Source organism: Oncorhynchus gorbuscha, linkage group LG19 (assembly GCF_021184085.1).
Source record: "Oncorhynchus gorbuscha isolate QuinsamMale2020 ecotype Even-year linkage group LG19, OgorEven_v1.0, whole genome shotgun sequence".
In the NCBI taxonomy this organism is placed as follows: domain Eukaryota; kingdom Metazoa; phylum Chordata; class Actinopteri; order Salmoniformes; family Salmonidae; genus Oncorhynchus; species Oncorhynchus gorbuscha.
The window spans coordinates 55,604,229-55,676,317 of NC_060191.1; the positions used below are offsets into that span (position 1 = coordinate 55,604,229).

The following is a 72,089-nucleotide window of genomic DNA, read 5'->3' on the forward strand; positions in this document are numbered from 1 at the left end:
GTACAAGGTAGTTGTTGTGAAATCGTTAGGTTAGATTACTCGTGGATTATTACTGCATTGTCGGAACTAGAAGCACAAGCATTTCGCTACACTCGCATTAACATCTGCTAACCATGTGTATGTGACAAATAACATTTGATTTGACCTGTTCACTGGACGTACTACCTGTCCCAGACCTGCTGTTTGATCTGAATGATCGGCTATGAAAAGCCAACTGACATTTACGCTTGTGGTGTTGACCTGTTGCGCCTTCTACAACCACTGTGATTATTATTTGACCCTGCTGGTCATCTATGAACATTTGAACATCTTGGCCATGTTCTGTTATAATCTCCCCCTGGCATAGCCAGAAGAGGACTGGCTACCCCTCATAGCCTGGTTCCTCTCTAGGTTTCTTCCTAGGTTCTGGAATTCCTAGGGATTTTCCTAGCCACTGTGCTTCTACACCTGCATTGCTTGCTGTTTGGGTTTTAGGCAGGCTTTCTGTACAGCACTTTGTGACATCGGCTGATGTAAGAAGGGCTTTATAAATACATTTGATTGATTGATTTGTCGCTAGCAACATTATTCAGTCATTCTGATTAAAGAGCATCTCACTGTCTCCTCGTGCTCCACGAAGAGACAGTGAGATGCTTTAGTACAAGTACTGCACGGTAAGACCGGCTGCTAAGTGCTGTTGTTGGAACTGCCCCAAGCTTCAGCTTCTATCTCTGAAGTGGCTGATTTTTGGGGGCCGTGAAATGAGAAGCTACCTACTGTATCGTTGACCACCTTTATGGAGTGCCTTTACGCTATCTAGTGGCCAAAAGCTGACACAGCACCTCAGCTGCAAATAGACATTTAGGTAAGAGAGGTCAATTATCGCTTTTCCCATAGACCAAATAACAATAAGCTAAGCCACATATGCCGAGTGTGCAAAACATTTAGAACACCATCCTATAGTGAGTAGCAGCCCCTTTTGCCCTCAGAACAGCCTTAATTCATCAGGGCATGAACTCTACAAGGTGTTGAAAGTGTTCCACAGGGATGCTGGCCTATGTGGACTCCAATGCTGGATGTCCACAAGTTGGGTGGATGTCCTTTGGGTGATGGACCATTCTTGATACACACAGGAAACTATGAAAATTCCAGCAGCGTTGCAGTTCTTGACACAAACCCTTGCGCCTGTCACCTACTACCATAACCTGTTCAAAGGCAAGTAAATATTTTGTCTTGCTGATTCATCTTCTGAATTGTACACGTACACAATCCATGACTCAATTGTCTCAAGGCTTAAACATCCTTCTTTACCCTGTCTCCTCCCCTTCATCTACACTGAAGTGGATTTAACAATTACTGCTTTACGTGTGTATCAAGAATGGTTAAATGAATAAAGGTTAAATAAAAAATATATAACAAGTGAAATCAATAAGGGATCATAACGTGGATTCACCTGGTCAGTCTGTCATGGAAAGAGCAGGTGTCCATAATGTGTTATACACTCAGTGTATGTCTCATAACAGACTAAACTATTCCCAACTAAAAAAACAACATCAATACATGAAAACATTTGGGAAAATGGCACAGTCTTCACGAAGAAATAGTAAACTGAACAGAGTGATATTTTCATTTAGATTTAATTTGAATAAAAATGTATTACATACAATAAAATATCCAGTGGTACCATTTCAAAGACAATATATATTTTTAAGTTAATTAAAATCAGAACTCAGGAAAAAAAAATGAAATTATTTTGTTATTTTTAATGTTTGGACTGTATGGACAATATTGTCAGCAGAGTCCACAACTGCCATCTGTGAGTAGCCCAGTCCATACAACACCCACTAGCCTCTACCATCTAGGCATGTGTAGATCTGAAGAAATATTTATATGTATTAGCAGTGCAGTGAAAATTCCTTGCAGATTTTGATGAAGTTCCTAGGTCAGGGACGGGGTGTTTCTGGACCGTGCCCGTGCGTGTGTGTGTGTCAGGAGTGAGGGTGTAAGTACAGGATAGCCCCCGAATCCTCTAGTTTTTTTAAGGCTTCTGCTTCGTGGGTAAGGTCATGGTAGGAATCCTGGAACAGAACGAAAGCAGAGCCTAAACATAACATCACAGTGCACTGAAAAATCTACTAGCATGGCATATAACACTGAGTGTTGATCTGTCACAGGAGTTGAGTAAAATCCCATGCACACTCACCTTCATGGATTTCATAGTGTCATATCCATAGTAGTGTATAGGATGCTTCTGGTTTTTGGATGCTGGATATCCAAACCCAGCTATGTGGACCACATCACAGTAGTTGAGTGCCACGAATACGGCAAGAATCCCTGTAGTGGGGTGTACCGGTTTCTGTAGGAGTGAGAACCAAAACCAATGAGACCTACAGTATATTATAAACTGTGTGGTTCCAGCCCTGAATGCTGATTGGCTGACAGCCGCGTTATATCAGACCATATACCACGTGTATGACAAAACATTTAATTTTACTCCTCTAATTAAGTAGGTAACCAGTTTATAATAGCAATAAGGCACCTCGGGAGTTTGTGGTATTTGGCCAACTTCGCGATGCTGTCATGCCTAAGAACAGTCCTTAACCATGGTATATTAGCTATATACCACACCCCCTCGTGGCTTTTTGCTTAAGTAATATACATGTAGTATTATGTTTGACACAGTAGGGGGCATCCGAGACCAGTAAAAACTCCCATAGTCCTGCATTTCTAGTACGTTAGTTGGCATGACAAGTAAATTACAGAGCAGTGTACCCTTTTCTTAATGTGTACTTAGACAAAGCGAGATGGTACTAGGATTTTTGACTTTTTGTCTCCAGTACAATGTGAGGGGTGTCCCTGGTTTGATTCCGTTCATGGACACACATCCCTAGGTAGCTCCTCTTTTCAGTTCGCTGCAGCTAGCGACTGGAACGAGCTGCAAAAAAACACTCAAACTGGACGTTTTGTCTCCATCTCTTCATGCAAAGACTCAGTCATGGAAACTCTTGCTGACAGTTGTGGCTGCTTCGCATGATGTATTGTTGCCTCTCCCCTCTTGCCCTTTGTGCTGTTGTCTGTGCCCAATAATGTTTGTACCATGTTCGTGCTGCTACCATGTTTGTTCTTCTGCTATGTTGTGTTGCAACCATGTTGTTGTCAAGTGTTGCTACCATACTGTGTTTTCATGTGTTGCTGCCTTGCTATGTTGTTGTCTTAGGTATCTCTTTATGTAGTGTTGTGGTGTCTCTCTTGTCGTGATGTGTGTTTTGTCCTATATATTTATTTTTATTTTGTATTTTTAATCCCAGCCCCCGTCCCCACAGGAGGCCTTTGCCTTCTGGTAGGCCGTCATTGTAAATAAGAATTTGTTCTTAACTGACTTGCCTAGTTAAATAAAGGTTCAATGAAACTGCTGTGTGTAAATAATGATTACCAATGTTCACAGAGGCAGCAGAGGGAAATTGTTTCTACATGAGAGCTGTGAGGGGGATTAAAATACCCTTTTCCAAAGAGTAGGTTAAATTGAGCCTTTTTTTACATTCAGCATCACTCCCATCAAGGGAAATATAGTATACCTTCCCACAAAGATATCTACATATATTTCAGAATGTTGTGTATCCCTGGAAATAATCATAATTCATGTAAATATTACAGACCCACTCCAATTTGCTTACCGCCCAAATAGGTCCACAGACGATGCAATCTCAACCACACTGCACACTACCCTAACCCATCTGGACAAGAGGAATACCTACGTGAGAATGCTGTTCATCGACTACAGCTCAGCATTTAACACCATAGTACCCTCCAAACTCGTCATCAAGCTCGAGACCCTGGGTCTCGACCTCGCCCTGTGCAACTAGGTACTGGACTTCCTGACGGGCCGCCACCAGGTGGTGAGGGTAACCACATCTCCACCCCGCTGATCCTCAACACTGGGGCCCCACAAGGGTGCGTTCTGAGCCCTCTCCTGTACTCCCTGTTCACCCACGACTGCGTGGCCACGCACGCCTCCAACTCAATCATCAAGTTTGCGGACGACACAACAGTGGTAGGCTTGATTACCAACAATGACGAGACGGCCTACAGGGAGGAGGTGAGGGCCCTCGGAGTGTGGTGTCAGGAAAATAACCTCACACTCAACGTCAACAAAACTAAGGTGATGATTGTGGACTTCAGGAAACAGCGGAGGGAACACCCCCCTATCCACATCGATGGAACAGTAGTGGAGAGGGTAGTAAGTTTTAAGTTCCTCGGCGTACACATCACAGACAAACTGAATTGTTCCACCCACACAGAAAGCATCGTGAAGAAGGCGCAGCAGCACCTCTTCAACCTCAGGAGGCTGAAGAAATTTGGCTTGTCACCAAAAGCACTCACAAACTTCTACAGATGCACAATTGAGAGCATCCTGTTGGGCTGTATCACTGCCTGGTACGGCAACTGCTCCGCCCACAACCGTAAGGCTCTCCAGAGGGTAGTGAGGTCTGCACAACGCATCACCAGGGGCAAACTACCTGCCCTCCAGGACACCTACACCACCTGATGTCACAGGAAGGCCATAAAGATCATCAAGGACAACAACCACCCGAGCCACTGCCTGTTCACCCCGCTATCGTCCAGAAGGCGAGGTCAGTACAGGTGCATCAAAGCTGGGACCGAAAGACTGAAAAACAGCTTCTATCTCAAGGCTATCAGACTGTTAAACAGCCACCACTAACATTGAGTGGCTGCTGCCAACACACTGACTCAACTCCAGCCACTTTAATAATGGGAATTGATGGGATTGATGTAAAATATATCACTAGCCACTTTAAACAATGCCACTTAATATAATGTTTACATTCCCTACATTATTTATCTCATATGTATACGTATATACTGTACTCTATATCATCTACTGCATCTTTATGTAATACATGTATCACATCACTCATTCATATATCTTTATGTGCATATTCTTTATCCCCTTACACTTATGTGTATAAGGTAGTAGTTTTGGAATTGTTAGCTAGATTACTCGTTGGTTATTACTGCATTGTCGGAACTAGAAGCACAAGCATTTCGCTACACTCGCATTAACATCTGCTAACCATGTGTATGTGACAAATACAATTTGATTTGATTGGTTTTGAAAAGAAAAGTTATCTCTTGGCACAATTTATAACGGGTATGTGGTTAATCCACCTACAAATGTCTGTACCGAATTAAATAATTACCACTTCCTTTCTAAAACCATGTCTACCTTTATTTCCAAAACGCTTTTTGTCTTTTAATCATTATAAGCATCTTTTAACACAGGCTTAAGACCTAACAAACAGTTTCTATTTAAAAAGAAAAACACATAGGCCAGGCCCTGTTGTTACCTCATGACTACCGACCTGTAGCACACCTGGAGCCATGAAGTGCTTTGAAAGGCTGCTCATGGCTCACAACACCATTATCCCAGAAACCCTAGACCCACTCCAATTTGCACACTGCACCAACAGATCCACAGATGGTACTATCTTTATTGCACTCCACACTGCCCTTTCACACCTCAACAAAAGCAACACCTATGTGAGAATGCTATTCATTGACTACAGCTCAGCGTTCAACACCATAGTGCCCTCAAAGCTAATCACTAAGCGAAGGAGGTCAGAGACCTGACCGTGTGGTGCAAAGACAACAACCTCTCCCTCAACGTGAACCAGACAAAGGAGTTGAGTGTGGAATACAGGAAAAGGAGGACCGAGCACAACCCCTTCTCATCAACAGGGCTGCAGGGGAGCAGGTTGAGAGCTTTGTTCCTTTGGCGTCCACATCACCAGCAAACTACCATGGTCCAAGCACACCAAGACAGTCATGAAGAGGGCACAACAAAACCTATTCCCCCTTAGGAGACAGAAAAGATTTGGCATGGGTCCTCAGATCCTCAAACTGTTCTACAGCTGCACCATCGAGAGCATCCTGACTGGTTGCATCACTGCTTGGTATGGCAACTGCTCGGCCTCTGACCGCAAGGCACTACAATGGGTAGTGCGTACTGCCCAGTACATCACTGGGGCCAAGCTTCCTGCCATCCAGGATCTCTATACTAGGCGGTGTCAGAGGAAGACCCTAAAAATTGCCAAAGACTCTAGCCACCCTCGTCATAGACTGTTCTCTTTGCTACCACAAGGCAAGCTGTACCGGAGCGCCAAGTCTAGGCTCAAGAGGCTTCTAAACAGCTTCTACCCCCAAGCTATAAGACTCCTGAACATCTAATCAAATTACTATTTGCATTGCCCCCCCTCTTTTACGCAGCTGCTACTCTCTGTTATTATCTATGCATAGTCACTTTAATAACTCTACCTACATGTACATATTACCTCAATTACCTCAACTATCCTGTGCCCCCGCATATTGACTCTGTACCGGTACCCCCTGTATATAGCCTCGCTATTGTTATTCTACTGCTGCTCTCTAAATTATTTGTTATTTTATGTATACTTTTTTTAGGCATTTTTCTTCAAACTGCATTGTTCTTAAGGGCTTGTAAGTAAGCATTTCACTATAAGGTATGTTGTATTCGGCGCATTTGACAAATAGCATTTGATTTGATTCCAGAGATAATGCCTTTAAGAACAATCTTTAAAAGTATCTACTTTGGTTTAGATACAAGCATCGTGAAACCTCTAACACAATAGGTCCTTCTGTAGCTCAGTTGGTAGAGCATGGCGCTTGTAACGCCAGGGTAGTGGGTTCAATCCCCGGGACCACCCATACGTAGAATGTATGCACCCATGACTGTAAGTCGCTTTGGATAAAAGCGTCTGCTAAATGGCATATATTATTATATATTAAATTCATTTGACTTGGTGAAAATCCGTTTTTTGGCCCTAAGTTGTTTACCACTTTTTCCATGTGGTTTCTTCCTTCACAGACTGAAATGATGGGGTGACTTAACTTATCCCTTTGGCTCAACTTACCCGCCTCTCCCTTACCTGTTCCATGTAATCATTAACCTTGGTTTACTCATCTACCCACCATTTCCAAGGAAGCTTCTTGTTCAGGCACATTATTCCCGCCTACTGCTTTCTCAATTCCTTCCAATAAAACCCTACTGAGGTGCTGTGGGTCTGCAGTATAAATCAGCCAAATAAAATACAAATAAAACAACAATACCTAAAACCTTCAAAATGGCCAATACTGAGTGCAGGAGCCTTTCCAAGGTAAATGTGAGTGAGTGAGTGAGTGAGTGAGTGAGTGAGTGAGTGAGTGAGTGAGTGAGTGAGTGAGTGAGTGAGTGAGTGAGTGAGTGAGTGAGTGAGTCAGTCAGTCAGTGAGTCAGTGAGTGAGTCAGTCAGTGAATCCTGCAGGGCTTTACAAGCATGCTGTCTGACCTGGACAGCCATTACTTGTGCCCTAAGGAGAGAGAAACTGGAGAAACCAAGTTCTCAAACCTGTGCTTCTCCTCTCTTCATCACACTGTACGAGACATTCCTCCAAACCTGGTTCCTAATGCACTTAGCATAAGTGCCTTTTCTTCCTGAGCCTGGCTCTGCTAAATCTGACATTCTGTGTGCATTAGTCTCATGTGGTCGGTCACCGAGCGCTCCAACTTCTGTAGTGCCTCGCATAGTTTGGACATTGGCCCATGGAGCCTTGGTGAGGTGAATATTGTCACTGCTGTTCGCCAAACAGACCAGATTGGTGGGAGTCGGACCTTTGTTTTGGAAGGGGGTGGCGGTGGGGGCTGTTTGACCGACAGGGGCATTAGTTAGCCCTCTAGCTCTCCTCAGCTCAGTCAGCCTCTGTATTGTAACCAGGGGGACTGCCTGCTGCTGCTGCCTTCTCACAGGGCATGTGGATGACTGCCAACATGGCAGCCAGAGGGAGGGGGTGAGAGTTTGGCATTGGGGATTTGGGGCTGCGGTCGGGCCCGTGACCTAGGAAAGTGACAGGGGAGAGGGAAATGAGGGCAAAGGGGCCAGGGTCGAGTGCTCGGCATGGTTCCTGTTCCTGTTCTCGCTCAGAGTAAACAGCCTACGCCCTCCAGCCAGACACCCAGCCAGCCAGGAGACAGCCAGCCAAGGTTGAGCTCATCTTGCCTGTAGGGCCACGCAGATGGAGGAGTGCTATGCTCGGGCTGCCCCGCTGATCGCCTGCAGGACTTTCCCACTGTTCCTCGGCACAGACACCAGCCAGTTGTGTTTGCATTTCAGCAGTCCAAAGAGTGCACAGCCTCAGTCTCTGACACAGGGGCTCGCTGGGGGAACAAATTAAACCAAACTTAACCTGGCTTTGTTCCATCTCAAAGACATCTCCACCATGCACTGAACAAGCCCTCTTGGCAGATGGACCTCTTGGCCAATGAAAACACAATTCCACATTAGTTATAGCTCAAATCAATGTATCATGTATTTCAAAACCCAGAATTCCTCAGCCAAACAGAGAATTGTACCCAATTTGTGAACAGAAAACAGCTCAATGGCTTACTATTCAAATGTCATCCATCACAATATTCTATTCCGCAATCATTTTTCTTCATTCCATTATTTCTGTTGTTCCATTCTGCATATGTTCTACTGTTATTTTGTGGAATTCCCTGCAGTATCGTTTTGTTCTTGCTCATCCATTTCTGGGTAATCAGTAGAGCGTTTGGGACTGACCTCCTTTCCAAACTGCAGCTGGTAGAAATGTATATAGACAGCACAACAGACAGCAGACAGCACAGAACACTGGCCACTTCACATGGATTTATTTTCTGCCCATTACCTGGTTCCCAATGTGGCTAGGAGTAAACAGAGCTGATCCCTTACCTGTTTGCTCTTTGGTTGAAGTGGGATTTGTAGCAGACTGCTGGCTGTCCTATGCAGGAAGTGAGGGTCCAGCACCCGGATGCGACTGGTCCTGCCCAGCCAGATCTGTGGAGGGGGCTTCCAGAAACCTTTCCTCACCTGACACACACACACACACACACACACACACACACACACACACACACACACACACACACACACACACACACACACACACACACACACACACACACACACACACACACACACACACACACACACACACACACACACACACACACGGAGGAAAAGGTGTGTTGATTAGTGAGTGCACACACACAGAGCCCGTGTCTACACAATTGAGGCCCTGTTTAAGTCTCATTCTTCTCAGTTTCTCAGGGCGACCTACTCCTTAATGAAGGAGTAATGACCCTGTCCCTAATCATGCTAATAGCGACCATAGCAGCCTGAGCTAAACCAGAGAGTGGAGGTGTTTGGGCTGCTGAGACTACAGTTGGATTTTCAAGTAGGTTTGGCAAGGCTGCCATTGATAATGTACATTTTGTCACTGCGTGGATGGATTGCAAGTACCAGGGAAGCAGCTAAAATGGAGGTGTGTGTGTGCGCACACATCCAGTACCCTCTTCTCGTCGTACAGGATCTCTTTGAGCCAGCGGAGGTCCTGCTGTTTGAAAGGCACAAGGACCATAAGGGTGTCGGGGTCGTTGTGCATGCTGGGGTTGTAGGAGGCCGACTCAGGGTAGAAGAGACGCATAGTGGTCTTGTTCCCCACATCATCCTCATAACCTCTGACAGGGGCATCATTCAGCCTGCACAGGGACACAGAGAAAGATAAACCTTAGCCATTCACTTCTATAAAAAAATAAAACAGAGTAAAAACACCAGCACACCATTCCTGAAATGTAAATAGCAACACTCCAACCACAAAGGGTTTTCTTAGTGAGACTTCCTATTTATCTTATTTTCCCATTATGTTACTTGTACCCTGCACCTATGTAAGTTTGTTGGATTGTGTTTATTGCATTTGAATAAAAAAGCAAACAAGTAACAGTGCTACACTGGACAAAAATAACATGGAGGAGTTCATTCTACACTTGCCACCAGTCACAGTTCCAGTATCCTTGCGTGCCAGGAATGCCATCGCTGGTGAAATTGACTACAGTTCAAGTAACCTTCATATTCTGAGTGTTCTCCTGATAAGTTGAAAGCTGTTCTACCCTGCCTCTTATGTAACAGAATGCACTCCACTATTTCACCACCATGTATCAAAACGGGTGAAAACCCCTGTCTAGTTTCTTGTGTTTGGGATTGTACACTTTAATGCAAGATTGCTCTAATTGTGTCTGGCGTTGTAAGATTTTTCCAGCCTAATGCAAGCGTCGGAAACATCAGGCTTGGTAGGAGAACAGAGCACCAAATGTCAATGAACTCTATTTCCTCAGCCTATGAGATTAGATTCAGAGAATCTGAGAAGTAAGTGCTGAGCAGAACAGAACAAAGCAGAACAGACCAGAGTGCATTGTGCCTGGATATGACCAGGCAAAATTGCCTGGGCTGTTGGTAAGAGGCTTATAAAAAAAACTAAAAATGTATGTGTTCCTTCCAAGGCTATAAATCTGATTTGAAGAGGGCGCTGGGGTGTTTTTCTGCATGGTCGACCAAATCCCCCTTTTAAGCGCCTGAGTTAACCCAACAGTTGACTGATTGCATAGAGAAAGGCATTAAAGCAAGGTCACCAGTCTGAGCTGGCCATTATAGTACAGCATTATGCTTCCATGGGCAAAACAAATTAGAATACCCCTCTTTAGAGGACAACACATCATAGAAAATCTGTTTGTTTTTCACTGGATTGCGGGAATTGCTATGGAAAAGGCCATTGGGGGACTGGTTAAATGCTATTGTGGCTATAGACTGTACCCTGAGCCATATTTCGATATCAAATGCAGGCCTGCCAACCCTGTCCAACTTTTTAGAGTACTAGACGGGCGCGAAAAATTGGAGATTCAACTCGCAAATCTAGTGCAAAGGCATTTTAGAAGCAATGCCTCTATAGCTAATACCGGACACTCATTCATTATTCCTCGTGTAGTCTTCTAAACTCACGACTCCATGTAATGCCAAGATGTTTATATTTCTTTTGATTATACTTTTGTAATACTTTGTGACGTGGATCAAAATTACAGTTAGTCTATCAGATTGCGTGATCCTCGTAATGTTACGTGGAAAATAGAACTGTTGGGACGCAGAATTAAATGTATATCACACTCGCACAAATGTGACCAGTTATTTTTCATATTTGCATTTAATTTCTTTCACTAGCAAATGCGAGTGAACTGCTGACACTTTAGAGCCCACTGAATGTTCATCCTATGTTCGCTAACGTTAGCTTGAAACAATTAGTGTTGACCTTTACACAACACACAGAGTCGAAAAGGGATTTGTCCATGTGTTCACGTACAGCTGACAGTCGGAAAACTCAGCATCACAACAAACAGGAGGTGCAGACATGGGGTAGCTACGTCGAATAATGATGTATTAATCTCCATGTCTGTTGACATAAACTCTGTACATGTTTGTGTGTTGCAGCTCGATAATCGGGATGTTAGATTTACTCTGTGGATTTATTTTTTAAACAAAATGTCAAAAATAATAATAATCAGGCCCTATTCATTTCTGCGTACTTTTAACTCGGATCTCGTACCTGCGTACATGGACAGAGAATTGTGTAGCTGGTACGTAAAATGTGTGCATGTTGGCAGGTCTGCAAATGATATGGATCTTGACTGTACTGTCTTTCAATATAATGCACTCTATGTACTGATATTGATTAGGAACACCATTAATTGTGCAGGAACATCATTGGATAAAACAGAAATGAGGAGTCCTATGAATAGTTCAACAGACGAGGGAGGATGGACTTAATGAAGATTTTTGTGGTAGAAAACAGGATGCAACCATTAGGCTTAATACTTACCGGATCACCACATCATACTCGTTGATGACGCCCCCCAAGGAGCTGTTTTTAATGGCAAACCCATTTCCTATGACTGCACATGTTCTGCAGTCTAGACTGAGGAAATACATCAAAATAAATTAAGTTCAGTATAATTCACTGCATCCTATTATTACAATCCATTTACTTTAGTGTTGCCTGCATTATCATTTTAGAGTTCAAGACCACTTTCAGAGGGGTGACTGTAACTGCACACTACAGTAGAACCACTGGAAATGTTCCAACACTGCCATTGTAATAGTGACTGGTCACACTGCTTGGTTTGACAATTGGCATTCTTTCTTGAAATTAAGTAAGGACGCTTCCTTGTCCACCCATTATACACACACCACAGGGATGATTTGAGTCATTATGTTAGCACAGCATTTACACTACAATAAATTGTGGAGAGTTATGAAAAAAAAGACCCTTGTGTATATTGCTCTCAGACACAGTGGTTCTTTGTGATCTTAACAATTATTGTAAGAAATAAAGTGGTTAAAACGGCACACCAGAGGTTAAAAACCTTGGTAATATGGCTAAGAAACACTCATCACACTTACCGATCAATGCTGGCCGGCATTTTGTAATTGGCAATAATGGCTAACACTCTCAGCAGCAGTAACTCTGGAAAATGAGAGAGGGATTAATAAAGGTGTGATCACTCAGACTGATAAAAACATTTATTTAACCTTTTTTTAACTAGGCAAGTCAGTTAAGAACACATTCTTATTTACAATGACAGCCTACCCCAGCCAATTATGGGCCACCCTATTGGACTCCAAATCACAGCTGGATGTGATACAGCCTGGATTTGAACCAGGGACTGTAGTGACACCTCTTGCACTGAGATGCAGTGTCTTAGACTGCTGTGCCACTCGGGAGCCCAGATGCTGAGGACAGTTTGTCTTCACATAGAGAAGTTCATATTGAGAGCACCAATGACCCAATACTGTTTCCAGCTAACTCGTCATAAAATCAATAAATGTCGCACACGTTTTCTGGCAAGTGGACTTTGACTCCATAATGCTTCTTAATAAAATGTATCTTATGATTTGAGTCATTATGTTATCAGCTGTCACAAAGTGCTATACAGATACCCAGCCTAAAACCCCAAAGAGTACGTGTTACCTTATAGCAGGGGAACAGTGGTGACTTTTACAGCAGTATATGCAAACGGCTGCTCATTCAAAAACTAACTAGACCAAACAAAACAGGAAGGGACTCATGTCAACTCTTGGTGAACTGACAACGTGTAGAGCTTGGCTGAGAATGAAATGTATATGTATTTAGATGTCATTTTTATTTTTCAGAGGAGTGTTACATGTACAAAAACAATAAAATGCATACAAATATAACCCTGACCCATTCCCCCCTAAGGCCCTATCCACCCGCCCGCATCCTCCCTCCCCACCTAGAAACTACGCTTCCCACCCTGCCTAACGGAGATTGTTCATTACAGAGTCAAGTATATTTTTCCAGGCCTCAATTGTTCCTTCACTAGCACCATTCATTCTCGCTGTCGATAATCCTAATGCAATAACTTCTAATAGTAACTGTATCCACTGGTTAAATGGGAAAGAGTGAGGTGGTTGCCATCATAGAGACCCATTTTCTTGGTCAATAGAGACCAATTTTCTTGGACCAATTTTCTGCAGCATTGCTTCCTGCCAGCAGAAATCTTCTCTGATTGAGAGATTCAAGGGGCTATCATTGTTAAGTAACAAAATAAATGGAAAGCATTGAAAAGTTACATTTCTGCACTTCAAAATGTATTTGGTAACTTTTCCCCAGAAACATTTAACTGCAGAGGGTCATGTAAAAATCTTCCAAGTGTGACATAGTTCCCAATCGTTCTGATCGTTCTTCATTGTGACGTCATGCTGTAAAATTGATCCCAGCTTGAAAATATTGCTTGAATAATTACTTTAATTAATTATTGAATAATTTAATAATTATTGTTGAATAATTACACGCGCATCTTTTTATGCGAATGGCTGAGCTCGTCTCTTTATGCGGGTGGCTGAGCTCGTCTTTTTATGCGAATGGCTGAGCTTGTCTCTTTATGCGGATGGCTGAGCTCTTCTCTTTATGCGGATGGCTGAGCTCGTCTCTTTATGCGGATGGCTGAGCTCGTCTCTTTATGCGGATGGCTAAGCTCGTCTCTTTATGCGGATGGCTGAGCTCGTCTCTTTATGCGGATGGCTGAGCTTGTCTCTTTATGCGGGTGGCTGAGCTCGTCTCTTTATGCGGATGGCTGAGCTCGTCTCTTTATGCGGATGGCTGAGCTCGTCTCTTTATGCGGATGGCTGAGCTCGTCTCTTTATGCGGATGGCTGAGCTCGTCTTTTTATGCGGATGGCTGAGCTCATCTCTTTATGCAGATGGCTGAGCTCGTCTCTTTATGCGGATGGCTGAGCTCGTCTCTTTATGCGGATGGCTGAGCTCGTTTCTTTATGCGGATGGCTGAGCTCGTCTTTTTATGCGGATGGCTGAGCTCGTCTCTTTATGTAGATGGCTGAGCTCGTCTCTTTATGCGCATGGCTGAGCTCGTTTCTTTATGCGGATGGCTGAGCTCATCTCTTTATGCGGATGGCTGAGCTCATCTCTTTATGCGGATGTCTGAGCTCATCTCTTTATGTAGATGGCGAAGCTCATGCAGATGTTTCTCTCACACCATCCCTTGACCTCGAAAAACTGTTCTGTGGTCACACACATTTGCTTCACGCATCTGTCAATCAATGGTGACCAGGTGTATTGACTCGGACCAATCAGAAGCTTGTTGAGGCATGAGGTCAGCATATAAATACCTGGACTCGCACATCAAAGTGCTGAGGGATGATGTAAGGAGAGATTTTTTGTGATTGCAAAGACTTGGGTGCAACGTTTTCGAATGACAGTGCATACATTTGTTTGTTAGTTGAGTTTGAGTTTATTCATTCTTACTCACAGATCAATCTGAAGAAATGCAGAATTTACCTGACTAATAATTGCAAAACACTCATTTTGATTCATAATTACATTGTTTTTCAATTTTGCACCAAATAGAAAGTGTGAGCAATAATAAGACCAAAGCATAGTTTACATTGTCTTAAGGGATAAATCAATGAAGACCACCTCTTCCAGGGCCATAGGCGACACCATATTTCTCTATACTCAGCCGGTGGGGCAGAAGAATCATGTCTAAACCAATTTAGGATAGGGTGAAACGCTAGCGCCTGGAAATACAATTTAAAGTTTGGTACAAATAGTCCTCATACGTCTTTCCTTGCAATATACATTTTACAACCACACAATGAATTGTATCCCAATAGCGGGATACAAAGAGGAGCCATGGGAAGAATTAAACTACAGAAATGTAGCTGTGGCAATATATTCATTTTGACGGTTAAAGCAATTGGGATATAATTCCATCTATTGAGGTCAGATTTAATTGATTTGAGCGTTCTGTTGAAGTTTCTGGCAATGGTTTTATATAAAGAAGGAAATATACCTTCTCCCAAATATTTCAAATGGTAAACGACCTGGATTCCATAAATAGAGATAGAGTCCTCCATCGGGTCTTGAGAGGCAGCAGCGCTGATTTGGTTAGACTAGTTTTATAACTTGAGATGAAGCTGAATTTATCTTCAATGCGTTTGGGAGCGATTGAGATACATTGTCTACATATAGTAAAGTATTGTCTGCATCTAATGAGATTAAGTGAACTGTAGATTTCCTACGATTGATGAATTGCCTGGGCCAGACGTTCCACGGATAATAAGATTTGCAATGTCAAAATTGGATCGCCTCATCTGCTACTTCTAGTGATTCTGAATGGAACAAATGAGATATTGCCTGTTATAACTATGGCTGAGGGATTGACATATAGTATTTTAATAATATTCATGTAATTGGAGACAATTCCTATATGTTCCAAGACAGAGCAGAGATATGACCATTCTAGACTATCAAAAGCTATTTCTGCATCAAGAGGTAATACAGCCCAAGGAGCTGTTTTTTCTGATGAAGCATCGAAGATATGTAATAGTCGATGGAGGTTATCCAAGGATAAACACTTTTTAACAAACCCGATTTGGTCCATGTGGATCAATTTGGGTAAGTAAGTCTTGAGACGACAAAATTTTGGAAAAAAACATTTAATATCGGTGTTTATCAAAGATAGGGAACAATAGTGAGAACCTGGGTGGTATCAATACCTTTTTTAAATAAAAGTGTAATTAGAATGAAATATATTTTCATAAACATGTTCCATTAAAGTCTTTGTGCTTTGTGGGAAAGAGAGGAAAACAAAGAAATGACACAATGAAATGAGAGAACATACCACTTCCTTTAATACCGTAGGGCAACGCTAATGTGGACTGATGTTGTCGCCAGAAGAAATCATCCAGTTTGAAGAAGAGCTCTGTTTGTCTGCTAATGCTGTATTAGGAACAGTGGAGAAAATAATTCACATTACAACCTGGAAATACGCAAGGATATAGTGTACAGTTCCTACTAAATATTCCATACTGCCAATGGTATGGGGATATAAAGTACACACTGCTGACCTGGCAGTTTTAGTTTCAGTCATTAAAATGGAAATGAACTTAGCCATAATTCCTTCTCATAGTTCAGTCTAATCAACCCCCATGTCTATCAGGCAGACAAATTGTACGCATTATAAGCAAAGCCGATATCAATAAAAATGTTCCCAACACAACAAGTAATATGTTAACATGATGTCATTCAGCAAGCATGCCCCTCTATAAAATCAACTGTTGGCATTTTTACTGCCAAGAAGAAGGAAAAAAACAATGATGTACATTGCATTCGGAAAACATTCAGATCCCTTCACTATTTCCATTTTTTTTAACTTTAGAGCCTTATTCTAAAATAGATTAAATATATATATTTTAATCCTTTTTATCAAAAATAAAAACTGAAATATGACATTTACATAATTATTCAGATCATGTACAATCAAATGAATTTACCACAGGTGAACTCCAATCAAGTTGTAGATACATCTCAAGGATGATCAATGGAACAAGATGCACCTGAACTCAATTTTGAGTCTCATAGCAAAGGGTCTGAATACTTACAGTGGGGAAAAGAGTATTTAGTCAGCCACCAATTGTGCAAGTTCTCCCACTTAAAAAGATGAGAGGCCTGTAATTTTCATCATAGGTACACTTCAAATATGACAGACAAAATTAGAAAAAAAATCCAGAAAATCATATTGTATGATTTTTAATGAATTTATTTGCAAATTATGGTGGAAAATAAGTATTTGGTCACCTACAAACAAGCAAGATTTCTGGCTCTCACAGACCTGTAACTTCTTCTTTAAGCGGCTCCTCTGTCCTCCATTCGTTACCTGTATTAATGGCACCTGTTTGAACTTATCAGTATAAAAGACACCTGTCCACAACCTCAAACAGTCGCACTCCAAACTCCACTATGGCCAAGACCAAGGGGTGTCAAAGGACACCAGAAACAAAATTGTAGAACTGCACCAGGCTGGGAAGACTGAATCTGCAATAGGTAAGCAGCTTGGTTTGAATAAATCAACTGTGGGAGCAAATATTAGGAAATGGAAGACATACAAGACCACTGATAATCTCCCTCGATCTGGGGCTCCACGCAAGATCTCACCCCGTGGGGTCAAAATGATCACAAGAACGGTGAGCAAAAATCCCCGAACCAAACGGGGGGACCTAGTGAATGACCTGCAGAGAGCTGGGACCAAAGTAACAAAGCCTTCCATCAGTAACACACTACGCCGCCAGGGTCTCAAATTCTGCAGTGCCAGACGTCCCCCTGCTTAAGCCAGTACATGACCAGGCCCGTCTGAAGTTGGCTAGAGAGCATTTGGATGATCCAGAAGAAGATTGGGAGAATGTCATATGGTCAGATGAAACCAAAATATAACTTTTTGGAAAAAACTCAACTCATCGTGTTTGGAGGACGAAGAATGCTGAGTTACATCCAAAGAACACCATACCTACTGTGAAGCATGGGGGTGGAAACATCATGCTTTGGGGCTGTTTTTCTGCAAAGGGACCAGGACGACTGATCCGTGTAAAGGAAAGAATGAATGGGGCCATGTATCGTGAGATTTTGAGTGAAAACCTTCCATCAGCAAGGGCATTGAAGATGAAACGTGGCTGAGTCTTTCAGCATGACAATGATCCCAAACACACCGCTCGGGCAACGAAGGAGTGGCTTCATAAGAAGCATTTCAAGGTCCTGGAGTGGCCTAGCCAGTCTCCAGATCTCAACCCCATAGAAAATCTTTGGAGGGAGTTGAAAGTCTGTGTTGCCCAGTAACAGCCCCAAAACATCACTGCTCTAGAGGAGATCTGCATGGAGGAATGGGCCAAAATACCAGCAACAGTGTGTGAAAACCTTGTGAAGACTTACAGAAAACGTTTGACCTCTGTCATTGCCAACAAAGGGTATATAACAAAGTATTGAGATAAACTTTTGTTATTGACCAAATACTTATTTTCCACCATAATTTGCAAATAGATTCATTAAAAATACTACAATGTGATTTTCTGGATTTACTTTTCTCATGTTGTCTGTCATAGTTGAAGTGTACCTATGATGAAAATTACAGGCCTCTCTCATCTTTTTAAGTGGGAGAACTTGCACAATTGGTGGCTGACTAAATACTTTTTTGCCCCACTGTATGTAAATAAGATATCTGTTTTCTATTTGTAATACATTTAAAAAAATATTTAAAAAAATGGTTTTGCTTTGTTATTATTGGTTATTGTTTGTAGATTGATGAGGAAAATGTTGTATTTAATCTATTTTAGAATAAGGCAGTAACGTAACAAAATGTGGAAAAAGGAACGGGGTCTGAATACTTTCCGAATGCACTGTACCAGGCAGGGTTTTTACAGTGCTGATAGTCACTGTTTATTATATTTGCATAGTCACTTTACCCCTACCTACATGTACAAATTACCATGATTTCGAAAGGAATTGTCAGTAGATCTGGGCAAGGGTACCAAAACATTTCTGCAGCAGTGAAGGTCCACAAGAAGAGTGGTTTCCCATCATTCTTGAATGGAAGAAGTTTGGAACCACCAAGACTCTTCCTAGAGCTGGCCACCAGGCCAAACTGAGCAATCTTGGTGTGTTTGGACCATAAGAGTTTGTTGGTAATGTGGACACCAAGGAACTTGAAACTCTCGACCTGCTCCACTTCAGCCCTGTCAATGTGAATGCGGGCGTGTTCAGCCCTCATTTTCCTGTAGTCCACGATCAGCTCCTTTCTCTTGCTGACGTTGAGGTTGAGGTTGTCGGTAATCAGACCTACCACCGTTGTTGTCGTCAGCAAACTTAATGATGGTGTTGGAATCTTGCTTGGCCGTACAGTCATGAATGAACAGGGAGTACAGAAGGGGACTGAGCACGCACCACCGAAAGCACCTGTGTTGAGGATCAGCATGGCAGATGTGTTATTACCTACACTTACCACCTGGGGACGGCGCGACAGGAAGTCCAGGATCCAGTTGCAGAGAGAGGTGTTGGTCCCAGGGTCCTTAACTTAGTGATGAGCTTTGTGTGCACTATGGTGTTGAATGCTGAGCTGTAGTCAATGAACAGCATTCTCACATAGGTGTTCCTTTTGTCCAGGTGGGAAATGGGCAGTGTGGAGGGCAATTGAGATTGCATCATCTGTGGATCTGTTGGGGATATATGCAAATTGGAGTGGGTCTAGGGTTTCCGGGATGACGATGTCGATGTGAGCCATGACCAACCTTTCAAAGCACTTTATGAATACAGACGTGAGTGTTACAGGGAGGTAGTCATTTAGGCAGGTTACCGTTGCTTTCTTGGGCACAGGGACTATGGCGGTCTGCTTGAAACATGTTGGTATTACAGACTCGGTCAGGGAGAGGTTAAAAACACCTGCACACCCATCCAGCATCACTACTCTGGACAGTTCAGACTTACAATATGTGGACTACTACTATAAATACCTAGGTGTCTGGTTAGACTCTAAACTCTCCTTCCAAACTCACATTAAGCATCTCCAATCCAAAATGAAATCTAGAATCAGCTTCCTATTTCGCAACAAATCATCCTTCACTCATTCTGCCAAACATACCCTTGTAAAACTGACTATCCTACCGATCCCTGACTTCGGCGATGTCATTTACAAAATAGCCTCCAACACTCTACCTTGCAAATTGGATGCAGTTTATCACAGTGCCGTCCGTTTTGTTACCAAAGCCCCATATACTACCCACCACTGCGACCTGTATGCTCTCATTGGCTGGCTCTCGTTGGCTGGCCCTTGCTTCATATTTGTTGCCAAACACACTGGCTCCAGGTCATCTTTAAGTCTTTGCTAGGTAAAGCCCCGCCTTATCTAAGCTCACTGGTCACCATAGCAGCAGCCACCCGTAGCACGCGCTCCAGCAGGTACATTTCACTGGTCACCCCCAAAGTCAATTCCTCCTTTGGCCGCCTTTCCTTCCAGTTCTCTGGTGCCAATGACTGGAATGAACTGCAAAAATCAATGAAGCTGGAGACTCATATCTCCCTCACTAACTTTAAGCACCAGCTGTCAGAGCAGCTCACAGATCACTGCACCTGTACATAGCCCATCCAACTACCTCATACCCATACTGTTATTTATTTTGCTCCTTCGCACCCCAGTATCTCTACTTGCACACTCATCACTCCAGTGATTAATTACTAAATTGTAATTATTTCGCCACTATGGCCTATTTATTTCCTTTACCTTTACCTCCCTTATGGGCTGTGTCTTTAAGGTAGTAGTTTTGGAATTGTTAGCTAGAATTGTTAGCTAGATAACATGTTGGTTATTACTGCATTGTCAGAACTAGAAGCACAAGCATTTTGCTACACTCGCATTAACATCTGCTAACCATGTGTATGTGACAAATACAATTTGATTTGATTTATCCTACCTCATTTGCACACACTGTATATAGACATTTTCTATTGTATTATTGACTGTATTTTTGTTTATTCAATGTGTAACTCTGTTGTTGTTTGTGTCGCACTGCTTTGCTTTATCTTGGCCAGGTCGCAGTTGTAAATGAGAACTTGTTTTCAACTAGCCTACCTGCTTAAATAAAGGTTAAATATATATATATATATATATATATATATATATATATATATATATATATATATATATATATATATATATATATATATATATATATATATTTTTTTTTAAAGGTCAGTGAAGATACTTGACAGTTCATTCGTGCATGCTCTGAGTACACTGCCTGGTAATCCATCTGGCCCAGCGGCCTTGTGAATGTTGACCTGTTTAAAGGTCATACTCACTGCGGCTATAGAGAGCATGATCACACAGTCATTCCAGAACAGCTGGTGCTCTCATGCATGCTTCAGTGTTGCTTTCCTCGAAGCGAGCATAAAAAGGTATTTAGCCCGTTTTGTAGGCTCGCTTCACTAGGCAGGTCGCGACTGGGTTCCCCTTTGTAGTGTGTAATAGTTTGTAAGCCCTGCAACATCCATGAGCGTCAGAGCCGGTGTAGTAGGATTCAATCTTAGTCCTATATTGACGCTTTGCCTGTTTGATGCTTTGTCTGAGGGCATAGCGGGATATCTTAGAAGCGTCCGGATTAGTGTCCCGCTCCTTGAAATCGGCAGCTCTAGCCTTTAGCTCATTGTAGATGTTGCCTGTAATCCATGTCTTCTGGTTGGGATATGTATGTACGGTGGCGACGACGTCGTGAATGCACTTATTGATGAAGCCGGTGACTGAGGTGGTATACTCCTCAATGCCATTGGATGAATCCCGGATGAATCCCGGAACATATTTCAGTCTTTGCAAGCAAAACACTCCTCTAGCGTAGCATCTGCGTCTTCTGATCACTTGCATATTGAGTGAGTCACTGGTACTTCCTGCTTTATTCTTTTTTAAACTTGTAAGCAGGAATCAGGAGGATAGAATTATGGTCAGATTTGTGAAATGGAGGGTGAGGGAGAGCTTTGTAGGCGTGTCTGCTTGTGGAGTAAAGGTGGTCTACAAAATGGTAGAAATGAGGTAAAACGGATTTAAGTTTTACCTCATTCGAGTCAGACTCATTAAAGAAAAAATATTAGTCCAGTTCGAGGTAATTAATCGCTGTTCTGATATCCAGAAGCTCTTTCCGGTCATAAATTATGGTAGCAGCAACATTATGTCTAACCTAAGTTACAAACAATGCAAAAACAAAACACACAAAATAGCACAATTGGTTAGGAGCCCGTAAAACAGCAGCCATCCCCTGCAGCACCATTATCTCAGTCTCATAGCAAAGGGTCGGAATACTTTTGTAAAAATGGTATATCTGTTTGTTTATTTTTTTATACACTTGCAAACTTTTCTAAAAAAACTTTTTCACTTTGTCATTTGATTTGAGATTGTAGACCATTGCTGAATCTTTTAACCATACCACGTGGTTGAACTCTTAGACTATCGATACCGACAGAATAAGAACAAGTCTTTGATATTAATTACTAGTCTGCAGCTAGGAATTCGGTATCATTGAACGCAAAGAACGACAACCGCCGACACATCCATTCTATAACAAATGTCACTCTGAACTATCCCCCCTAACCAAACCGAGAGAGAGAGGGAGAGAGACGGACAATTCTACAAAAGAAACAAACTTTTCACCAGCGATCAAGACGACACACTGAGCGTAAATATATATATTGATTGCAATTGTTCCCGAATGAGTGAGCGTTCATGTGCAAAGGATTAGCAATTCAATTGTTATAATTATCACTCTGTAGTGACTTCTTAGTCGACCCCCACTTCCCCTTTTGTCTAACAAGCCACCATGCCGGTTTAGCCCACTAGGGCACATTCTCCTATCATTTCATGTAACCACATTTACCTTGTTTGTTTGTTTATGCATTTCTGTGAATTATTTAGTTAGTAATAAATAAATGATTTAAGACAATTGATGTATGGATGACTCATAGTGAAGACTGGGTTCGTGCAGATAACCAACAATTTACGATGTTTTGAATGAGACAAACGTGAGGTAAAGTAAATAATTAATTAATTCGAAGACTAATTGATCAGATAAAATATTTGAAAAGTTATTTTAGGAAATGATAACTTTGTAATCTGAATATTTGTCCTTGGTGCCCCGACTTCCTAGTAATTACGGTTACATGATTAATCAGTCTAATCGCGTAATAACTAATTACAGAGAATCTTTGATAAACACTATCAGTCTTCAGCTAATGATAGTAAAGACACGACAGAGGCCTCCCAGTGTCTGATACTGTAATTAAGCATCTGATTTGCATGTGAAAAATGACCTGACCTTCTCAACACATGAATCAAAATCAGTTGGTAAACAGTATTGATCTTGAGAAAATGGAGCATTGTTAATCTCTATATTTTGCAGGTCATGTCTGAGGGGAGCTGGGAGGAGGCCAACTGAACTCTATGGTCTAGTGGTCAGAGAAAGAAATGGCTGACCCCAAGGTTGCTGGATGGAGCATATCACTGTTGAACGCTTAAGCAGTGCACAGAAATAGAACAGCTCCAGTACATAGCCAGTTGAATAAACTGATAATAGCACAGAGTAAAAATAAATAGAGGACCATTCAAGTGTCCTGGACAAAGGTACTCAGCAAGCTAGAGAAATACATTTGTCCATTGTCCTCCTGAAAAAAACATTTAATTGTGTGAATCGAAAGCTCCTTTAAAAAACAGACTTGCTCTTAGGGGTCTGTTTTCATTGACGATCCATCAGCAGTTTCAACTTAAACAATTGTTCCAGAAAATGTACTTTACTGAGTCAATTTGTAGAAAATGATTTCCTTTCATAATACAATTGTTCCTACTAACAAAAAATGATTCAATTTACTGGTGACCGGGTGAAAACAGCCCCCAAATGTCAAAACAAGCTGGCACCTCGCATTCCAGTAAAAGCATTGGCAGAAATTAGTTAGACTGAAACCAATCACCCCCACCCTCCTCGTTTTAACGACAGACACTCCATTACTCACTTAAAATTGAGGCTCTCCCACTTCTTCTGCTTTAGCCAGCCGCCACACAGTGACTTGCTAGGAGTCAAAGGAGACTTGCTGGTGCCTCCATAACTGAAAGAAAAGCACACAAATCACCACAGTTGGGACAAAAACTGCTGACTGTTTAAACACTCACCGTGCCCAGTGACTTTAGTTTAAAAAATGTAAAGGGTGGGTATCTATTGAAAGCCTAAATTGACTGCCGTTTACCCACTTAAAGCTGTGGGTAGACAAGATGTTGGCTAGGTGAATGGAGTGGGCTGTCATTCATTTATCACTTATTTCAAGGTTTCCTTCAGTAAAGCATAGATGAGCATCTACTTGATTGCTCTGCCTGCTGCTCCAGAGAGGGAGCTTCCAGGCAGTAGACCAGGGCTGAGGCCTGAGGGCCGAGCAGGAGAAACCTTACCTCTGAATGAAAACGTGGGAGCAGTAGTAGGAGACTAAGAACAGTACAACAGCGAACAGTCTAAAGCACCATCCTGGAGAGGGAGAGAATAACCACATGCAATAGATTAGAAACCAACATAATGCTTTTCTTGTATAGCCTGTAGTCAAATCCTAGTCTATGATATTTCAAATTGCTGCTAATTATGGCATGAGATTGCATGAGATCCAATCTGTAGGCAAGCAGGCAGGCACGACTGCAGGCAGATCTTCACTTCCTACAGTATCACTAACTTAACATCCACTGGAGTGGAATGGAGGAGTGCTATTACTTGAGCAATAAATTAATAAAAAACAAAGCAGCCCCTAGAACTTTCAGTTCCCACAACAAACAACTCTGCCGAACAAAAGTCTCCTCTACCTCCACACTAGCAACAAGTCAATGACCACAAACATTCTCTCGTCTGGTAGATAAACACTCCCCCAGCCCAGACAGTGGTCTACATGTACAGGGGCTTTGGAGGGAGGGCAGTCCTCCAGCTCATAGACATACTTCCCACACATTTGTTCCAGGAATACAAATGGCTACTTATACAGTAAAGGCAAACATGTAGTGCCAAACTAAACATGGTCTCCATTGAGCTGAATCTGCTTTCTGGTACTGCCATTAACGGAGTCAGAGAAACCTTGGACTGGCTTTTCATTTTCAACACAGCAGCTAGGCAAACTGAAATGAGCTGGTATGTGAGAGCTAACATAAGGATGTTATTGTGTAACACTACATCTACCAAAAGCTTGAGTGAACTGAAAGAATGAAACTGTACTAGGCTAGATTTGTAGAAATACTGTAAACCTTCTATAAAAATAAAAGTAAAGAAAACAGTAGAAAACAAAACTATCCCATGTTTTTCATTTCAAGAACAACAACCACAAATGAAGACAGGAGTTAAATGTCTGATTAAAGTATTGTATGTGCAGGGGTGTATTGACAACAGCTCCTGTAAGGAAGCAGCGGGAGCTTACTTTTAGCAGTCTTTAGGGACATCTTCACATGCTCCTTCGCCCTCTCATCTCTGTACTGCACATGATGTTACCCTGAGGGGGAATGTGAAGGAAGAACAGCATATTAGCACCTCTAACATCAGGCTCACTCGGACAGGAGTGGCGCCAGCAAATTAAATTAACCATATGCCTTAAACCTCACAATAAATAACATATTTCTCCACCAGGATGATAAATGAGAAACTGGGATTGAAATGAAACACCAAGACAATACGTAGATTACACAGTCACTTCAGGGGACTCTGGAGCACTGACTGATGATAATCATTGCAGTGTTTCTCTGGCTTTGTGCTCATTGTGAAAAAAGTGGAATTGGCTGTCTCCAGTGACTATGCACCAGACAGTGTGGGAAAGAGCCATAGAGATTAGAGGTCGACCGATTAATCGGAATGGCTGATTAATTAGGGCTGATTTCAAGTTTTCATAACAATCGAAAATCTGTATTTTTGGGCGTCGATTTTGCGGATTTTTTTTACACCTTTAATCTTTAATCATTATTTAACTAGGCAAGTCACTTAAGAACACATTCTTAGTTTCAATGACGGCCTAGGAACGAGGCAGAACGACAGATTTTTACCTTGTCAGCTAGGGGGATCCCAATCTTGCAACCTTACAGTTAACTAGTCCAACGCTCTAACCACCTGCCTCACGAGGAGCCTGCCTGTTACACAAATGCAGTAAGCCAAGGTAAGTTGCTAGCTAGCATTAAACTTATCTTATAAAAAACAATCAACGAATGTCGTTGTTCCAATGTGTGCTTAACCATAAACATCAATGCCTTTCTTAAAATCAATACACAAGTATATATATATTTTTTTATCTCCGCTTATATTTAGCCAATATTGATCAGAGTTACCTTGTCCTATGGATATCTACACAGTTATACAATTGGCAAGGTGGTGTAAGCCTACACGAAACACAGACCTTATTTTAAGTGAATCTAAAAATATCCTATGGAATAAATGAATGAAGGAACCGCTTTTCAGATTTGGTAGAAGGTGTCATGGGAATTATGACTTGCACTTTGGTGGTCAATTCTACCCATGTCCATTATTAAAATAGGATTTCCTGCATTTAGAAATGACAGTTTTTGTTTTCAACATTCATCACAGGTAACTTAAACTCTATTTTTATTCAAACAGTTGAAAGTATTTGTCTCCTAAGCAGACTCTTCAGTATCATTGTCACTTCAGAGCTGTGTGTGTTTTACAGATGGCAGAGAAAAGCAGAGCACCAGAGTGGGACTATTACATGGAATTGGCACCAGGGAAAGCAAGGTGTCTAATTTGTGATAAAGATGTAAGCATGGGGTCAGCAACGGCTAAATCAAAAAATACCACCAACCTGTGGTATATATATACACACACACATTTTAAAAATCGGCCGATAAATCGGTATCGTCGTTGAAAAGTCATAATCGGTCGACCTCTAATAGAGATAGCAAGTGAGCGGCATAGAGAGCGAGAGAAGGAACATAACATTTGACATACCAATGAAAAATACTTTTATCAGTTATAGAACCCATTGCCCTTTATGGCTGTGAGGTCTGGGGTCCGCTCACAATCCAAGAATTCACAAAATGGGACAAACAGCAAATTGAGACTCAAATTGAGAATTCTACTAAAATATCCTCGGTGTACAATGCCAAATAATGCATCCAGAGCAGAATTGGACCGATACCCGCTAATTATCCAAATCCAAATTATCCAAATTGATGGTATCCTCACTGAAATGATCAAATATACAGACAACAAATTCCAATTGGATATACTAAAGCTCTTTGACATCATCCTTAGCTCTGGCATCTTCCCCAATATTTGGAACCAAGGACTGATCACCCCCAATACACAAAAGTGGAGACAAATTTGACCCCAATAACTACCGTGGGATATGCGTCAACAGCAACCTTGGGAAAATCCTCTGTATTATCATTAACCTCTTGCTCCTACCTGACACGCAGGCGTCCCATCTAGACATCTGGAAATGCAAATGCGCTACGCTAAATGCTAATAGTACTAGTACTAGTTAAAACTCAAACGTTCATTAAAATACACATGCAGGGTATTGAATTAAAGCTACACTCGTTGTGAATCCAGGCAAGAAGTCAGATTTTTAAAATGCTTTTCGGCGAAAGCATGAGAAGCTATTATCTGATAGCATGTAACACCCCAAAAGACCCGCAGGGGACGTAAACAAAATAATTAGCATAGTCGTCGCTACACAAACCGCAAAAATAAAATATAAAACATTCATTACCTTTGACCATCTTCTTTGTTGGCACTCCTAGATGTCCCATAATCACTATTGGGTCTGTTTTCGATTAAATCGGTCCATATATAGCCTAGATATCGATCTACGAAGACTGTGTGATAAACGGAAAAAAATAGCGTCTTATAACGTAAGGTCATTTTTTTAAATTAAAAAAGTCGACGATAAACTTTCACAAAACACTTCGAAATACTTTTGTAATGCAACTTTAGGTATTAGTACACGTTAATAAGCGATCAAATTGATCACGAGGCGATGTATATTCTATATGGGGTACATCTGGAATTAATGTCCGTGTAAATCTCAACCAAAATATCCGGTCGGAGACCTGAACAAATGGCTTGTCTCTTCTTCGTTTGACCAAGAAACAAAGCCTAGGCAAATGACAAGACTGTTGACATCGTGTGGAAGCTGTAGGTATTGCAACCTCAGCCCCATTTAATGTGGTTCGCCTTTATCAATGGGTTGAAGTGGCGGATGGGTATATATTTCCATTTTCAGTGATCAGATTTTCCTGCGCTTTTCGATGAAACGCACGTTCTGTTATAGTCACAGCCGTGATTTAACCAGTTTTATAAACGTCTGAGTGTTTTCTATCCACACATACTAATCATATGCATATACTATATTCCTGGCATGAGCAGCAGGGCGCTGAAATATTGCGCGATTTTTAACAGAATGTTCGAAAAGGAGGGGGTAGGAGTAACAGGTGAACAGTGGACTCATTTCCTCATTGAAAACAATGTACTGAGCGAATGGTAAATAGCTTTTTACCAAATTACAGTACACAGACCACATATTCACCCTGCACACCCTAATTGACAAACAAACAAACCAAAACAAAGGCAAAGTCTTCTCATGCTTTGTTGATTTCAAAAAAGCCTTCGACTCAATTTGACATGAGGGTCTGCTATACAAATTGATGGAAAGTTGTGTTGGCGAAAAATATATGACATTATAAAATCCATGTACACAAACACCAAATGTGTGGTTAAAATAGACAAAAAACACATTTCTACCCACAGGGCCATGGGGTGAGATAGGGATGCAGCTTAAACCCCACCCTCTTCAACATATATATCAACGAATTGGTGTGAGCACTAGAAAAGTCTGCAGCACCCGGCCTCACCCTACTAGAATCTGAAGTCAAATGTCTACTGTTTGCTGATGATCTTGTGCTTCTGTCACCAACCAAGGAGGGCCTACAGCAGCACCACGATCTTCTGTTCAAATTCGGCCAGACGTGGGCCCTGACAGTAAATCTCAGTGAGACCAAAATAATGGTGTTCCAAAAAAGGTCCAGTCGCCAGGACCACAAATACAAATTCCATCTAGACACCGTTGCCCTAGAGCACACAAAAAAAACTATACATACCTCGGCCTAAACATCAGCGCCACAGGTAACTTCCACAAAGCTGTGAATGATCTGAGAGACAAGGCAAGAAGGGCATTCTATGCCATCAAAAGGAACATAAAATTCAACATACCAATTAGGATCTGGCTTAAAATACTTGAATCAGTTATAGAACCCATTGCCCTTAATGGTTGTGAGGTCTGGGGTCCACTCACCAACCAAGAATTCAAAACATGGGACAAACATCAAATTGAGAATCTGCATGCAGAATTCTGCAAAACATCCTCTATGTACAACTTAAAACACCAAATAATGCAGGCAGAGCTGAATTAGGCCGATACCCTCTAATTATCAAAATGCAGAAAAGAGCCGTTAAATTCTACAACCACCTAAAAGGCAGCGATTCCCAAACCTTCCACAACAATGCCATCACCTACAGAGAGATGAACCTGGAGAAGAGTCCCCTAAGCAAGCTGGTCCTGGGGCTCTGTTCAAACACAAACACACCCCACAGAGCCTCAGGACAGAAACATAAGTAGACCCAACCAAATTATGAGAAAACAAAAAGATAATTACTTGACACATTGGAAAGAATTAACAAAAAAAACAGCTTTGACTCTGTATAGACTTAGTGAGCATAGCCTTGCTATTGAGAAAGGCCGCCGTAGGCAGACCTGGCTCTCAAGAGAAGACAGGCTATGTGCACACTGCCCACAAAATGAGGTGGAAACTGAGCTTCACTTCCTAACCTCCTGCCCAATGTATGACCATATTAGAGACACATATTTCCCTCAGATTACACAGATCCAAAGAATTCGAAAACAAACCTGATTTTCATAAACTCCCATATCTACTGGGTGAAATACCACAGTGTGCCATCACAGCAGCAAGATTTGTGACCTGTTGCCACAAGAAAAGGTCAACCAGTGAAGAACAAACACCAATGTAAATACAACCCATATTTATGCTTATTTATTTTCCCTTTTGTACTTTAACCATTTGTACATCACTACAACACTGTATATATACATAAAATGACATTTGTAATGTCTTTATACTTTTGGAACTTCTGTGAGTGGAATATTTACTGTTCAATTGTATTGTTTATTTCACTTTTGTATATTATCTACCTCACTTGCTTTGGCAATGTTAACATATGTTTCCCATGCCAATAAAGCCCCTTGAATTGAATTGAGAGAGAGAGAGAGAGAGAGAGAGAGAGAGGGGGGGGGGGGCATAGAGAGGGAGGCTGAGAGAGAGAGGCTGAGAAAGAGAGAGAGAGAGAGAGAAAGAGAGAGAGGGGGGAGCAGAGATAGAGAGAGAGAGGGAGAGAGAGACAGAGAAAGAGGGAGAGAGGCAGAGAGAGAGAGAGAGAGAGAGAGAGAGAGAGAGAGAGAGAGAGAGAGAGAGAGAGAGAGAGAGAGAGAGAGAGAGAGGGGGCATAAAGAGAGAGATTCATAAAGAGAGAGGCATAGATAGGGAGAGGTAAGGTACTAATCACATTTGGCTAAAACTTAACAAAAGATACAATCTACTGTGACAATGTATTCATATGTGCAGCTTATGCTCCTCCTTCAGATTCATCATATTATGATGATCAGTTTTTTGACAATCTCCATACAAAAATCATTCTATTTTCAGGCAGAGGGTAAAGTGCTTATTTATGGAGATTTCAAAGCAAAAACAGGTTCTGAGCCTGAATACACTGATGCGGGAGGAAACAGCATATATTTAGACACTCCTTCTTGTACAATAGCCATATTATAAATAATAGAAACAGTCCTGACCAAATACTTAACAAAAACAGTTCTTATTTACAACTGCGACCTGGCCAAGACAAAGCAAAGCAATGCAAGACAAACAACAACACAGAGTTACACATGGAATAAATAAACGTACAGTCAATAACACATTAGAAAAAAAGTCTATATACAGTCTGTGCAAATGAGGTAAGACAATGGGGGTAAAGGCAATAAATAGGCCACAGTGGCAATGGGGGTAAAGGCAATAAATAGGCCACAGTGGCGAAATAATGACAATTTAGTAATTAAACACTGGAGTGATAGATGTGCAAGTTGAGATACTGGGGTGCAAAGGAGCAAAATAAATAACAATATGTGGATGAGATAGTTGGATGGGCTATTTACAGATTAGCTATGTACAGGTGCAGTGATCTGTGAGCTGCTCTGACAGCTGATGCTTAAAGCTAGTGAGGGAGATATGAGTCTCCAGCTTCAGTGATTTTTGCAATTCATTCCAGTCATTGGCAGCAGAGAACTGGAAGGAAAGGCGGCCAAACGGAGGAATTGGCTTTTAAAGAATAACCAGGCATCTTCCACTGACGGAATGAGGTCAATATCCTTCCAAGATACCCAAGCCAGGTTGATTAGAAAGGCCTGCTCGCTGAAGTGTTTTAGGGAGCGTTTGACAGTGATGAGGGGTGGTCGATTGACCTCAGACCCATTACGGACGCAAGCAATGACGCAATGATCGCTGAGATCCTGGTTGAAGAGAGCAGAGGTATATTAGAAGGGCAAGGTTGGTTAGTATGACATCTATGAGGGTGCCTGTGTTTACGGATTTGGTGTTTTACCTGGTAGGTTCATTGATCATTTGTGTGAGATTGAGGGCATCAATCTTAGATTGTAGGATGCTCGGGGTGTTAAGCATGTCCCAGTTTCGGTCACCTAACAGCACGAGCTCTGAAGATAGATGGGGGTCAATTAATTCACATATGGTGTCCAGGGCACAGCTGGGGGCAGAAGGTGGTCTATAGCAAGCGGCAACGGTGAGAGACTTGTTTCCGGAAAGGTGGATTTTTAAAAGTAGAAGCTCAAATTGTTTGGGCACAGACCTGGTGTAATGATGTTCGTCTGTTGTTTGAAGTGAGGCAGACCGAAATGCAGCGTGTAGGTTACTCGTGACTTTTAATGAAGCTATATGGTACATGAAATAACGGAAGAAGAAAACAACAAACGAATGAAACAAAATACAGCCTATCTGGTGACAAACACTAAGACAGGTACAATCACCCACGAAATACAACGCGCACTCAGGCTACCTAAATACGGTTCCCAATCCGAGACAACTAGAAACAGCTGACTCCAATTAGGAATCGCCTCAGGCAGCCAAGCCTAACTAGACACACCCCTACTAATACACACTCCTAATTAATACAAACCCCAATACGAAATACAACATATAAACCCATGTCACACCCTGGCCTACCCAAACATATAACAAAAACACAAGATACAATGACCAAGGCGTGACAGAACCCCCCCCCCCCCTAAGGTGCGGACTCCGGGACGCACCTCAAGAGCATAGGGAGGGTCCGGGTGGGCGTCTGTCCATGGTGGCGGTTCTGGCTCGGGACGTGGACCCCACTCCATCAATGTCATAGTTCCTCCCCTTCGCGTCCTAGGATAATCCACTTTCTCCGCCGACCATGGCCTAATAGTCCTCACCCTGATCCCCACATAACTGAGGGGCAGCTCGGGACCGAGGGGCAGCTCGGGACAGAGGGGCAACTCAGGATAGAGGGGCAACTCAGGATAGAGGGGCAACTCAGGATAGAGGGGCAACTCAGGATAGAGGGGCAACTCAGGATAGAGGGGCAGCCCGGGACAGAGGGGCAGCCCGGGACAGAGGGGCAGCCCGGGACAGAGGGGAAGCCCGGTACTGAGGGGAAGCCCGGTACTGAGGGGAAGCCCGGTACTGAGGGGAAGCCCGGTACTGAGAGGGAGCTCGGTACTGAGAGGAAGCTCGGTACTGAGAGGAAGCTCGGTACTGAGAGGAAGCTCGGTACTGAAAGGGAGCCCAGTACAGAGAGGGAGCCCAGTACTGAGAGGAAGCTCAGTACTGAGAGGAAGCTCAGGCAGGTAGTAGGCTCCGGTAAATCCTGGCTGGCTGGTGGACCTGGATGATTAAGGTTGTCCGGCCGATCTAGAAGATCTTGGCAGACTGGCACTTCTGGCGGATCCTGGCAGACTGGCACTTCTGGTGGATCCTGGCAGACTGGTGACGCTGGGCCAACAGGAGACTCCGGCAGCACAGGAGAGGAGAAAGGCTCTGGCTGAGCTGAACAGGCTGGAGACTCCGATAGCACAGGAGGGGAGAAAAGCACTGGCTGTCCTGAACAGGCGATGCGCACTGGACGCGCTGGGCCAACTGGGAGCACTGGTGGCGCTGGACAGACAGGAGACTCCGGCAGCGCAGGAGAGGAGAAAAGCTCTGGCTGCGCTAAACAGGCGAGGCGCACTGGAGGCCTGGTGTGTGGTGCTGGAACTGGTGGTACTGGCGCGAGGACACGCACAGGAAGCCTGGTGCGGGGAGCTGCTACCGGAGGACTGGTGTGTAGAGGTGGCTCTGGATAGACCGGACCGTGCAGGCGCACTGGAGCTCTTGAGCACCGAGCCTGCCCAAGCTTACCTGGCTCGATGCCCACTCTAGCCCGGCCAATAGGAAGGGCTGGTATAAGTCGCAGCTGGCTCTGCACCCGCACTGGAAACACCGTGCGCTCCATAGCATAACACGGTGCCTGCCCGGTCTCTCTAGCCCAACGGTGAGCACAGGGAGTATGCGCAGGTTTCCTACCTGGCATAACTATTCTCCCTTTTAGCCCCCCCAATATTTTTTTGGGGGGTGACTTTCCGGTTTCCAACCGCGTCGCCGTGCTGCCTCCTCATACATACGCCTCTCCGCTTTAGCTGCCTCTATTTCCTCCTTGGGACAGCGATATTCTCCCGGCTGCTCCCAGGGTCCTTGACCGTCTAATTTTTCCTCCCATGTCCAAATCTCCAAATGATGCATTCTCTCCCATTGCAACTGCTCTTCACGATTAACAGGGAGAGTAGGCTCAGGTCTGTTTCCTGACTCAGCCACTCTCTCTCTGCGCTTTTCCCTGTTACCTTCAGTTTTCGCTCTGTATAGCAATGCTTTCCTTCTCGATTCCATCCGTGTACAGTCCTCCTCGCATTGCTGTAGGGAATCCCAGGCGGGCTCTTGCACTCGCTCTGGGTCGGACGCCCACCTGTCGATTTCTTCCCACGTCGTATAATCCCTGCTTCTGCCGTCCATATCGTCCTCCTTTAGCTCCTGCCAGTTCACACGCTGCTCGGTCTGTGAATCGTGGTGGGTGATTCTGTAATGATGTTCGTCTGTTGTTTGAAGTGAGGCAGACCGAAATGCAGCGTGTAGGTTACTCATGACTTTTAATGAAGCTATACGGTACATGAAATAACGGAAGAAGAAAACAACAAACGAATGAAACAAAATACAGCCTATCTGGTGACAAACACTAAGACAGGTACAATCACCCACGAAATACAATGCGCACTCAGGCTACCTAAATACGGTTCCCAATCCGAGACAACTAGAAACAGCTGACTCAATTAGGAATCGCCTCAGGCAGCCAAGCCTAACTAGACACACCCCTACTAATACACACTCCTAATTAATACAAACCCCAATACGAAATACAACATATAAACCCATGTCACACCCTGGCCTACCCAAACATATAACAAAAACACAAGATACAATGACCAAGGCGTGACACCTGGATCATAAGACAAAACTCTGCAGAATATCTCTGCAGTAGATTGGTGGTAAGGTGTATAACTTAATAAAATGTATGTAGACAGAAAACTAGTGTGCAATAAAAATCAAAAACCAAAGAACATAATTATTTTCACAAAATCGAAGTGTGAGACCTTGGCTGCAGTTTGAGTCCAAATCTTTTCAACATTTATATCAATGAATTAGCAGACATGTCAGACCATTCTCCAGCCCCAGGACTCACACTATTTGACACAGAGGTAAAATACCTGCTATATGCTGATGATTTGGTACTTCTATCACCAACCAAAGAAGGTCTTCAACTGAACCTTAACATTCTACAGCAGTATTGCCATAACTGGGCCCTGGCAGTAAATATATATATTATTTTTAAATCATGATATCACCGCCCAAAAAAACAGATGTCAGAAACACAAATATAAATTCACCCTGAACAACACCATAATTGAACACACTAAAAATGACACATACCTTGGTCTGACCATATCGGCATCGGGAAACTTTAATATGGCAGTGAAGGCACTCAAAGAAAAAGCCCGCAGAGCATTGTATGCAATAAAAATGAAATTATTCAATATCAACATCCCAATTAGAATTTGGACCAAAATATTTGACAGTGTAATGCTACCAATAGCTTTTTACAGAAGTGAAGTTTGGGGGCCACTCAATAAACTGGACTTATATGTGGGAAAAACATCCAATTGAAGCCCTATATGCAGAATTCTGTCTGAGAAATCTATAAGTCCGGAGAAATACACTAACTAATGCATGACGGGCAGAATTGTGCCGCTTCCCAGTGGTAATGAAAATACAGAAAAGTTCATTAAAATCAACTGGTGTTGGACCTAACCAACCAAGCTGACACCAGCACTGCTTCAAAAGAAAGAATTCCAATAAACAAAAACATGAACCAATCAAAGGACTCATATTTACAACATTGGAAAAACGAAACAAAATCCCAAAGCCGACTAAATTGCTATCTGGCCCTAAACAGAGAATATGAATTGGCTGATTATCTCTACTCTGTCAGAGATATAAAGCCGAGACAGATCCTTACCTAGTAAGTGAGTGACCACCGATTGGCAATAGAAACCGGCAGACATGGTTACCCAAAGAGGAGCGTGTATGTGGTCACTGCACGGCAGGGGAGGTAGAAACAGAGAGGCACTTTCTCCTTTACTAAATATTCCTCACCAAGTGATTAATTATTCACAGAAATTACTACATTTATTCCAAATTTTAACTTATTAAACCCAGAGGAAAAACATAAAATACTCATGGGGAAGGAGCAATGGCTCCTCTTGCAGCCAAATATGTCTTTGTCTGCCATAGCCTGAGGGATACTGGATAATAACATCTGCATAGTTTTCACAGATCCCTCTGGAACTTTCATTGCGCACACCTGGCCCTTATTCCCATTAATTGTATTTGTATATATATGCCCTTTCACCATGGTCTGGTCAGTTATTGTTACAATGTCCATTGGTGCGTGTGAGTACGTGTGCTGTGTGTTTTGGGCATCGTGCCATTGTGGATTGCGTAGATGATTACGGATCTCGTCCCGTGTGTTAATCATTGTGCGCGTGTGTTATTTATTCGAAGTACTCCTCACTCTTTTGTTTGGGTATCACCATGTGTTTTTGTATAGTGTTTGTTTGGTCTTTGTCCCCGTGCCTTTACACGGTACGCCGTATTTTGGGTACAATAAAAAAAAAACTATTATGCATTCCTGCGCCTGTCTCCCGAATCTCTTCATACCAGCATGACAATAGTAAACAGTAACTTCCTTATTATTACTATTATTGCTATTACTATTATTGATGTTGTTGTGATTATCATTCCAAATAGTAGGGGTGATGGTAGTGATAGCAGTTTAGTGATGGTGGTGGTAGTAGTAGTAGTAGTAATAACGATGATGTTGGTGGTAGTAATGATGAAGATGATAATGGTGGTGGTAGTAATGATGATGATGATGATGATGGTGAAGATGACAGTTAGTTATAGTTTAATTTTCCATGTTTAGCTTTTCATATTTATTACATTTCTACTACTGACTTAACATTTAATTGTTGTGTTTTTTTGTATTATTATTTACTACCATTGTATATTATTATTTGTTATGCTTTATAATTGTTTTACAATGTATATTGTATACATTGTTGCTTAGGCAATATTGACACAATATTTTTTATGCCAATAAAGCAGCTTGAATTTGAGAGAGAGAGAGAGGCATAGATAGAGCCATAGAGACCGAGAGACAGAGGCGTGTAGAGAGAGAGGCGCATAGAGAGAGAGGCGCATATAGAGAGAGGCGCATAGAGAGAGAGGCGCATACAGTGGCTTGCGAAAGTATTCACCCCCTATTTTGTTGCCTTACAACCTGGAATTAAAATACATTTTTGGGGGTTTGTATCATTTGATTTATACAACATGCCTACCACTTTGAAGATGCAAAATATGTTTTTATTGTGAAACAAACAAGAAATAAGACAAAAAATGTTTTAACTTGAGCGTGCATAACTATTCACCCCCCCAAAGCCAATACTTTGTAGAGCCACCTTTTGCAGAAATTACAGCTGCAAGACTATTTGGGTATGTCTCTATAAGCTTGGCACATCTAGCCACTTGGATTTTGCCCATTCTTCAAGGCAAAACTGCTCCAGCTCCTTCAAGTTGGATTGGTTCTGCTGGTGTACAGAAATCTTTAAGTTATACCACAGATTCTCAATTGGATTGAGGTCTGTGCTTTGACTAGGCCATTCCAAGACATTTGAATGTTTCCCCTTAAACCATTGGAGTATTGCTTTAGCAGTATGCTTAGGGTCATTGTCCTGCTGGAAGGTGAACCTCTGAAACAGGATTCCCTCAAGAATTTCCCTGTATTTAGCGCCATCCAAAATTCCTTCAATTCTGACCAGTTTCCCAGTCCCTGCCGATGAAAAACATACCCACAACATGATGCTGCCACTACCATGCTTCACTGTGGGGATGGTGTTCTCGGGGTGATGAGAGGTGTTGGGTTTGCGCCAGGCATAGTGTTTTTCTTGATGGCCAAAAAGCTCAATTTTAGACTCATCTAACCAGAGTACCTTCTTCCATGTGTTTGGGGAGTCTCCCACATGCCCTTTGGCAAACACCAAATGTGTTTGCTTATTGTTTTCTTTAAGCACTGGCTTTTTTTCTGGCAATTTTTCCATAAAGCCCAGCTCCGTGGAGTGTAAGGCTTAAAGTGGTCCTATGGAAAGATACTACAATCTCCGCTGTGGAGCTTTGCAGCTCATTCGGAGTTATCTTTGGTCTCTTTGTTGCCTCTCTAATTCCCTCAATTTCCTGTTCTGTGAGTTTTGGTGGGCAACCAACTCTTGGCAGGTTTGTTTTTGGTGCCACATTCGTTCCATATTTTTATAATGGATTTAATGGTGCTCCGTGGGATGTTCAAAGTTTTGAATATTTTTTATGACCCAACCCTGATCTGTACTTCTTCACAACTTTTTCCCTGACCTGTTGGAGAGCTCATTGGTCTTCATGGTGCCGCTTGCATGGTGGTGCCCCTTGCTTAGTGGTGCTGCAGACTCTGGGGCCTTTCAGAACAGGTGTATATATACACTAAGATCATGTGACAAATCATGTGACACTTAAGTAAAGTTCACCTGTGTGCAATCTAACTAATTATGTGACTGCTGAAGGTAATTGGTTGCACCAGATCTTTTTTAGGGGCTTCATAGCAAAGGGGGTGAATGTATATGCACCTACCACTTTTCCGTTTTTTATTTTTTAGAAATTTTTGAAATAAGTATTATTTTTTCCATTTCACTTCACCTATTTTGACTATTTTGTGTATGTCCATTACATGGAATTCAAATCAAATACAGCTTTTAATTATAGGTTGTAATGCAACAACATAGGAAAAATGCCACGGGGGGTGAATACTTTTGCAAGGCACTGTAGAGAGAGGCACATAGAGAGAGGCACATAGATAGAGAGATGAATAGAGAGAGTGAGGCATAGAGAGAGAGAGATGGGTCAGATCAGTAAGAGGATGAACGGGAGAGATGATACTTCATCACCATCTAGGGACATTTTCAATCCCACACCGTCACATACAGCTCACCACAATCTGCTACTTTAAATTTTGCTTTGGAGTGGCCGAGTATAAATGACGGATTAGATGAGATTATAGGTCGCTCATGTCAATCTCAGACAGACAGACAGACAGACATCTTCCACGGACTCCCCGTCTCTGGACAAAATCTGACCACATCCCCCCAATGTCATTGTCCAGAATCATGAGGGTTTGCCCAGCCTGACAGGCCGTTCATTTTGACTACAAAATAAGCACTTCACTCAACTACAGATGTTTTTACATTTGGAACAAAACATTGAAAACTAAATATATCCATGTAAGCTGCTAGTTTCTATTTAGCAACAACAGTTAAATAGACCTGGTGTCAATCATGCATGCCCAGCCTGGCAGAGTGTGGAGGATCAAAGACCACATTATCTTTTAAAACCACCACAGTTTCTGGTTGTGGATTCAACCCACCAGCTAAACAATCTGTGCTGTCACAGCATTAGCACTGATAAGCTATTCCTTTGGGGAGACGGTCTCTCCTTCAGTTCACCTTAATAGACTGGAGCTGTTTTGAAAATAGGATGGGTGGGGTAGGATTAGTATGTGTGGTCACTGTGTGATTGATTGCTCTAGCGGAACCCCAGGCCTAGACAGGTTTTAACCAGGTAGGCCAGTTGAGAACAAGTTCTCATTTACAACTGCGACCTGGCCAAGATAAAGCAAAGCAGTGCATAAAAAACAACACAAATTTGTTTTAGATTTTTCTATGTACAGTGTGTGCAAATGTAGAAGAGTAGGGAAGTAGGTAATAAATAGGCCCTAGAGGCAAAAACAATTACAATTTAGCATTAATACTGGAGTGATAGATGTGCAGATGATGATGTGCCTAAGGTTAAGGTCCACCCATGCTGCCCTGAGCCAATTGTAATCCCTCTTTGTGGCACCTGACCACACGACTGAACAGCAGTTCAGGTGCGACAGAACTAGGGCCTGTAGGACCTGCCTTCTCAATAGTGTTGTTAAGGCATAGTAGCGCTTTATTAAAGACAGACTTCTTCCCATCTTAGCTACTGTTGTATCAGTATGTTCCGACCATGACAGTTTACAATAGGGTTACTACAAGCAGTTTAGTCACCTCAACTTGCTCAATTTCCACATTATTCATTTCAAGATTTAGTTGAGGTTTAGGGTTTAGTGAATGATTTGTCCAATACTTTTAGTTTAAAAAATATTTAGGACTAACTTATTCCTTTCCACCCATTCTGAAACTAACTGTAGCTCTTTCTTAAGTGTTGCAGTCATTTCAGTTGCTGTAGTAGCTGACGTGTACAGTGTCAAGTCATCCGCATACATGGACACACTGGTTTACTGTCTCAGCTACCGCATGGCAAGCGGTACCGGAGCGCCAACTCTTGGACCAAAAGCCTCCTTAACAGCTTCTACCCTCAAGCCATAAGACTGCCCACCTGGACTATTTACATTGACCCCCCCCCCCCTTTGATTTTACACTGCTGCTACTCGCTGTTTATTATCTATGTATAGTCACTTAACAAATTCTCTCGACTAACCTGTACCCCCACTCATTGACTCTGTACCGGTACCCCCTGTAAATAGCCTCATTATTGTTATGTACATTTCCTGTAAATATTTTAGTAATGCTATTTCTTGAACTGCATTGTTGGTTAAGTCTTGAGTAAGTAAGCATTTCACGGTAAGGTCTACCTGCTCTATTCGGCGCTTGTGACAAATAAAATGTGATTGGACTAGTAAAGATTGAAAAAAGTAAGGGGCCTAGACAGCTGCCCAGGGGAATTCCTGATTCTACCTGGATTATGTTACAGAGGCTCCCATTAATGAACACCCTTTGTTTTCTGTTAGACATGTAACTCTTTATCCACAATATAGCAGGGGGTGTAAAGCCCTTACACAAGTTTTTCCAGCAACAGACTATGATCGATAATGTAAAAAGCTGCTCCGAAGTCTAACAAAACATATTATCATCAATTTCTCTCAGCCAATCAGTCATTTGTGTAGGTGCTGAGCTTGTTGAATTCCCTTACCTATAAGCGTACTGAAAGTCTGTTGTCAATTTGTTTACCGTAAAATAGCATTGTATCTGGTCAAACATATTTTTTGCCAAATGTTTAGTAAGGGTTGGTAACAGGCGGATTGGTCGGCTTTTTGAGCCAGTAAAAGGGGCTATACTATTCTTGGGCAGCAGAATGACTTTTGCTTCCCTCCAGGCCTGAGGGCACACACTTTCTAGTAGGCTTAAATTGTCCTTTGTACAACCTGTTACATAACGGGGGGACACAAGCTTGTAATGGCAGGGTAGTGGGTTCGATTGTAGTGGGTTCGATTCCTGGCACCACCAATACGCAAAATGTATGCACGAATGACTAAGTCGATTTGTATAAAACATATATGTATATATAAAGTGCCTTCTTAATAAACGTACTCAGATCTGTCAGGATTTGGCCAGGATTGTTCCGGTTTTGGCCACTAGATGCCCCCATTGTGCTTTTTCGACCCTTTTGTTTTCCCTTGTTTCCAGTTATTATTTGCACCTGTGCCTCGTTTCCCTTGAATGTATTTAAACCCTTAGTTTTCCTCAGTTCTTTGCTCTGTGTTTGAATGTTAGCACCCAGCCCCAGCGATGCTGTGAACATTTGTTCCTCCAGTTGGACTCTCTTGTGGTACTCTGTTTTTGTTCGTTTATTTATTTTTGATTATCTTTTGAGGCATTTTCCCTGCTGTACCTACCACCTTGTGGATTTACCTTTTGACTTAGAGGATTACCTTTTTCTCTTGGAATTACTTTTGACGTTGTGGATATATATTGTTGCCTGAAGAACCTTCCTTTTTACTTTATTAAAACACCGTCTCAAGAATTGCTGTGTCTGCCTCATCTTCTGGGTTCTGCCGACTATTAGTGGCTCAGTTTGCTAAGTGACTGTTTCTCACACCGGAGACCTGAGTTTGTAACTGGGTCCTGACAAGACCTCTTCACTTTTTCCATATTTTGTTCCATTACAGCCTTATTCTAAAAAGGATTCAATAGTTTTTTCCCTAATCTACACACAATACCCCATAATGACAAAGCAAAAACAGGTTTTTAGAAATAGAAACTGAAATATTTGTATTATTTATTTAACCAGGAAGGGCTCATTGAGATTTTAAAATCTCTTTTTCAAGAGCGTCCTGGCCAAGATAGGCAGCATCAAGTCATTGCAAAAATGACAGACAAACAACATGAAAAACTACAAGTAATCTAGTAAAAACCATAGAATTCACGAGTATAACCAAATCAAAAACAGCAAATGTAAAAAATTGACAGGTCAGGGAATCAGTCGCAAGATCATTCATCAGTGATTTAAAAATACCAATCGGGACAAGTTCTTCCAGTTTAAAAGTATTTTGTAAGGCGTTCCAAGACGATGGCGCAGAGTACATAAAAGCCCTTTTACCTAATTCAGTTCGGACATTTGGAACAGTTGGCAGGATAAAGTCCAGCGAACGACGAAATTACCCATCACATTTGTGAACAATAAAAATGCCAAAATAAAAAACTAGTAAACCCAAAATGGCTTTGTAAATAAAAGTATACCAGTGACTGAGCCTACGAGTGACTAGAGAAGGCCAGGTTTTGCAGTTTAAAATACATCTCAAAGTGCCATGGTACAGGGTGTCAATTGATCTCAAACAATGAGCGGAAGCATTCATATATAAAATATCCCTATAGTCTAGTAAAGGCATAAATGTAGCCGATACTAGCCTCCTTCAGGCTTCAAAAGAAAAACAGGCCTTATTCCTAAAATAAAATCACAATTTCAGCTTGAATTTTTTTGTAAGTTGTTGAATATGCAATTTAAAATAGAGGCCATCATCAATTAAAATTCCAAGATATTTATATGAGGTTACAAATTCAATCTCCTTGCCCTGACAGGTAGTAATAGGTGAAAAGTTCAGAGGTCTATTTCTTGCTTTAGAAAACACCATTAGTTTAGTCAGTATTGAGGATAAGCTTCAATTGACACAAGGTATGTTGAACAGTATAAAAAGCAGTTTGCAAGTTCTGGAAAGCTTTTGTAAGAGACAAGGCACAACAGTACATAACAGTATCTTCAGCATAAAAATGAAATTGTGCATTTTGGACATTTTTGTCTAAATAATTTATATAAATAGTGAATAAGAGAGGCAAAGAGAGGCATATTACATTCAAATAAGTATTCAGACCCTTTACTCAGTACTGTGTTGAAACACCTTTGGCAGTGATTACAGCATCGAGTCTTCTTTGGTTTGACACCTGTATTTGGCACAGCTGTATTTGGGGAGTTTCTCCCATTCTTCTCTGCAGATCCTCTCAAGCTGTCAGGTCGGATGGGGAGCGTTGCTGCAGAACTATTTTCAGGTCTCCCCAGAGATGTTCGATCGGGTTCATGTCTGGGCTCTGGCTGGGCCACTCCAGGACATTCAGAGACTTGTCCCGAAGCAAATCCTGTGATGTCTTGGCTGTGTGCTTAGGGTCATTGTTCTCTTGGAAGGTGAACCTTCGCCCCAGTCTGAGATCCTGAGCACTCTGGAGCAGGTTTTCATAAAAGATATCTCTGTACTTTGCTCTGTTCATCTTTGCCTGGATTCTGACTAGTCTCCTAGTCCCTGCCGCTGAAAAACATCCCCACAGCATGATGTTGCCAGGTTTCCTCCAGACGTGACACTTGGCATTCAGGCCAAAGAGTTCAATCTGGGTTTCATCAAATCATGTTTCTCATGGTCTGAGAGTCTTTAGGTGCCTTTTGGCAAACTCCATGCGGCCTGTCATATGCCTCTACTAGCCGCCAGTGTTTATGCGCCCTGTATTTGGCGTGACCGTTTTGTGCCAGAGAAATAAATCTGCAAATCACTGATCCCTCTGCTCCAGACTCCTACGCACCACTCCTCGTAACCCCTCTGCTCCCGACTCCTAGTAACCCCTCTGCTCCCGACTCCTAGTAACCCCTCTGCTCCCGACTCCTAGTAACCCCTCTGCTCCCGACTCCTACGCACCACTCCTAGTAACCCCTCTGCTCCCGACTCCTACGCACCACTCCTAGTAACCCCTCTGCTCCCGACTCCTACGCACCACTCCTAGTAACCCCTCTGCTCCCGACTCCTACGCACCACTCCTAGTAACCCCTCTGCTCCCGACTCCTACGCACCACTCCTAGTAACCCGTGACATGTGGACTCTAATCAAGTTGTTGAAACATCAAGGATGATCAATGGAAACCGGTTGCACCTTTACTTATGTAAATAAGGTTTTTTATTTGTCATACATTTGCAAACATTTCTAAAAACGTGTTTTCGCTCATTATTAGGTATTGTGTGTAGATTGCTAAAGATGTATTCATTTTTAATCCATTTTAGAATGTGGGAAAAGTCAGGGGTCTGAATACTTTCTCGAAGGCACTGTATATTACTAAGCAGTCTTATAAGCAATCAAAGCTCTGTCGATAACCTAAATCCCATACCTTTCTCCATGTCCTTTAAAGGGTGGATATGTTGACTCTGGGTTCCTCCCTGTAAAACAAAGGAGATGATTAAGACAATGGAGAACAATATAAAGTGGTAACTGATGTGGTGATCAAATGTATGACTATAAGAAGATAATATCCTTAATAGTGGTTTATACAATGAAGACAACCATTATTAGAAACTGTCAAACTGAGTGCATGACTGGTGGAAACCAGTAAGAAAGGACGCTTGCTTTATCTCCATGCTAAGAACATTATCATTCCTCAACTTTAAGTGCAGAATGCCGTGATCTCATCATTTAACCTACTATCATTAATTTGTATTTCTAAACAGGATTCTGACTCACAAATCATGAATAGGCAAACTGAACATCAAACCATAGCCAAATTGAATAATTTCCCAAGTGGTTTAAAATGAACCCCAATTGACTTTTAATTCCAATGCTAACTCTTCCACCCTTGAGTCAAGCATTGTGTGAAGAACTTTTAGCACTGTTTTTCAGTTGTAACCAAAATGCCAACATCAGGAGGGTATAAACGCTCCTTCCCTAACCAACGGTGCCATATGCTACCTGACAACTCTTGCCTCTATGAGCCCCAGTGCTCTTTTCCATGACGCAGTGTGTGAGAGGACTTCTTTGAGGGAGCTCTAACCAGCTCCACATGCCTGCTCTGAGCAGGAGGCACAGGTCCTCAGAGGCAGCACAATGACTGTCTGTGTGGCATGTGGGGAGCAGCCTGGGAGAAGAGAGGGCCAAGTGCTGGGTAGGATACAGTGGGGCTGGCAGAGGCCCAAGTCCTCAGGCCCCTTCGCGTACGTGGAGGGGATCCGATCTAGGTCTGTCTGAGGCACCACACAGCTACAGCTGATTTTTTTACGACTTCACTGTAAGTGCTCCTCTACCTGTGGATGGGAGCTAGGCTGTTTGGCCAGGCGGTTTGGCCAGGCGGTTTGGCCAGGCGGTTTGGCCAGGCTGAGGCGCAAACGGCAGAGATAAAGATGTCAATAGTCTCCCTATAAGGAGTCATACAACCTGAAATGATAGATCAATACTATTGGATTTGAGATTACGTCTTTAACTGGGAAGAATTCCTTTCATGGGAAAAATAACTGCAACATTTTGAGATGAGCATTATACTGTAAGTCTACTTAAGTTTCAATGTCACATGCACAAGTACAGTGAAAACAATGCAGTAATTAATAACAATGTAATACTAAAAATAACAAGGTAGAACAAAAACACAAGACATAAAAATAAGAAAAACACAATAAAGTAAGTAAGCAAGCATACTATACACAGGGTCAGTCAATTCCAGGTCCATATTAACAATGTGCAGGGATACTGGGTCGATAGAGATAGATATGTATAGAGATAAGGTGACAGGGATAGTGGAGTAACAGAGGTAGATATGTATAGGGATACTGGGTCAATAGAGGTAGATATGTATAGAGGTAAAGTGACAGGGATAGTGGAGTAACAGAGGTAGATATGTATAGGGATAAGGTGACAGGGATACTGGGTCGATAGAGGTAGATATGTAGAGGTAAAGTGACTAGGCATCAGGATATATGATAAACAGAGTAGCAGCAAACTATATGATGATTGTATGAGAGTGTGTGTGTGTGTGTGTGTGTGTGTGTGTGTGTGTGTGTGTGTGTGTGTGTGTGTGTGTGTGTGAGCAAATTATGGCGTGAGTGTTTGTATGTGTGTTGGAATATCAGTGTGAGTTAGGGCTGGGCATATATATCGTGTGACGATAGAGTATAATATGAAACAATAGATGTTTTTCTATAGTTTATTTCTTTGTGTCTCTAAATTTACCTTTTTAGATTTTATACATTCATATTTTATATTTTGTTACATGCTTAATTGAAAATTTGTACAGGTTCTATATAAAATAAATAATCAAATACGAGTAAGTACCTTTTTATTTGAGTATAATTCAAAATGTTATAAGAAATAGGCCTTTACATGTGGTCATTTTATTCATTGAATTTACAGAAATTGTGCAATATCGTGATATGCATCGTTATCGGGATATGAAATCGCCTATATCGGGATATGATATTTTGGCCATATCGCCCAGCCCTTGTGTGAGTAGGGGGTAGGGCCTGTGAGTGTGCATAGGGAAAGTGCAAAAATAAATATAAAATACCAAGGTCAACTCTAATAGTATGTGAGGCCTTTTTGTTAGCTATTTAGCAGTCTTATGGCTTGGGGATAGAAGCTGGTTACAACGCTTTACATTCAGGTATAGCCTACTTTATGAATGATTTACAAATGGTTTATAAGTCGTTGGGCTGTTTATTATTAGTGGATATATTGTTTATCAATAATAATAATCTTTAATAAACCGTTATAACACCTTAGTTGAAATTGTGTGATTGTCATTTTTCTGCTTGCTAATAGTCTAAGCATTACCATTAGGCCTCCTTATTGTAGTATCTTGCTAATACTAGCAAGAAGCCTACAGACATTGATCCTTCAGCCAATATGAAAATATACTGAAGGAACATTACCATCTAATCCAAAAATTACTGGCCATCTGATTTCTCTCAATCCTGAATAAAACAAAGCCATGTGTGCATGTATTCAGCTCACACAACTCAATCCATAAAACAAAACAATGTAACATACGCAGCCATGCCAGGCAACTTTAGAAAATAGCCTAACAATAATGTTGTGACTGAGCTTTTATGGGGCGAAAAATAAACTTTCAAGTATGCATTAGGTTAGGTAAGGTCTGAACAGGGTGCTTAGTGTCTGAAAAACACTAACTGAACAGCTCTTATAAGGAACAAGAAGGAACACTACTTGGCAAGAGACACCAGACTCAGCCTAATCACCGCATGCCACATGAGCACCCTGTATGCTACATTGAGATGACAATAAACGATGGGTCACGAACACAACCAGAGGGCCTCATAGAGGAGAGTGAAAAAGGAGGGAATGCAGGAACACCAAGAACAGCCTTTCCTTTAAACATTAGGCCTAACATAATGGAGGACGCTTGGAGAGTGATGCCATCATGTTCCTGAGTTAGGCTAACAACAGATGACTCCCTGACTCAGAAGATAAAGTTTCAGCAGGATTTAATATTTTCTGTCCAGTTCCCTGGGCTCAGTGGTGTGGCATTTTGTCACTGTTTAAACTTCGCATCACATTAAAAAAGACAAACCCATGTAGTCTACTGTACAGAGCAAGCCTGCATCCCTAGGATAAGTATCAGTCTAGACTGACTGTCAGCGATTGGGTGCAGAGATGTAGCGGAGTCAGGTGCAGGACACAGGTTTTGAGCAACACAACTGAGTTTACTCAAAAAAAGTCAAGAAATATACCAAATAGAAAAATACATACACACTAGCACAATCAACAACCACTAAAGACACCAACAATCACGGACAGAACAGAAATGTATGCCAGTGGGTTAAATAAGGAACATGATATGGGAATTGAAACCAGGTGTGTGTAATACAGACAAAACAAAACTGAAACATGGATCGGTGGGGACTAGAAAGCCGGTGACGTCGACCACCGAACACCACCCGAACAAGGAGAGGGGCTGACTTCAGCGGAAGTCGTGACACTGACACTGGTGATGAACAGTACAGTGCTTACTTTTCATGTGTTATTACAATATTATAACAAACCTTCCATTTCTCTCTTTCTTTCTCTCTCTCGGAGGACCTGAGCCCTAGAACCATGCCCCAGGACTACCTGACATGATGACTCCTTGCTGTCCCCAGTCCACCTGGCCATGCTGCTGCTCCAGTTTCAACTGGCCTGGGCCCTAGGACCATGTCCCAGGACTACCTGACATGAGGACTCCTTGCTGTCCCCAGTCCACCTGGCCATGCTCCTGCTCCAGTTTCAACTGTTCTGCCTTACTATTATTCAACCATGCTGGTCATTTATGAACATTTGAACATCTTGGCCACGTTCTGTTATAATCTCCACCCGGCACAGCCGGAAGAGGACTGGCCACCCCACATATGCTCTCTCTAATTCTCTCTTTCTTTCTCTCTCTCGGAGGACCTGAGCCCTAGGACCGTGCCCCAGGACTACCTGACATGATGGCTCCTTGCTGTCCCCAGTCCACCTGACTGTGCTGCTGCTCCAGTTTCAACTGTTCTGCCTTATTATTATTTGACCATGCTGGTCATTTATGAACATTTGAACATCTTGGTCATGTTCTGTTATAATCTCTACCCGGCACAGCCAGAAGAGGACTGGCCACCCCACATAGCCCGGTTCCTCTCTAGGTTTCTTCCTAGGTTTTGGCCTTTCTAGGGAGTTTTTCCTAGCCACCGTGCTTTTACACCTGCATTGTTTGCTGTTTGGGGTTTTAGGCTGGGTTTCTGTACAGCACTTTGAGATATCAGCTGACGTACGAAGGGCTATATAAATAAATTTGATTTGATTTGATTTAAAGTAAATATAGTCTGCACAAACATGATGCACTGATGTTGTGACAAACCACATGGGTTAACCATTTCCCATATCTGTTTGTTGTAGTGATGTACCGATATGATATTTTTGGCGGACACCGAAATCCAATATTTTCCTCGCCCCAAAAAAATAATATACGATAAGTTAAATAGTTAACACACACACGGACGCAGCGGTCTAAGTCACTGCATCTCAGTGCAAGAGGCGTGAGTCACTAGAGTCCCTGGTTCAAATCGAAGCTCTATTACATCTGGCCATGAGTCAAATAGGGCGGCGCACAATTGGCCCAGCGTCGTCCGGGCTGTAATTGTAGATAAGAATTTGTTCTTAACTGACTTCCCTAGTTAAATAAAGGTTACACACACGCACAACAAAAAGTTATTTTGTTAGCATTTACATATGTCCCCATAACCAGTAAAACATAATCAAAACCTATTTCTTTCACTTACTTGCTGTGCTGTTTCACTGTTCATTTGTTCAGCCGTTTCAAACCTAACCAGGATTTCTATGGAACGCCGTTTGGGTCTTTGCGTGTCAAAAAACACTATTTGTAGTTTCAAATAAGCTTGTCTAATCTGTATTATTCGTAGCCATCTATTTACCGCCACAAAACGAAGCTGGCACTAAGACCAGTCTCAACCAACTCTATAAGGCCATAAGCAAAAAAGAAAATGCTCACCCAGAAGCGACGCTCCTCGTGTCTGGGGTTTTTAATGCAGGCAAACTTAAATCAGTTTTACCACATTTTTACCAGCATGTCACATGTGCAACCAGGGGGGGATCCTAGACCACCTTCACTCCACACACAGAGTTGCATACAAAGCTCTCCCCATCCCTCCATTTGGCAAATCTGACCACAATTCTATCCTCCTGATTCCTGCTTACAAGAAAAAAACTAAAGCAGGAAGTACCAGTGACTTGCTCAATACGGAAGTGGTCACATGAAGCGGATGTTACACTTCATCCCCACAGCGACTGTACGTACATATCCCAACCAGAGGCCATGGATTACAGGCAATATCCGCATCGAGCTAAAGGCTAGAGCTGCCGCTTCAAGGAGCGGGAGACTAATCTGGCCGCTTATAAGAAATCCCGCTATGCCCTCAGACGAACCATCAAACAAGTAAAGTATCAATACAGGATTAAGATTGAATCCTACTCCCCCAGCTCTGACGCTTGTCGGATGTGGCAGGGCTTGAAAACTATTACAGACTACAAAGAGATACCGAGACGCAAGCCTACCAGAAAAGCTAAATGCCTTTTATGCTCGCTCGGAGGCAAGCAACACTAACGCATGCTGTTCTGGATGACTGTGTGAAGACGCTCTCTGTAGCCGATATTAACAAAACCTTTAAACAGATCAACATTCATAAAGCACTCAAAGCATGCGCGGACCAACTGTCAAGTGTCTTCACTGACATTTTCAACCTCTCTTTGTCTGAGTCTGTAATACCTACATGTTACAAGCAAACCACCATAGACAAGCAAACCACCTGCCTAAATTATTACCGCCCTGTGGCATGTACGTCGGTAGCCATGAAGTGCTTTGAAAGGCTGGTCATTACTCACATCAACAGCACCCTCTCGGACACCCTAGACCCACTCCAATTCAAATACCGCGACAACAGATCCACAGATGACGCAATCTCAATCGCACTCCACACCGCCCTTTCTCACCTGGACAAAAGGAACACCTATGTGAGAATGCTGTTCATCAACTACAGCTCAGCGTTCAACACCATAATGCCCACAAAGCTCATCACGGAGCTAAGGACTCTGGGACTAAACACCTCCCTCTGCAAATGGATTCTGGTCTTCCTGACGGGCTGCTCCCAGGTGGTAAGAGTAGGCAACAACACATCTGCCACGCTGATCCTTAACTTCTTATGGGCAGGTGGGACGGTAGCATCCCACCTGGCCAAAATCTGGTGAAATTGCAGAGCGCGAAATTCAAATTACAGAAATATAAATATTTAACATTCATGAAAATACAAGTATTATACATCAAAATAAAGCTTAACTTCTTGTTAATCCAGTCACTGTCTCAGATTTCAAAAAGGCTTTACAGTGAAAGCACACCATGCGATTATCTGTGGACAGCGCCCCGCATACAAAACCATGTAAAACATATTTCAACCAGGCAGGTGCGACACAAAAGTCAGAAATAGCGATATAATAAATGTCTTACCTTTGAAGAACTTCTTCTGTTGGCACTCCAAATGGTCCCAGTTACATCACAAATGGCCCTTTTGTTCGATAAAGTTCTGCTTTATATCCATAAAACTCAGTTTAGCTTGTGCACTTCATTCAATAATCCACCGGTTTCCCTCCATCAAAATGCATACAAAATTAATCCCAAACATTACCAATAAACTTATCCAAACAAGTCAAACAACGTTTATAATCAAACCTCAGGTACCCTAAAACGTAAATAAATGATACAATTTAAGACGGTATGTTTAAGACGGTATGTTCATTACCAGAGATAAAAAACAAACGTGCTTTCATCCACGCGCATGGAAACACTATAGCCAAAATGGGAGCCACTTAGAAAAACTACAACTTCTAACTATTTTTTCCAAAAACGAGCCTGAAACTGTTTCTAAAGACTGTAGTTCGTAGGGCTTCCACTAGATGTCAACAATCTGGGAGGACTTCGCCACATAATAAACATGAAAGCCATTGGAAACAGTGGTAGGCAGAATCTTTTTTGGGGGGGGGTTTGTCATCTGGGGTTTGGTCTGCCATATCATTTCTGTAATACTCAAAGGCATTATTTTGACAGTTTTTGAAACGGTAGAGTGTATTCTATCCAAATCTACCAATTATACGCATATCTTAGTTTCTGGGCCTGAGTAACAGGCAGTTTACTTTGGGCACGCTTTTCATCCGGACACGAAAATACTGCCCCTACCCAAGAGAGGTTAACACTGGGGCCCCTCATGGGTGTGTACTTACTCCCCCCTGTATTCCCTGTTCACCCATGACTGCGTGGCCAAACAAGACTCCAACACCATCATTAAGTTTGCTGATGACACAACAGTGGTAGGCCTGATCACCGACAACAATGAGACAGCCTATAGGGTGGAGGTCAGAGAACTGGCAGTGTGGTGCCAGGACAACAACCTCTCCCTCAATGTGAGCAAGACAAAGGATCTGATTATGGACTACAGGAAGCAGGTTGAGAGCTTCAAGTTCCTTGGTGTCCACATCACCAACGAACTGTCATGGTCCAAACACACCAAGACAGTCGCGAAGAGGGCACAACAACACCTTTTCCCCCTCAGGAGACTGAAAGGTTTTGGCATGGGCCCCTAGATTCTCAAAAGGGTCTACAGCTGCACCATCGATAGCATCCTGACCGGTTGCATCGCTGCCTGGTATGGCAACTGCTCGGCATCTGACCATAAGGAGCAACAGAGGGTAATGCGAACGGCCCAGTACATCACTGGGGCCAAGTTTCCTGCCATTCAGGACCTATATAATAGGCAGTGTCAGAGGAAAGCCCATAAAATTGTCAGAGACTCCAGTCACCCAAGTTATTGAATGCTTTCTCTGCTACCGCACTGCAAGCAGTACCGGAGCGCCAAGTCTAGGACCAAAAGGCTCCTCAACAGCTTCTACCCCCAGGCCATTAGACTGCTGAACAATTCATAAAGATCGCCACCGAACAATTTACATTGACACCCCCCCCCTCTTGTACACTGCTGCTACTCGCTGTTTGTTTGTTACCTATGCATAGTCACTTTGTGCCCATCTACATGTACGGATTACCTCAACTAGCCTTTACCCCTGCACACTGACTCAGGAACCGGTGCCCCCTGTAAATAGCCTCGTTATTGTTGTTGTGTTACGTTTTATTTTAGCCTACTTGGTAAATATTTTCTTCTTCTTGAACTGCACTGTTGGTTAAGGGCTTGTAAGGGCATTTCACGGTAAAGTCTACACTTGTTGTATTCGGCACATGTGACAAATAAAGTTTGATTGACGTATTTACTCCTAACGATCTTCACTAGCTGCTAACGTGATTAGCTGAATTACACACTAATGTAATCAGGACCTGAATATGACTGCACGTCACATGACATTTTAATGTGTTCATACATTTATGTAGTTATTACACATTGATTACACTATCACTTGTATTTCATATGTCACAACGATGGTTGCTGGTCAGAAACAGAAAAAAGCTAGCTATCTCATGTATGCAAACAATGTTTTTCCCCAAAAATATAGCAAAAACAACATAATCTGTTTCAGTAGCTATAGTTATATATCTGTTTCAGTAGCTATAGTTATATAGCTAAGTGTCATCTAAAATAACCCTGATTTATAAGACATTCTTATTTGTTCTTATTTGATTAATGCTAGTCGGACCCATCAAGGGGAGCTAGACTCAATAAGGATTAGCCACAATAGTGAACTTTGCGGTTAGCCTTCAAAATAAAAGTATGGCATAATTCTACTATTTGTATTAATTTGCATCACTGTCAATGACATATTTTTATTTTGAAGGAAAACCGCAAATTCCACTATTGTGCCTAATCCTTATTGTGGATAGCTTCCCAACACAAAACCTGGTCCGGTCAAGCCTCACAAGCCAGCTGAGGCTAGCTGGCTGCTTATAACTTTCACTTTGGACAACAGGGTGAAGTAGCTCGCAGGCTATTTATTTTCATGAACTAAAGTTAAATTTCAATAGGCGAACAACAAAGTGGCAACCTAGCTAATATTTAAAGATCCTAAATCATTGCTAAGAATAATGAAAATGACTGCAGTTTCTACTGGACATTGTTTTCAGGCTGGATGTATTGGTGCTAGCTAGGTACCAAGCTAAAGCTAGTTTCCCCAGAAGTTGCAGTCGAACAAATGATGCTTTATTACCAACGTGGTAATGTAAACACATAGTTTGTGGCCAGTGTTTGCAGACTTTGTTGTACAGCTTTGACAGTGCTACTGTATATTTTTTGACACACAAAGACCCAAACGGCATTCCATAGTATGTATGTCGTGAAGCTAATAGCACTGACGCTATTACTGTGTACCTCCGGTAGGGCAACATCTGAAATATAGCGCACTTGGTAGTGTGTACGACTGTTGGCGAAAGCCAACATCACCCACGACAGAGAATGGTTGATTATCAAGGGCAATGAATTCCATTATTTTGGCTTTAATGGATTTCGCCTTTGAGTTGTCTCGCTGAAATTTTCTTACTCTTTCAAATGACTACTCCACTTGTTGACTGCTCGATCCACACAGCAGACATTGTGGGCTAGGTTAGGAATGCTGTGTTGCACGTGTAGCACAACATTTTACGTGGAGTCATTACACCATTTTCCATACGCTATAAATGTATGCACGGTAGCTTTGACATTGGTTTTTAACCTCTAGGGGGCTGTATTTTCACGTCCGGATGAAAAGCGTGCCCAAATTAAACTGCCTGCTACTCAGGTCCGGAAGCTAGGATATGCATATTATTAGTATATCTGGATAGAAAACACTCTAACGGTTCTAACACTGTTTGAATAATGTCTGTGAGTATAACAGAACGTATTTGGCAGACGAAACTCCGAGGACAAACCATTCAGGAAATGATTTTGTTTGAGGTGACAGTGTTTTCAATAGGTTTTCTATGTGGATCTAGACTTCTAAGGCACTTGCTTGCAGTTCCTATCGCTTCCACTGGATGTCAACAGTCTTTAGAAATTGGTTGATGTTTTTCCTTTGTGTAATGAAGAAGTAGCCATTTCCTATCTGGGTGGATAGCCATGTGTTCTATTGTGGTTGGGGTGCGCGACCTGAAAGCTAACTACACTTTGTTTTTATCTGCTATTGAACGCAGTTTATCCCGTCTAAAATGTTATCGATTGCTTATGTTAAAAAAATACTTAAAGTTAGATTAGGAAAGTTGTTTGAAATGTTTGGACCAAGATTACAGGTCATTTATTAGATAATGTGTAGTCATGTCAGGCGAGTTGGAACCGGTGTTTTTCTGAATCAAACGCACCAAATAAATGGACATTTGAGATATAACGACAGAATTTAATCGAACAAAAGGACCATTTGTGATGTTTATGGGACATATTGGAGTGCCAACAGAAGAAGCTCTTCAAAGGTAAGGCATGAATTATATTGTTATTTATGAGTTTTGTGTCGCGCCTGGCGAGATGAAATATGATTGTCTGTGTTTGTTTGATGGGGTTCTGTCCTCAGATAATAGCATGATTTGCTTTCGCCGTAAAGCCTTTTTGAAATCTGACACAGTGGCTGGATCAACAAGAAGTAAAGCTTTAAATTTGTGTATTGCACTTGTGATTGTATGAAAGTTAAATATTTCTAATAATTTAATTTGAATTTGGCGCTCTGCCATTTCACCGGATGTTATCAAATCGATCCCGTTAACGGGATTTGATCCCTAAGAAGTTTTAACATCGGCGTTAAACTAGACATCGGGCCGATACTGATGTTGGCATTTTTAGCTAATATTGACCGATTCCGATATGTTCACCAATATATCGTGCATCCCTAGTTTGTTGGTTCTATAATGTTATTGATACCTATAAATAGTTCAAAACTTGGATATCTTATCATGGCTGTAGATTGAGGAAACTATAGATAATGAGAAAGGCCTATGCCTATTGTCACTTTCTGACCTTTATTTCCTTTGTTTTGTATTTATTTAGTATGGTCAGGGCGTGAGTTGGGTGGGCAGACTGTTTGTTTTTCTATGATTTGGGGATTTGTATGTTTCGGCCTAGTATGGTTCTCAATCAGAGGCAGGTGTCATTAGTTGTCTCTGATTGAGAATCATACTTAGGTAGCCTGGGTCTCATTTATAGCTTCACGGTCGTTATTGTTTTATTGTTTTAGTATTCAGTGTTCAGTACTTTCTTTAATTAAATATTCACCGTGAACACATACCACGCCGCATTTTGGTCCTCTGATCCTTCTCACCTCTCCTCTTCAGATGAAGAGGAGGAAGACCGTGACACCTATGAGATAACACATTAATCAATGTTTCCACTGTTGCCAAGAAACCATTGTGATTGCCAGTCTATTGAGACAATTGGCATCGGTACGGTATTGTATTCCGTTCTTTGATAACACCGCACCTTTACCAGGCTACCAGCCATCCTACACCAGATTAGTAGTATGGTGAATGAAGTGGGCAGTCTATTGAGACAATTGGCATCGGTACGGAATGGCCGATTAATTAGGGCCGATTTCAAGTTTTCATAACAATCGGAAATCGGTATTTTTTGACACTGATTTGGCCGTTTTTTGTGTGTTTAAAAAAAAACGTGAGTTAAGAGCACATTCTTATTTTCAATGACGGCCTAGGAACGGTGGGTTAACTGCCTCGTTCAGGGGCAGAACGACAGATTTTCACCTTGTCAGCTCAGGGAATGCAATCTTGCAACCTTAAAGTGAACTAGTCCAATGCTATAACCACCTGCCTCTCATTGCACTCCACAAGGAGCCTGCCTGTTACGCGAATGCAGTAAGCCAAGGTAAGTTGCTAGCTAGCATTAAACTTATCTTATAAAAAACAATCAATCAATCATAATCACTAGTTAACTACACATGGTTGATGATATTACTAGTTTATCTAGCATGTCCTGCGTTGCATATAAACTGACTGAGCATAAAAGCATACAAGTATAAGACTTGCGGTGGTAGGCAGCAGCAGGCTCGTAAGCATTCATTCAAACAGCACTTTTGTGCGTTTTGCCAGCAGCTCTTCGTTGTGCGTCAAGCATTGCGCTGTTTATGACTTCAAACCTATCAACTCCCGAGATGAGGCTGGTGTAACCGATGTGAAATGGCTAGCTGGTTAGCGGGGTGTGCGCTAATAGCGTTTCGCTCGCGTTTCGTCACTCGCTCTGAGACTTGGACTGGTTGTTCCCCTTGCTCTGCATGGGTAACGCTGCTTCGAGGGTGGCTGTTGTTGATGTGTTCCTGGTTCGAGCCCAGAGAGGAGCGAGGAGAGGGACGGAAGCTATACTGTGGCAATGGCAATACTAAAGTGCCTATAAGAACATCCAATAGTCAAAGGTTAATGAAATACAAATGGTATAGAGAGAAATAGTACTATAATTCCTATAATAACTACAACCTAAAACTTCTTACCTGGGAATATTGAAGACTCGTGTTAAAAGGAACCACCAGTTTTCATATGTTCTCATGTTGTGAGCAAGGAACTTAGACGTTAGCTTTCTTACATGGCACATATTACACTTTTACTTTATTCTCCAACATTATTTGCATTATTTAAACCAAATTAAACATGTTTCATTATTTATTTGAGGCTAAATTGATTTTATTGATGTATTATATTAAGTTAAATTATCATTATTACAAATAAATAAAATACACTTTTTTTTTAAATCGTCCGATTGATCGGTATCGGCATTTTTTTGGCCCTCCAATAATCGGTATCGGTATTGTTGAAAAATCATAATTGGTCGACCTCTAATACCTTTCAATACTAGGACCAGTGGGCTGACCTACAAGAAACTGAACATTCCCTGTGTGCGTTGCTGTATAAGACTATAGGCCTATAAATTGATCTGTTTTTTATAATGCTTAGGCCTAATCCGAGAATGCTGGGAACATTAATAGAAAAGTAGAAGACTGTCAGCACCCTTAGAATTAAAGTTATATAATTACTACATTTTTACTATTTAAATGTATATATACATATATTTTTCCCCCCTGTTATGTGGAGCTTCACCTGTTTGCTATCTTGTTTCAAACCGAATATAACACAATGGACATTGCATGTTGTCAACGTGCATGACAGTTTGCGGACAGTCATAACGGCCACGGCCAACATCATTGCTCTCCATTTCAGGAGCCAGAATTAATTTCAGCAGGGGGAAACTCAGGACATGTCCCTGCTGACAGACAGACAGCATGTGGGGATACAACACAGAGTAGACACTCTCAAGAATCTGTTAACACACTGCTTAGGGAGATTATAGGAAGGTGAAGATGAAAGGATAACATCTCCCACCTCACCGCATTTTCAATGTTCCAGAACCATTCAACTTCCACAACCATTCTGCAAACTTTCCTAGAACAATTGTGAACCCATCAAACAGGTATGTTGCACTTGTTTTTCACTTTTAATTTTTGGAAAGTATTTCCAACAAATTATTTGTTTTCATAATTTATTTAAAAAAGATGACCAAATTGTGCGTGCCTGTTTCTGCCTCAATTGATGTGATGTAAGTTGCCAACCAACCAACTGCATCAAATTGACAAATGTATTATTAGCTAAAGTATCAATCCTATGCTAAACAAATCCATTCGCAAACAGATGTCAAAGTAATTTAATGTTTTCATAAAAGTATACAATGAGAACTTTTAAAGAAATTATACATTTTAAAATAAACAGATTTTAGTTGCCTCTATGCGATTGATGGGCATGGAACCGCTATTTTATGAATGATTCAAATTAGCCAGCTAGCCCAGTATTTGGCAGCTGTGGTTGCGAGAAAAAAAAGCTTGAAAAAGCTCATGTAAATTCACTTACCAGCAATGTAGTTAACACATTTGGCAATCCGAAGCACAAACAGAATATAGTAGGCAAGTAAACTAACGTTAGTAACGTTAAACGCTGTCTTTGAGATGCAAGAAATAGGCGTTTTTATGCACCGAGTGGGAGGCGCCGTGGTATCCCTTTCATTGATTAGTCCTACACGACTTGAAAACATATGGCCACATACCACATTTGAGAAGTAAATACATTTTCCATAGCAAAATAATAATTGGTTGGCAATAATCTACATGGCTGCCATCTCCGCAGGCAGATTGCACAGTCCATTGGAACGTAAATCAGTACAACGCGTACCCTTTTTCAAAAATATGTATTTTGACGCATGCGCAGCTTATGCAGTTCTTGAGCCATTGACCATCAGAAAATAATCCATCAATTGATTGATTGAATACTGATATGCATGTTATTTGTATTTAAATAAGTTCTGAAGTTAAGAAAAACTAAATGTGCTTTTTCTGTGAACTACAAACAGTTTCAGACATTCTCAAGTCATCATATTTTATAATAGCCTATTTATTCATATTTATTCAACAACAAAAATATATATTTTAGTGTGAAGAGAACATCTCTGTTGCCAATACTATTACTGGTAACACCCACAATTGACAGCATAAGATTTGTTTTGACTGGACATTGAACTTTGTATTGCTGACAGACTATAAATGTTGAAATCCAATAATAAAATGGTGAGCAAATGTTTTCTTATTCTTTGCCAAGGGTAGTTCCAGGGCACAGTAAAAAAACAGACAGGACTTCCGGTCTCTGTTTGGTTGTAACTGCGTGGGAGAAGTCCATTTGAAGTGCCAGTAATCTACATCTTGCAGTCTCATCTGTATGAGTCTTTGGGTGCTTGGCTGTGAATCATCCCTTGAAAAGGGAAGAACGTCATTCTGGACAGTTCTTTACTTGGGTAGACCAGATTCCTGGGTCTGAAAGTATTATGTGTCTCGGAGTAAGAATGCTGATTCAGGAACAGTTTAGCCTTTTAGACCACAATGAACAAGATTGAATGGACAGGGGCGACCTAATCCTAGAACAGCACTCCTAGTCTGAGACGCTTTATACAAACAGCCCCATGCCCCAGGTTTCAAAGTATCAGAAAGTAGTGGATCATCCTATAACTCATCCATCACCCACACAACTAAAGTCTCCCCCATTAGAGTTCAACTGTTTGCTTTGGCTGTGTGGAGGGAGAGAGCCTGAGTCTAGCACAGTCATTGCAGTTTGAAAAGTTGCTGCTCCACCCCGTATGACCACCATTTAAACCACAGCTCTGAGTGCTTTTCCATGTTGTTGGTGGTCCCGAACAAACCAGCTAGCCATCGTCTGGCCCTAGCTGCTGTGGTTTCTCTGCTTGGTGTGGCATGCTTTAAGTTGTCGACACACATTTTGCATCTTATTTGAGGGGTTTTCCTGCACTTTTTCATGTCTATCTCTTCTCCCATCCTTGATCAGGTTTTACTGCTGCACCCTAAATCAAACCAAACACCTCTCTTGGAAGAAACGCATATCGCAAACCATCCAAATGTAACTCAAATCAAATCAAATCAAATCAAATGTATTTATATAGCCCTTCGTACATCAGCTGATATCTCAAAGTGCTGTACAGAAACCCAGCCTAAAACCCCAAACAGCAAACAATGCAGGTGTAAAAGCACGGTGGCTAGGAAAAACTCCCTAGAAAGGCCAAAACCTAGGAAGAAACCTAGAGAGGAACCGGGCTATGTGGGGTGGCCAGTCCTCTTCTGGCTGTGCCGGGTAGAGATTATAACAGAACATGACCAAGATGTTCAAATGTTCATAAATGACCAGCATGGTCAAATAATAATAAGGCAGAACAGTTGAAACTGGAGCAGCAGCACAGTCAGGTGGACTGGGGACAGCAAGGAGCCATCATGTCAGGTAGTCCTGGGGCACGGTCCTAGGGCTCAGGTCCTCCAAGAGAGAGAAAGAAAGAGAGAATTAGAGAGAGCATATGTGGGGTGGCCAGTCCTCTTCTGGCTGTGCCGGGTGGAGATTATAACAGAACGTGGCCAAGATGTTCAAATGTTCATAAATGACCAGCATGGTTGAATAATAGTAAGGCAGAACAGTTGAAACTGGAGCAGGAGCATGGCCAGGTGGACTGGGGACAGCAAGGAGTCCTCATGTCAGGTAGTCCTGGGACATGGTCCTAGGGCCCAGGCCAGTTGAAACTGGAGCAGCAGCATGGCCAGGTGGACTGGGGACAGCAAGGAGTCATCATGTCAGGTAGTCCTGGGGCATGGTCCTAGGGCTCAGGTCCTCCGAGAGAGAGAAAGAAAGAGAGGAGGAGAGAATTAGAGAACGCACACTTAGATTTACACAGGACACCGAATAGGACAGGAGAAGTACTCCAGATAAACAAACTGACCCTAGCCCCCGACACATAAACTACTGCAGCATAAATACTGGAGGCTGAGACAGGAGGGGTCAGGAGACACTGTGGCCCCATCCGAGGACACCCCCAGACAGGGCCAAACAGGAAGGATATAACCCCACCCACTTTGCCAAAGCACAGCCCCCACACCACTAGAGGGAAATCTTCAACCACCAACTTACCATCCTGAGACAAGGCCGAGTATAGCCCACAAAGATCTCCGACACGGTACAACCCAAGGGGGGAACCCAGACAGGCCGACCACAACAGTGAATCAACCCACCCAGGTGACACACCCCCCCAGGGACGGCACGAGAGAGCTCCAGCAAGCCAGTGACTCAGCCCCGTAACAGGGTTAGAGGCAGAGAATCCCAGTGGAAAAAGGGGAACCGGCCAGGCAGAGACAGCAAGGGCGGTTCGTTGCTCCAGAGCCTTTCCGTTCACCTTCCCACTCCTGGGCCAGACTACACTCAATCATATGACCCACTGAAGAGATGAGTCTTCAGTAAAGACTTAAAGGTTGAGACCGAGTTTGCGTCTCTGACATGGGTAGGCAGACCGTTCCATAAAAATGGAGCTCTATAGGAGAAAGCCCTGCCTCCAGCTGTTTGCTTAGAAATTCTAGGGACAATTAGGAGGCCTGCGTCTTGTGACCGTAGCGTACGTGTAGGTATGTACGGCAGGACCAAATCAGAGAGGTAGGTAGGAGCAAGCCCATGTAATGCTTTGTAGGTTAGCAGTAAAACCTTGAAATCAGCCTCATTGTAACCTCATTGTATTGCATCTCAGAATATTATTTTCCATTTTAAATCAAACAAATGTTCATACTACAGCCTATAAGTATTCCTGACTAAAGTAATAGTAATTAGGTCATATGTACTGTGTGCAACCCTTCACTGTAGTTTACAAAGTTATTGCTATTGCACATTGCCCTAGTATTGACTTAGACCTTATCATATAGATAAGATTAAATTAGCAGGGAAATGGTGGCTTCTGGAGAAGGTGGATATTCATATCTCCCTCTCATTGGCAATACTTGATCCTGGAAATGTTATGAAGCAACAAAAGCTTCTTAGAGCAGCTGTGCCTTTCAGAGATTAATCTCGATTTTCATTCATGACACAAAGTTGTCTTGGCCCCCAAAAAAACACAAAAGGGACCTTTGGAGGAGGGCCTTTTACAGAGAGCTTAATTTCAAATGCCTGTTAATCTGCTTTAATCCATAGCAGAGATCACATAATTAAAATACATTTTGTAGGGGAAACATATTTGTAAAACTTTGTATCCTGTCCACATTGATTAATGGTTTAACAAGATGTGTTCCCCCTGCATTTCACACATACAGTATCACAGGTTCAATGGAAGTAATAAATAGATGATACATATTTTATGAAGATCATATAATCTTTCCTCACAGATGAAAACTGTCCTGTTTGTCAATGTGGTTATTACCAGAACACTACCATTTTTTTCATCCTTCCTAACAGCCTATTCGCTGAATACAACAGGTGAAATGCTTACTTATGAGCCCCAAACCAACAATACAGTTTAAAAAATGAAAAACAAAAAATTAAGGATAAGAATAAGAAATAAAAGTAACAAGTACTTAAAGAGCAGCAGTAAAATAACAATAGTGAGACTATATACAGGGGGTTACCGGTACAGAGTCGATGTGCTGGGGCACTGGTTAGTTGAGGTAATATGTACATGTGGGTAGAGTTATTAAAGTGACTATGCATAGATGATAACAACAGAGAGTAACAGTGGTGTAAAAGAGGAAAGAGGGGGAGGGAGGTGGAGGTGGGGCAATGCAAATAGTCTGGGTAGCCATTTGATTAGGTGTTCAGGAGTCTTATGGCTTGGGGGAAGATGATTTTTGGAAGACTCTTAGACTTAGACTTGGCGCTCCGGTATCGCTTGTGGTGCGGTAGCAGAGAGAACAGTCAATGACTAGGGTGGCTGGAGTCTTTGACAATTCCTAGGGCCTTACTCTGACACCACCTGGTATAGAGGTCCTGGATGGCAGGGAGCTTGGCCCCAGTGATGTACTGGGCCGTTCGCACTACCCTCTGTAGTGCCTTGCGGTCAGAGTCCGAGCAGTTTCCATACCAGGCAGTGATGCAACCAGTCAGGATGCTCTCGACGGTGCAGCTGTAGAAACTTTTGAGGATCTGAGGACCCATGCCAAATCTTTTCAGTCTCCTGAGGGGGAATAGGTTTTCTCACGCCCTCTTCACAACTGTCTTGGTGTGCTTGGACCATGTTAGTTTGTTGGTGATGTGGACACCAAAGAACTTGAAGCTCTCAACCTGCTCCACTGCAGCCTCGTCGATGAGAATGAGGGCGTGCTTGGTCCTCTTTTTCCTGTAGTCCACAATCATCTCCTTTTTCTCCTTTGTCTTATTCAAAAATCATTTGAAATATCCACCTCCAAGATAAGCTTAGCTAAACCCACTTAAATTCTAAATCAATCTGCCTCAGAACCCTAATTACAACACTGCAGGGACGTCAACGGAAACCCTGGCAAATAATTTTCTCTGGCCAAGGAAAATGATGATGGTACTTGGGAATAGAAATGAATATGTAATGCTATAATACAAATTGATCAAATATGATGCTTCATGTTATGTGTTGTGTCTGCTGATGTGTTGTGTAGTTGGTATTGTGACATTTCAGTCTGCTGATTCTTCTTCTGCAAAAACTAAGACTATCTCTTATAAACATTCCTTAATTGTAAAACATTCTCCAGTGATGAAATGTGGCAGACGTATACCACCTAGTGGTAGATACTAAGAACAAGTGTTGTTATTTCCTTTCCAGTTCAGGTTGGAATTTAAATGTTTTATTTAACCTTTATTTAACTAGGCAAGTCTGTTAAGAACAAATTCTTATTTACAACGACGCCATTAAAGGGTAACTGCAACCATTTTAATATGTAGCCTTATTTTCACTCTTTTTGTCATTGTAGTTGATCCCCCCCCCCCCAAACTGTTTTTTTAATATATATTTTGTTTTGTTAGAGAGAAAATGTGTTATCACATTTCCTGAGTCATCACTTGCCATGGACTACAAAGCATTATGACAAAAAAGCCTCTCTATGGCCAGGGCGTGACAGTCTTTGACAATTTTTGGGGCATTTCTCTGACACCAATTATGCCAACTGAGTACTGGTCCTTTCACATAATAACTGTTTATCAAAACAGACAAGTTTGATCTTGTATAAATACCAAGTTTGTGAATAGATTTTATGGTTGTCAAGTTGATCAACTATACAGTATATGTGGTTTAGGAAAAAAGTATTTCAATTTACCATACATGCTTTTGACATCATTCTCCAGACTATTGCAATTTTGTACCTGTTCTATCCTTCACATTTGATGAATTAATTTATTTTAATAGATGTGCTGTTCTAAGCACTTAACAGAAAGTTGATCACATAAAACATGAACACTCATGAATTGTCACAATTATGAGTGAAGAGGTGTGGAGTCAGGCGCAGAGAGCAAAGATGTGGGAAAAACAACACGCTTTAATGTCCCGAAACACAACATGTACAAAGTGAAAACACAAATGAACAGAAATATAACCGGACAGCGTGTAACCCAAAATACAACAAAATACACTCAACCAACAAAACAGACGAACAAGCCCGCACGAAACAGAAGCGGGCTAAACAGACTATATATACCCTATCCTAACAATCAAACTAGAAACAGGTGCTACCAATTAGACAAAACTAAACGAACACAGAACAACGGATCGGCGATAGCTAGTAGACCGGCGACGACGACCGCCGAGCGCCACCCGAACAAGAAGGGGAGTCACCTTCGGTAATATTTGTGACATGAATTAAGTTTTAAAAAATGTAAACAACCTTTGTAACTACAAAAAATGTCATAACTTTCTGGGCTTGACAATCTGGACCCTCTATTTGTGAAACTATCCGCCGCCATTGTCGAAACCCCTATTACCAGCCTGTTCAACCTCTCTTTCATATCGTCTGAGATCCCCAAGGACTGGAAAGCTGCCGCAGTCATCCCCCTCTTCAAAGGGGGAGACACCCTTGACCCAAACTGTTACAGACCTATATCCATCCTGCCCTGCCTATCTAAGGTCTTCGAAAGCCAAGTCAACAAACAGGTCACTGACCATCTCGAATCCCACCGTACCTTCTCCGCTGTGCAATCTGGTTTCCGAGCTGGTCACGGGTGCACCTCAGCCACGCTCAAGGTACTTTGCAGACAGAGTTCAGTGTGTCAAATCGGAGGGCATGCTGTCCGGTCCTCTGGAAGTCTCTATGGGGATGCCACAGGGTTCAATCCTTGGGCCGACTCTTTTTTCTGTATATATCAATGATGTTGCTCTTGCTGCGGGCGATTCCCTGATCCACCTCTATGCAGACGACACCATTCTATATACTTCCAGCCCGTCCTTGGACACTGTGCTATCTAACCTCCAAACGAGCTTCAATGCCATACAACACTCCTTCCGTGGCCTCCAACTGCTCTTAAACGCTAGTAAAACCAAATGCGTGCTTTTCAACCATTCGCTGCATGCACCCGCATGCCTGACCAGCATCACCACCCTGGATGGTTCCAACCTTGAATATGTGGACATCTATAAGTACCTAGGTGTCTGGCTAGACTGTAAACTCTCCTTCCAGACTCATATCAAACATCTCCAATCGAAAATCAAATCAAGAGTCGGCTATCTATTCCGCAACAAAGCCTCCTTCACTCACGCCGCCAAACTTACCCTAGTAAAACTGACTATCCTACCGATCCTCGACTTCGGCGATGTCATCTACAAAATTGCTTCCAACACTCTACTCAGCAAACTGGATGCAGTTTATCACTGTGCCATCCGTTTTGTCACTAAAGCACCTTATACCACCCACCACTGCGACTTGTACGCTCTAGTCGGCTGGCCCTCGCTACATATTCGTCGCCAGACCCACTGGCTCCAGGTCATCTACAAGTCCATGCTTGGTAAAGCTCCACCTTATCTCAGTTCACTGGTCACGATGGCAACACCCATCCGTAGCACGCGCTCCAGCAGGTGTATCTCACTGATCATCCCTAAAGCCAACACCTCATTTGGCCGCCTTTCGTTCCAGTTCTCTGCTGCCTGTGACTGGAACGAATTGCAAAAATCGCTGAAGTTGGAGACTTTTATCTCCCTCACCAACTTCAAACATCTGCTATCTGAGCAGCTAACCGATCGCTGCAGCTGTACATAGTCTATCGGCAAATAGCCCACCCATTTTTACCTACCTCATCCCCATACTGTTTTTATTTATTTACTTTTCCGCTCTTTTGCACACCAATATCTCTACCTGTACATGACCATCTGATCATTTATCACTCCAGTGTTAATCTGCGAAATTGTAATTATTTGCCTACCTCATGCATTTTGCACACAATGTATATAGACTCCACTTTTTTTCCTATTGTGTTATTGACTTGTTAATTTTTTACTCATGTGTAACTCTGTGTTGTCTGCTCACACTGCTATGCTTTATCTTGGCCAGGTCACAGTTGCAAATGAGAACTTGTTCTCAACTAGCCTACCTGGTTAAATAAAGGTGAAATAAAAAAATTCAAAAATATATAACACCAAAATTTTCCCTGATACTCTCAGCAGAAAAAGAGGAGGCTGAATCTAGCAGCTGCAGCTCAGTTTGTCTAAATGTCTTGGTTCCCACAATGCACAATTTTTCTCATTAAATTGTAATGTAGATCTGTTTAATTAATTAATACCTATTGTAGGTACGTTGAACAAGAAGACATGTCAGTATATATGAGACAAACAAATCACATTCAGAAGAATCTCACTGGAACAGAAGAATAGGCACTCAATGAATTAATGAAAGATTCATCTTTGGTTATAAAACCTGAAGACAAGGGAGGTGCTCTGGTTGTTTTAGACTATGAAAAATATAAAGAAGAAATTCAGAGACAACTCAGTAATTAACGTTTCTATAGAAAACTGAGTGTTGATCCCACACAGGTGTTCAAAAGGGATATATGCTCTAATCTGGAGCCCTATTAAACCACCTGATCTCAAAACCTGAATATGAATATATTTGCTGCAAATGTGCCATAGGTCCATGCTTGTACATTTTACCGAATATTACACAAACCTAAAACACATCAAGGTAACTATCCAGGCAGACCAGTGGTTGCAGGAATAGGCTCAATGCTAGAGCCATTCTCAAACTTTGTTAGCCTCTTTTAAAGACTCTATAGACTTTATAAACAAGATCTCACCAATAACGGGTTTAAAATAAGACTGTATTTTGGTCACATTAGATGTCGAGAGTCTATATACCAGCATTCCCCATGTGGGGGGGGGGGGGGGGGGGGACTGGCAGCACTAGTACACTATTTGGGAGACAGAGATACTAATGAATATCCACCAACATACTTCATTCTAGAGCTGGCTGAATATGTTTTGACATATAACTATTTTAGGTGTGATGATGAATACTTCCAAACGAATGGAAATTCGATGGGCTCCACATTAGCTCCAACACCCTTCGATGTGTGGAACGGATGTGGGTGGGGCTAGGTCTACATAACGGTGCAATTTTTCTTTTTTTTAAATCAAGAAATTCACAAATGCTCTGACGAAGGCAGTGAGACTGATACGTAAATTTATTAAACATCAGTGATACTATCAAGAGCTGTGAGGGAACTATGTACGCAACCGGATAGAAGTCACGCAGTAATCCTTTATATGATTTTGTGGCTGTGGGAATTATTATTGTCTGAGCTAGAATCAAATAATGCAGCGAACTATGTAAGCAACCGGAAAGAGTAATCCTTTGTATGACTTTGTGGCTGTGACTATTACCATATTTGGCTCGCTGACAAACAAAAGCCAGTACTTGAACTGCGTAGCAGCATATCAGAGTAATCCACGCAGAAATGGAACCGAAATCACAGAAAATATAGTAGACGTTGTGGTGGCAGCTGTAGAGAGGTATTTGGGTATACGCGATTTGTGTTCAGAGGAGTTACAGGGTGTGTTGAGTGGTGGTGACCCATGCTAAAATTATTCCAATTGTAGCCTGTTTCCTTGCGTAGGCTAACGTTGCTTGGTTGTACATCCTCAATTCTGGAACTGCACATGTAACGTTATTATTCTTGTATGGGTTAGAATGAAATGTCCGCAACAGGAAGAGAGTCATGCAGTAACCATTTTAGCCACAACTTCCTAAGAAAAGCTGTGGCCTACATGTGACGTACAGCTGTTTAGTTTTTTACAATTGCTTACACGCTAAAGTGGTACTTGAGGCACACTCAGTGAAACCAAGTCATGTGCCTAATCTTCAGACCAAGTCTGCAAAACTGCAAGCACTTTATCTGCTTTACATTCAGTTTGCAATTGTAAAGCACTTTTTGCAAAACATTCAAACGAGGAGAACAATCCCAGATGAGATACGCGCTGTTTTGGTTGAGTTTCAGGGAGGCTGGGCAGAGGATCCAGCCTAACTTGAGCCGCTACACTGCAGCAAGTGTCGTTCGGAGAACAGGTAAATAAACCTACCCTCTATACCATGCTACTGTACTTACAGCACTACAGTTACCATTTCATACTGAAATACATTTTGCACCCTTTCCATTCGCATGTTTTTGCAGAATTGCTAGACAACCCTTCAATGGCGGAAGAAACTGGCTGTTCACTGCAGAGCAGGACCAACACAGTGAATATGGTCATTTTAAACAACCGCATATGTTAATTACAACTGCAACCCCACATCATCACTGACAACACAACATTCAGTAACATAAATAGTGTGAGTTTATCCGCACTTGGCCGTCTCCTGAAACGCCATCAGATTTGTATGAAGCAGCTCTACAGAGTACCATTTGAACGAAATTCTGACAGTGTGAAACAACTGCTCTATGAGTACGTACAAGTAGGCTATACTATCCTGTCATTGGTACTATATTCCAGTGAATTGTGCTACATATTGACTGCTCTATGTCTATTCATACTGTCATGCAATAATGTCTTGTCTGTTTCTGTCACGGTGATCCTCCTCTTCATCTGAAGAGGAGAGGTGAGAAGGATCGGCGTGGTAGGTGTTCATCATGAATTTTAATAAAGAAAACACTGAACACTGAAACACTATACAAAAACAATAGATGAAATAACAAGCGTGACACTAATGCGAACTGTGCTGAAACAAGCAATCAACATAGACAATCACCCACAAACAAACAGTGCAACCCAGGCTACCTAAGTATGATTCTCAATCAGAGACAACTAATGACACCTGCCTCTGATTGAGAACCATACTAGGCCGAAACATAGAAATCCCAAAATCATAGAAAACCAAACATAGACTGCCCACCCAACTCACGCCCTGACCATACTAAATAATGAATACAAAACAAAGGAAATAAAGGTCAGAACGTGACAGTTTCAGAGTCATGGAACTAGATGCTGTTGCAGAGCATCATGATTTCGTCTACGTTGATGAGGTCGGCTTTAACATAGCCAAAACAAGATGCAGGGGAAGAAACATCATAGGACACCGCGCCATCGTCAATGTCCCTGGACAGTGTGGTGGCAACATCAGAATGTGTGCAGCCATTAGTCAGAACGGTGTCCTTCATCATCATGCCACTCTTGGTCCTTAAAATACTGCCCACATTATCACCTTCCTTGACACCCTGCATAATATCCTCATTCCCAATGACCAGAGGAATGGGCCAGAGCAGTCGAGGTTTGTTGTCATCTGGGACAACGTAAGTTTCCACCGTGCTCCTCTAGTCTGCAATTGGTTCATTGACCATCTGCAAGTTTTGATGCTCAACCTGCCACCATATTCTTCATTTCTAAACCCAATTGAAGAGTTATTTTCGGCATAGTGTTGGAAGGTATATAATCCCATATCCCTTCTCCAGGTGATGGAGGAGGCCTGTGGTGACATGAGGGAGCATGCCAGGGCTGGATACACCACTTCAGATGCTACTTTCCCCACCCTTTAGCCAGAGAGAACAGCTCTTGTGATGTTGAGGAGGTGCTGTGGCCAGACTCAAATAGGAGACAGGATGCACCCAAACTGTTTTTTTTTTATAAACTCAGCAAAAAAAGAAATGTCCTCTCACTGTCAACTGAGTTTAATTTCAACAAACTTAACATGTGTAAATGTTTGTATGAACATAAGATTCAACAACTGAGACATAAACTGAATAAGTTCCACAGACATGTGACTAACATAAATTGAATAATGTGTCCCTGAACAAAGGGGTTCAAAATCAAAAGTAACAGTTAGTATCTGGTGTGGCCACCAGCTGCATTAAGTACTGCAGTGCATCTCCTCCTCATGGACTGCACCATATTTGCCAGTTCTTGCTGTGATATGTTACCCCACTCTTCCACCAAGGCACCTGCAAGTTCCCTGACTTTTCTGGGGAGAATGGCCCGAGTCCTCATCCTCCGATCCAACTGGTCCCAGACCTGGTCAATGGGATTGAGATCCAGGCTCTTCGCTGACCATGGCAGAACACTGACATTCCTGTCTTGCAGGAAATCACGCACAGAACGAGCAGTATGGCTGGTGGCATTGTCATGCTGGAGAGCCATGTCAGGATGAGCCTGCAGGAAGGGTACCACATGATGGAGGAGGATTTCTTCCCTGTAACGCACAGTGTTGAGACTGCCTGCAATGAAAACAATGTAATTCCGATGATCCTGTAACACACCGTCCCAGACCATGACGGACCCTTCACTTCCAAATCGATCCCGCTCCAGAGTACAGGCCTCGGTGTAACGCTCATTCCTTCGACAATAAACGCAAATCCGACCATCACCCCTGTTGAGACAAATCCACGACTCATCAGTGAAGAGTATTTTTTCCCAGTCCTGTCTGGTCCAGCAACGGTGGGTTTGTGCCCATAGGCAAAGTTGTTGCCGGTGATGTCTGGCGAGGACCTGCCTTACAACAGGCCTACAAGCCCTCAGTCCAGCCTCTCTCAGCCTATTGCGAACAGTCTGAGCACTGATGGGGGGGATTGTGCGTTCCTAGTGTAACTCGGGCAGTTGTTGTTGCCATTCTGTACCTGTCCCGCAGGTGTGATGTTCGGATGTACCAATCCTGTGCAGGTGTTGTTACAAGTGGTCTGCCACTGCGAGGACGATCAGCTGTCTGTCCTGTCTCACTGTAGCGCAGTCTTAGGCGTCTCACAGTACTGACATTGCAATTTATTGCCCTGGCCACATCTGCCGTCCTCATGCCTCCTTGCAGCATGCCTAAGGCACGTTCACGCAGATGAGCAGGGACCCTGGGCATCTTCCTTTTGGTGTTTTTCAGAGTCAGTAGAAGGGCCTCTTTAGTGTCCTAAGTTTTCATAACTGTGACCTTAATTGCCTACCGTCTGTAAGCTGTTAGTGTCTTAATGACCGTTCCACAGGTGCATGTTCATTAATTGTTTATGGTTCATTGAACAAGCATGGGAAACAGTGTTTAAACCCTTTAAAATGAAGATCAGTGAAGTTATTTGGCTTTTTACCCATTCTCTTTGAAAGACAGGGTCCTGAAGAGTTTAGTAACAAGCCTACTTGTTTATATTCTACTGTATTTGTTTTGTCTGTTACTGTTCATCCTGAAATCTGGATGAAAATACAATGTTATGAGAAAGAAATGCATTTAATATCACCCCCCTTTGTATTTCTGTTTATTGTGTAAATATATACTAAATATGTATATATACTGTATATATTTGTGCACATACATGTACGTGTGAGTGCTATGACAAACTGCCGTGGACTCCACTGAAAATGCAAAAGACAAGATAGTAGTGTTTTACATTTCTCATGTCTGTGTGTAGTTGGTGTGTGTAAGAGCTAATCATTTGATGGTTTGTGTGTAGAGTTTGATGTTAAAACACAGTTTAGTTTAGAATTCAGTGTTTGGTTTTGCAAGAGATGTGTGTGTGTTTTGGCATTCTGTGTAGTCTAGAGAAACGGAGCCATAGTTTCAGAAATCATGCGCTAGCAATTGTCAAACTGTAATGCTCTGTCATGTGTATAGGCTACTGTATTTACAAAACAGTGTACGTTTCCGTGTGTGATTGGTAAAATAACTCTAAAATGCCCAAAGCATTTAACAAATGACTGACATTTGTTTAGCACTTTGTCCAAGAGGAGGACAAACATAATATTTTATTTTGGGGCAAAGAAAAAGAGAGTGGATGAGCACTCTTTGATTAGGGCTAAGCCTAAATATCAGTATTGGAGTTGAGTTGATGCCATCACAGCAATTCTAGTACCAGAAGACCACCTGATCTGCAACAAGTTGTTTTGCAATGTACAGAGTTCGCTCAGAGACGTAAAAGTAAGCAAGGCACCCCACTGTTTTCTTTTGGTTTTGTTAGTTTTTTGCCTGGCTTTCCATGTCACCATGAATCTCTGTTTTTTTATGTCATCGGGTAGAACTTTTTTATTAAATTTGTTTTCTACAAAACATACAGTTTTCACATTATGTTGACAGTGATATTGTGCAGGAGATCATGAAAATAAGTTTGAAAAGTGATTAAGCAGCCCTTTAAGAAGATCAATTGTAGGAATAGGCAGGGTTTATGACTTTGGCTGTGGGAACTAGTGACGACTACCATCTTTGGCTCGCTGACAAACGAGCC

General features: G+C 42.2%; 1 protein-coding gene across 4 annotated transcripts; it reads right to left on the minus strand.

Annotated features, from left to right (window-relative positions):
• Positions 1-1,597: 1,597 nt before the first annotated feature.
• LOC124005027 (CMP-N-acetylneuraminate-beta-galactosamide-alpha-2,3-sialyltransferase 4-like) lies at positions 1,598-58,302 on the minus strand. 4 transcript variants are annotated; one of them, XM_046313871.1, is made up of 12 exons: positions 58,014-58,294; positions 44,022-44,070; positions 25,200-25,271; positions 24,199-24,271; positions 23,769-23,861; positions 16,078-16,175; positions 12,318-12,381; positions 11,737-11,832; positions 9,382-9,571; positions 8,763-8,900; positions 2,183-2,335; positions 1,598-2,057 (listed from the first exon to the last, which is right to left on the minus strand). In XM_046313871.1, exons 3-12 carry the CDS (start codon positions 25,219-25,221, stop codon positions 1,968-1,970), a joined length of 1,017 nt encoding a protein of 338 aa, XP_046169827.1. In that variant the 5' UTR covers positions 25,222-25,271; positions 44,022-44,070; positions 58,014-58,294; the 3' UTR covers positions 1,598-1,967. The 4 variants fall into 4 exon arrangements, with proteins under 4 accessions (XP_046169827.1, XP_046169828.1, XP_046169829.1 ...); XM_046313872.1 differs by lacking the exons at positions 44,022-44,070; positions 58,014-58,294 and adding an exon at positions 35,498-35,549; XM_046313873.1 differs by lacking the exons at positions 44,022-44,070; positions 58,014-58,294 and adding an exon at positions 25,816-25,841.
• Positions 58,303-72,089: the final 13,787 nt, after the last annotated feature.

Bases quoted from the DNA above. Each gene is read 5' to 3' on its own strand.
- LOC124005027 (XM_046313871.1), bottom strand. From the start codon at position 25,221: ATGTCCCTAAAGACTGCTAAAA. The intron at 24,272-25,199 runs GTAAGCTCCCGC...CTCCCTCTCCAG, and splicing joins GTCCCTAAAGACTGCTAAAA to GATGGTGCTTTAGACTGTTC. The intron at 2,058-2,182 runs GTGAGTGTGCAT...GTTCTGTTCCAG, and splicing joins ACACTATGAAATCCATGAAG to GATTCCTACCATGACCTTAC.